At 47.8% G+C, this 70,644-nt stretch overlaps 4 protein-coding genes across 4 annotated transcripts; 1 reads left to right on the top strand and 3 right to left on the bottom strand.

Annotated features, from left to right (window-relative positions):
* Positions 1–34,603: 34,603 nt before the first annotated feature.
* On the bottom strand, positions 34,604–35,758 carry LOC148904244 (uncharacterized). The gene has a single exon (XM_089025539.1). It carries the CDS (start codon positions 35,393–35,395, stop codon positions 34,604–34,606), a length of 792 nt encoding a protein of 263 aa, XP_088881665.1. The 5' UTR covers positions 35,396–35,758.
* Positions 35,759–47,839: 12,081 nt separating this feature from the next.
* LOC148904243 (uncharacterized) lies at positions 47,840–50,155 on the bottom strand. Its single transcript, XM_089025540.1, has 5 exons — positions 49,985–50,155; positions 49,278–49,526; positions 48,923–49,094; positions 48,444–48,592; positions 47,840–48,077 (listed from the first exon to the last, which is right to left on the bottom strand). The coding sequence occupies exons 1-5, from the start codon at positions 50,142–50,144 to the stop codon at positions 47,869–47,871; spliced, it is 939 nt and encodes a 312-aa protein (XP_088881666.1). The 5' UTR covers positions 50,145–50,155; the 3' UTR covers positions 47,840–47,868.
* A 307-nt stretch (positions 50,156–50,462) lies between these two features.
* On the bottom strand, positions 50,463–52,490 carry LOC148904242 (uncharacterized). The gene is made up of 7 exons (XM_089025538.1): positions 52,275–52,490; positions 52,046–52,204; positions 51,811–51,958; positions 51,334–51,538; positions 50,807–51,161; positions 50,537–50,734; positions 50,463–50,471 (listed from the first exon to the last, which is right to left on the bottom strand). Exons 1-7 carry the CDS (start codon positions 52,488–52,490, stop codon positions 50,463–50,465), a joined length of 1,290 nt encoding a protein of 429 aa, XP_088881664.1.
* Positions 52,491–64,985: 12,495 nt separating this feature from the next.
* On the top strand, positions 64,986–67,100 carry LOC148904241 (uncharacterized). Its single transcript, XM_089025537.1, has one exon. It carries the CDS (start codon positions 65,421–65,423, stop codon positions 67,098–67,100), a length of 1,680 nt encoding a protein of 559 aa, XP_088881663.1. The 5' UTR covers positions 64,986–65,420.
* Positions 67,101–70,644: the final 3,544 nt, after the last annotated feature.

Here is a 70,644-nt window from a genome sequence, read left to right as displayed (position 1 = left end):
ACACGAGTCGCTAGGACTCGTGCTTTCAGAATTTACACCTTTCGACTGGAAAGGCTGATTGAGAAATTGGGTTCCAAAGTCTTGTCGTGAAAAAGTCGTGCACGGGAGAGTCACTCGGGCTTTCAGAATTGACCCCTTTCGACCGGAAAGGCGGAGTTCACCCGTGCACTACTTTTTCCCGACAAGACTTTGGACCCCTATTTCTCACGTTGCAATTGCCATGGGGACGTCGGCGTGGTGCAGCCCCGAGTCGCCTGGACTCAGTCTTTCAGAACTTACGCCTTTCCACCGGAAAGGCGGAGTTAACCTGTGCAAGAGGTTTTCCCGCCAAGACTTTGTACCCACACTTCTCACTTTCCAATGCCGTGGGGACGTGGGGGTGGTGCAGCCCCGAGTCGCTACAAACTCGTGCTTTCAGAATTTACACCTTTCGACTGGAAAGGCTGATTGAGAAATTGGCTTCCAAAGTCTTGGCGTGAAAAAGTCGTGCACAGGAGAGTCACTCGGGCTTTCAGAATTGACCCCTTTCGACCGGAAAGGTGGAATTCACCTGTGCACTACTTTTTCCCGACATGACTTTGGACCCCTATTTCTCACGTTGCAAATTCCCTGGGGACGTCGGGGTGGTGCAGCCCCGAGTCGCCTGGACTCAGTCTTTCAGAACTTACGCCTTTCCACCGGAAAGGCGGAGTTAACCCGTGCAAGAGGTTTTCCCGCCAAGACTTTGTACCCGCACTTCTCACTTTGCAATGCCCTGGGGACGTCGGGGTGGTGCAGCCCCGAGTCGCTAGGACTCAGTCTTTCAGAACTTACGCCTTTCCACCGGAAAGGCGGAGTTCACCCGTGCACGACTTTTTCCCGCCAAGACTTTGGACCCCCATTTCTCGCCTTCCAAATGCCTTGGGGACGTCGGTGTGGTGCAGCAACGAGTGTCGTGGACTCGGCCTTTCAGAATATACACCTTTCGACTTGAAAGGCTGATTGAGAAATTGGGTTTTAAAGTCTTGGCGTGAAAAAGTCGTGCACGGGTGAGTCACTCGGTCTTTCAGAATTTACACATTTCGACCGGAAAGGCGGAGTGAGAAAAGGGGTTCCAAAGTCTTGGCGTGAAAAAGTCGTTCACGGGTGAGTCACTCGGGCTTTCAGAATTGACCCCTTTCGACCGGAAATGCGGAGTTCACCCGTGCACTACTTTTTCCCGACAAGACTTTGGACCCCTATTTCTCACGTTGCAATTGCCATGGGGACGTCGGGGTGGTGCAGCCCCGAGTCGCCTGGACTCAGTCTTTCAGAACTTACGCCTTTCCACCGGAAAGGCGGAGTTAACCTGTGCAAGAGGTTTTCCCGCCAAGACTTTGTACCCACACTTCTCACTTTCCAATGCCGTGGGGACGTCGGGGTGGTGCAGCCCCGAGTCGCTACAAACTCGTGCTTTCAGAATTTACACCTTACGACTGGAAAGGCTGATTGAGAAATTGGGTTCCAAAGTCTTGGCGTGAAAAAGTCGTGCACGGGAGAGTCACTTGGGCTTTCAGAATTGACCCCTTTCGACCGGAAAGGCGGAATTCACCTGTGCCCTACTTTTTCCCGACATGACTTTGGACCCCTATTTCTCACGTTGCAATTTCCCTGGGGACGTCGGGGTGGTGCAGCCCCGAGTCGCCTGGACTCAGTCTTTCAGAACTTACGCCTTTCCACCGGAAAGGCGGAGTTAACCCGTGCAAGAGGTTTTCCCGCCAAGACTTTGTTCCCGCACTTCTCACTTTCCAATGCCGTGGGGACGTCGGGGTAATGCAGACACGAGTCGCTAGGACTCGTGCTTTCAGAATTTACACCTTTCGACTGGAAAGGCTGATTGAGAAATTGGGTTCCAAAGTCTTGTCGTGAAAAAGTCGTGCACGGGAGAGTCACTCGGGCTTTCAGAATTGACCCCTTTCGACCGGAAAGGCGGAGTTCACCCGTGCACTACTTTTTCCCGACAAGACTTTGGACCCCTATTTCTCACGTTGCAATTGCCATGGGGACGTCGGCGTGGTGCAGCCCCGAGTCGCCTGGACTCAGTCTTTCAGAACTTACGCCTTTCCACCGGAAAGGCGGAGTTAACCTGTGCAAGAGGTTTTCCCGCCAAGACTTTGTACCCACACTTCTCACTTTCCAATGCCGTGGGGACGTGGGGGTGGTGCAGCCCCGAGTCGCTACAAACTCGTGCTTTCAGAATTTACACCTTTCGACTGGAAAGGCTGATTGAGAAATTGGCTTCCAAAGTCTTGTCGTGAAAAAGTCGTGCACGGGAGAGTCACTCGGGCTTTCAGAATTGACCCCTTTCGACCGGAAAGGCGGAGTTCACCCGTGCACTACTTTTTCCCGACAAGACTTTGGACCCCTATTTCTCACGTTGCAATTGCCATGGGGACGTCGGCGTGGTGCAGCCCCGAGTCGCCTGGACTCAGTCTTTCAGAACTTACGCCTTTCCACCGGAAAGGCGGAGTTAACCTGTGCAAGAGGTTTTCCCGCCATGACTTTGTACCCACACTTCTCACTTTCCAATGCCCTGGGGACGTCGGGGTGGTGCAGCCCCGAGTCGCTACAAACTCGTGCTTTCAGAATTTACACCTTTCGACTGGAAAGGCTGAATGAGAAATTGGGTTCCAAAGTCTTGGCGTGAAAAAGTCGTGCACGGGAGAGTCACTCGGGCTTTCAGAATTGACCCCTTTCGACCGGAAAGGTGGAATTCACCTGTGCACTACTTTTTCCCGACATGACTTTGGACCCCTATTTCTCACGTTGCAAATTCCCTGGGGACGTCGGGGTGGTGCAGCCCCGAGTCGCCTGGACTCAGTCTTTCAGAACTTACGCCTTTCCACCGGAAATGCGGAGTTCACCCGTGCAAGAGGTTTTCCCGCCAAGACTTTGTACCCGCACTTCTCACTTTGCAATACCCTGGGGACGTCGGGGTGGTGCAGCCCCGAGTCGCTAGGACTCAGTCTTTCAGAACTTACGCCTTTCCACCGGAAAGGCGGAGTTCACCCGTGCACGACTTTTTCCCGCCAAGACTTATGACCCCCATTTCTCGCCTTCCAAATGCCTTGGGGACGTCGGTGTGGTGCAGCAACGAGTGTCGTGGACTCGGCCTTTCAGAATATACACCTTTCGACTGGAAAGGCTGATTGAGAAATTGGGTTTTAAAGTCTTGGCGTGAAAAAGTCGTGCACGGGTGAGTCACTCGGTCTTTCAGAATTTACACATTTCGACCGGAAAGGCGGAGTGAGAAAAGGGGTTCCAAAGTCTTGGCGTGAAAAAGTCGTTCACGGGTGAGTCACTCGGGCTTTCAGAATTGACCCCTTTCGACCGGAAAGGCGGAGTTCACCCGTGCACTACTTTTTCCCGACAAGACTTTGGACCCCTATTTCTCACGTTGCAATTGCCATGGGGACGTCGGGGTGGTGCAGCCCCGAGTCGCCTGGACTCAGTCTTTCAGAACTTACGCCTTTCCACCGGAAAGGCGGAGTTAACCTGTGCAAGAGGTTTTCCCGCCAAGACTTTGTACCCACACTTCTCACTTTCCAATGCCGTGGGGACGTCGGGGTGGTGCAGCCCCGAGTCGCTACAAACTCGTGCTTTCAGAATTTACACCTTACGACTGGAAAGGCTGATTGAGAAATTGGGTTCCAAAGTCTTGGCGTGAAAAAGTCGTGCACCGGAGAGTCACTCGGGCTTTCAGAATTAACCCCTTTCGACCGGAAAGGCGGAGGTCACCCGTGAACTACTTTTTCCGGACAAGACTTTGGACCCCTATTTCTCACGTTGCAAATAGACGTCGGGGTGGTGCAGCCCCGAGTCGCCTGCACTCAGTCTTTCAGAACTTACGCCTTTCCACCGGAAAGGCGGAGTTCACCCGTGCAAGAGTTTTTCCCGCCAAGACTTTGTACCCACACTTCTCACTTTCCAATGCCGTGGACACGTCGGGGTGGTGCAGACCCGAGTCGCTAGGACTCGTGCTTTCAGAATTTACACCTTTCGAACGGAAAGGCGGATTGAGAAATTGGGGTCCAAAGTCTTGGCGTGAAAAAGTCGTGCACGGATGAGTCACTCGGGCTTTCAGAATTTACACCTTTCGAATGGAAAGGCGGAGTTCACCCGTGCACGACCTTTTCCCGCCAAGACTTTGGACCCCCATTTCTCGGCTTCCAAATGCCTTGGGGACGTCGGTGTGGTGCAGCAACGAGTCTCGTGGACTCGGCCTTTCAGAATATACACCTTTCGACTGGAAAGGCTGATTGAGAAATTGGGTTTTAAAGTCTTGGCGTGAAAAAGTCGTGCACGGGAGAGTCACTCGGGCTTTAAGTATTGACCCCTTTCGATCGGAAAGGCGGAGTTCACCCGGGCACTACTTTTTCCCGACAAGACTTTGGACCCCTATTTCTCACATTCCAATTGCCCTGGGGACGTCGGGGTGGTGCAGCCCCGAGTCGCCTGGACTCAGTCTTTCAGAACTTACGCCTTTCCACTGGAAAGGCAGAGTTCACCCGTGCAAGACTTTTTACCGCCATGACTTTGTACCCACCCTTTTCACTTTCCAATGCCCTGGGGACGTCGGGGTGATGTACCCCGAGTCGCCTGGACTCAGTCTTTAAGAACTTACGCATTTCCACCGGAAAGGCGGAGTTCACCCGAGCAAGAGTTTTTCCCGCCAAGACTTTGTACCCACACTTCTCACTTTCCAATGCCGTGAAGACGTTGGGGTGGTGCAGACCCGAGTCGCTAGGACTCGTGCTTTCAGAATTTACACATTTCGAACGGAAAGGCGGATTGAGAAATTGGGTTCCAAAGTCTTGGCGTGAAAAAGTCGTGCACGGGTGAGTCACTCGGGTTTTCAGAATTTACACCTTTCGAATGTAAAGGCGGAGTTCACCCGTGCACGACTTTTTCCCGCCTAGACTTTGGACCCCCATTTCTCGGCTTCCAAATGCCTTGGGGACGTCGGTGTGGTGCAGCAACGAGTCTTGTGGACTCGGCCTTTCAGAATATAAACCTTTCGACTGGAAAGGCTGATTGAGAAATTGGATTCCAAAGTCTTGGCGTGAAAAAGTCGTGCCCGGGAGAGTCACTCGGGCTTTCAGAATTGACCCCTTTCGACCGGAAAGGCGGAGTTCACCCGTGCACTACTTTTTCCCGACAAGACTTTGGACCCCTATTTCTCACGTTGCAAATGCCTTGGGGACGACGGTGTGGTGCAGCCACGAGTCTCGTGGACTCGGCCTTTCAGAATATACACCTTTTGAATGGAAAGGCTGATTGAGAAATTGGATTCCAAAGTCTTGGCGAGAAAAAGTCGTGCACGGGTGAGTCACTCGGGCTTTCAGAATTGACCCCTTTCGACCGGAAAGGCGGAGTTCACCCGTGCACTACTTTTTCCCGACAAGACTTTGGACCCCTATTTCTCACGTTGCAAATGCCCTGGGGACGTCGGGGTGGTGCAACCCCGAGTCGCCTGGACTCAGTCTTTCAGAACTTACGCCTTTCCACCGGAAAGGCGGAGTTCACCCGTGCAAGAGTTTTCCCCGCCAAGACTTTGTACCCACACTTCTCACTTTCCAATGCCGTGGGGACGTCGGGGTGCTGCAGACACGAGTCGCTACGACTCGTGCTTTCAGAATTTACACCTTTGGAACGGAAAGCCGGATTGAGAAATTGGGGTCCAAAGTCTTGGCGTGAAAAAGTCGTGCACGGGTGAGTCACTCGGGCTTTCACAATTAACTCCTTTCGATTGCAAAGGCAAAGTTCACCCGTGCACGAATTTTTCCCGCCAAGACTTTGGACCCCCATTTCTCACGTTGCAAATGCCTTGGGGACGTCGGTGTGGTGCAGCAACGAGTCTCGTGGACTCGGGCTTTCAGAATATACACCTTTCGACTGGAAGGGCTGATTCAGAAATTGGGTTCCAAAGTCTTGGCGTGAAAAAGTCGTGCACAGGTGAGTCACTCGGGCTTTCAGAATTGACCCCTTTCGACCAGAAAGGCGGAGTTCACCCGTGCACTACTTTTTCCCGACAAGACTCTGGACCCCTATTTTTCACGTTGTAAATGCCCTGGTGACGTCGGGGTGGTGCAGCCCCCAGTCGCCTGGACTCAGTCTTTCAGAACTTACGCCTTTTAACCGGAAAGGCGGAGTTCACCCGTGCAAGAGTTTTTCCCGCCAAGACTTTGTACCCAAACTTCTCACTTTCCAAATGCCTTGGGGACGTCGGTGTGGTGCAGCAACGTATCGCTAGGACTCGTGCTTTCAGAATTTACACCTTTCGACTGGAAAGGCTGATTGAGAAATTGGGTTCCAAAGTCTTGGCGTGAAAAAGTCGTGCACGGGTGAGTCACTCGGGCTTTCAGAATTTACCCCTTTCGACCGGAAAGGTGGAATTCACCTGTGCACTACTTTTTCCCGACATGACTTTGGACCCCTATTTCTCACGTTGCAAATTCCCTGGGGACGTCGGGGTGGTGCAGCCCCGAGTCGCCTGGACTCAGTCTTTCAGAACTTACGCCTTTCCACCGGAAAGGCGGAGTTAACCTGTGCAAGAGGTTTTCCCGCCAAGACTTTGTACCCACACTTCTCACTTTCCAATGCCGTGGGGACGTCGGGGTGGTGCAGCCCCGAGTCGCTACAAACTCGTGCTTTCAGAATTTACACCTTTCGACTGGAAAGGCTGAATGAGAAATTGGGTTCCAAAGTCTTGGCGTGAAAAAGTCGTGCACGGGAGAGTCACTCGGGCTTTCAGAATTGACTCCTTTCGACCGGAAAGGTGGAATTCACCTGTGCACTACTTTTTCCCGACATGACTTTGGACCCCTATTTCTCACGTTGCAAATTCCCTGGGGACGTCGGGGTGGTGCAGCCCCGAGTCGCCTGGACTCAGTCTTTCAGAACTTACGCCTTTCCACCGGAAATGCGGAGTTCACCCGTGCAAGAGGTTTTCCCGCCAAGACTTTGTACCCGCACTTCTCACTTTGCAATGCCCTGGGGACGTCGGGGTGGTGCTGCCCCGGGTCGCTAGGACTCAGTCTTTCAGAACTTACGCCTTTCCACCGGAAAGGCGGAGTTCACCCGTGCACGACTTTTTCCCGCCAAGACTTTGGACCCCCATTTCTCGCCTTCCAAATGCCTTGGGGACGTCGGTGTGGTGCAGCAACGAGTGTCGTGGACTCGGCCTTTCAGAATATACACCTTTCGACTGGAAAGGCTGATTGAGAAATTGGGTTTTAAAGTCTTGGCGTGAAAAAGTCGTGCACGGGTGAGTCACTCGGTCTTTCAGAATTTACACATTTCGACCGGAAAGGCGGAGTGAGAAAAGGGGTTCCAAAGTCTTGGCGTGAAAAAGTCGTTCACGGGTGAGTCACTCGGGCTTTCAGAATTGACCCCTTTCGACCGGAAAGGCGGAGTTCACCCGTGCACTACTTTTTCCCGACAAGACTTTGGACCCCTATTTCTCACGTTGCAATTGCCATGGGGACGTCGGGGTGGTGCAGCCCCGAGTCGCCTGGACTCAGTCTTTCAGAACTTACGCCTTTCCACCGGAAAGGCGGAGTTAACCTGTGCAAGAGGTTTTCCCGCCAAGACTTTGTACCCACACTTCTCACTTTCCAATGCCGTGGGGACGTCGGGGTGGTGCAGCCCCGAGTCGCTACAAACTCGTGCTTTCAGAATTTACACCTTACGACTGGAAAGGCTGATTGAGAAATTGGGTTCCAAAGTCTTGGCGTGAAAAAGTCGTGCACGGGAGAGTCACTCGGGCTTTCAGAATTGACCCCTTTCGACCGGAAAGGTGGAATTCACCTGTGCACTACTTTTTCCCGACATGACTTTGGACCCCTATTTCTCACGTTGCAATTTCCCTGGGGACGTCGGGGTGGTGCAGCCCCGAGTCGCCTGGACTCAGTCTTTCATAACTTACGCCTTTCCACCGGAAAGGCGGAGTTAACCCGTGCAAGAGGTTTTCCCGCCAAGACTTTGTTCCCGCACTTCTCACTTTCCAATGCCGTGGGGACGTCGGGGTAATGCAGACACGAGTCGCTAGGACTCGTGCTTTCAGAATTTAAACCTTTCGACTGGAAAGGCTGATTGAGAAATTGGGTTCCAAAGTCTTGTCGTGAAAAAGTCGTGCACGGGAGAGTCACTCGGGCTTTCAGAATTGACCCCTTTCGACCGGAAAGGCGGAGTTCACCCGTGCACTACTTTTTCCCGACAAGACTTTGGACCCCTATTTCTCACGTTGCAATTGCCATGGGGACGTCGGCGTGGTGCAGCCCCGAGTCGCCTGGACTCAGTCTTTCAGAACTTACGCCTTTCCACCGGAAAGGCGGAGTTAACCTGTGCAAGAGGTTTTCCCGCCAAGACTTTGTACCCACACTTCTCACTTTCCAATGCCGTGGGGACGTCGGGGTGGTGCAGCCCCGAGTCGCTACAAACTCGTGCTTTCAGAATTTACACCTTTCGACTGGAAAGGCTGATTGAGAAATTGGGTTCCAAAGTCTTGGCGTGAAAAAGTCGTGCACGGGAGAGTCACTCGGGCTTTCAGAATTGACCCCTTTCGACCGGAAAGGTGGAATTCACCTGTGCACTACTTTTTCCCGACATGACTTTGGACCCCTATTTCTCACGTTGCAAATTCCCTGGGGACGTCGGGGTGGTGCAGCCCCGAGTCGCCTGGACTCAGTCTTTCAGAACTTACGCCTTTCCACCGGAAATGCGGAGTTAACCCGTGCAAGAGGTTTTCCCGCCAAGTCTTTGTTCCCGCACTTCTCACTTTCCAATGCCGTGGGGACGTCGGGGTAATGCAGACACGAGTCGCTAGGACTCGTGCTTTCAGAATTTACACCTTTCGACTGGAAAGGCTGATTGAGAAATTGGGTTCCAAAGTCTTGTCGTGAAAAAGTCGTGCACCGGAGAGTCACTCGGGCTTTCAGAATTAACCCCTTTCGACCGGAAAGGCGGAGGTCACCCGTGAACTACTTTTTCCCGACAAGACTTTGGACCCCTATTTCTCACGTTGCAAATTCCCTGGGGACGTCGGGGTGGTGCAGCCCCGAGTCGCCTGGACTCAGTCTTTCAGAACTTACGCCTTTAAACCGGAAATGCGGAGTTAACCCGTGCAAGAGGTTTTCCCGCCAAGTCTTTGTTCCCGCACTTCTCACTTTCCAATGCCGTGGGGACGTCGGGGTAATGCAGACACGAGTCGCTAGGACTCGTGCTTTCAGAATTTACACCTTTCGACTGGAAAGGCTGATTGAGAAATTGGGTTCCAAAGTCTTGTCGTGAAAAAGTCGTGCACCGGAGAGTCACTCGGGCTTTCAGAATTAACCCCTTTCGACCGGAAAGGCGGAGGTCACCCGTGAACTACTTTTTCCCGACAAGACTTTGGACCCCTATTTCTCACGTTGCAAATAGACGTCGGGGTGGTGCAGCCCCGAGTCGCCTGCACTCAGTCTTTCAGAACTTACGCCTTTCCACCGGAAAGGCGGAGTTCACCCGTGCAAGAGTTTTTCCCGCCAAGACTTTGTACCCACACTTCTCACTTTCCAATGCCGTGGACACGTCGGGGTGGTGCAGACCCGAGTCGCTAGGACTCGTGCTTTCAGAATTTACACCTTTCGAACGGAAAGGCGGATTGAGAAATTGGGGTCCAAAGTCTTGGCGTGAAAAAGTCGTGCACGGATGAGTCACTCGGGCTTTCAGAATTTACACCTTTCGAATGGAAAGGCGGAGTTCACCCGTGCACGACCTTTTCCCGCCAAGACTTTGGACCCCCATTTCTCGGCTTCCAAATGCCTTGGGGACGTCGGTGTGGTGCAGCAACGAGTCTCGTGGACTCGGCCTTTCAGAATATACACCTTTCGACTGGAAAGGCTGATTGAGAAATTGGGTTTTAAAGTCTTGGCGTGAAAAAGTCGTGCACGGGAGAGTCACTCGGGCTTTAAGTATTGACCCCTTTCGATCGGAAAGGCGGAGTTCACCCGGGCACTACTTTTTCCCGACAAGACTTTGGACCCCTATTTCTCACATTCCAATTGCCCTGGGGACGTCGGGGTGGTGCAGCCCCGAGTCGCCTGGACTCAGTCTTTCAGAACTTACGCCTTTCCACTGGAAAGGCCGAGTTCACCCGTGCAAGACTTTTTACCGCCATGACTTTGTACCCACCCTTTTCACTTTCCAATGCCCTGGGGACGTCGGGGTGATGTACCCCGAGTCGCCTGGACTCAGTCTTTAAGAACTTACGCATTTCCACCGGAAAGGCGGAGTTCACCCGAGCAAGAGTTTTTCCCGCCAAGACTTTGTACCCACACTTCTCACTTTCCAATGCCGTGAAGACGTCGGGGTGGTGCAGACCCGAGTCGCTAGGACTCGTGCTTTCAGAATTTACACATTTCGAACGGAAAGGCGGATTGAGAAATTGGGTTCCAAAGTCTTGGCGTGAAAAAGTCGTGCACGGGTGAGTCACTCGGGTTTTCAGAATTTACACCTTTCGAATGTAAAGGCGGAGTTCACCCGTGCACGACTTTTTCCCGCCTAGACTTTGGACCCCCATTTCTCACGTTGCAAATGCCTTGGGGACGTCGGTGTGGTGCAGCAACGAGTCTCGTGGACTCGGGCTTTCAGAATATACACCTTTCGACTGGAAGGGCTGATTCAGAAATTGGGTTCCAAAGTCTTGGCGTGAAAAAGTCGTGCACAGGTGAGTCACTCGGGCTTTCAGAATTGACCCCTTTCGACCAGAAAGGCGGAGTTCACCCGTGCACTACTTTTTCCCGACAAGACTCTGGACCCCTATTTTTCACGTTGTAAATGCCCTGGTGACGTCGGGGTGGTGCAGCCCCCAGTCGCCTGGACTCAGTCTTTCAGAACTTACGCCTTTCAACCGGAAAGGCGGAGTTCACCCGTGCAAGAGTTTTTCCCGCCAAGACTTTGTACCCAAACTTCTCACTTTCCAAATGCCTTGGGGACGTCGGTGTGGTGCAGCAACGTATCGCTAGGACTCGTGCTTTCAGAATTTACACCTTTCGACTGGAAAGGCTGATTGAGAAATTGGGTTCCAAAGTCTTGGCGTGAAAAAGTCGTGCACGGGTGAGTCACTCGGGCTTTCAGAATTTACATCTTTCGAATGGGAAGTCGTAGTTCACCCGTGCACGATATTTTCCCGCCAAGACTTTGGACTCCCATTTCTCACTTTCCAAATGCCCTGGGGATGTCGGGGTTGTGCAGCTTGGAGTCGCATTCACTCGAACTTTCAGAATTTACACTTTTCGATCAGAAGTGCCGAGTTCACCCATGCACGCCGTTTTCCCGCCAAAACTTTGGACACCCATTTCTCACCTTCCAAATGCCCTTGGGACGTCGCGGTTGTGCAGCATCGAGTCGCCTGGACTCGGGATTTCAGAATTTACACCTTTCGAATGGAAAGTCTGAGTTCACTCGTGCAAGACTTTTTCCCGCCAAGATTTTGGACCCCCATTTCTCACGTTGCAAATGCCTTGGGGACGTCGTGGTTGTGCAGCCACGAGTCGCCAGGCCTCGGGCTATCAGAATTTTTACCTATCGACCGGAAAGGCGGAGTTCACCCTTGCACGACTTTTTCCCGCCAAGACTTTGGAACCGCACTTCACACCTTCCAAATGCCCCGGGGAAGTCGGGGTGGTGCAGCACCGAGTCGCCTGGACTCAGTCTTTCAGAACTTACGCCTTTCCACCGGAAAGGCGGAGTTCACCCGTGCAAGAGTTTTTCCCGCCAAGACTTTGTAGCCAAACTTCTCACTTTCCAAATGCCTTGGTGACGTCGGTGTGGTGCAGCAACGTATCGCTAGGACTCGTGCTTTCAGAATTTACACCTTTCGACTGGAAAGGCTGATTGAGAAATTGGGTTCTAAAGTCTTGGCGTGAAAAAGTCGTGCACGGGTGAGTCACTCGGGCTTTCAGAATTTAAATCTTTCGAATGGGAAGTCGTAGTTCACCCGTGCACGATATTTTCCCGCAAAGACTTTGGACTCTTATTTCTCACTTTCCAAATGCCCTGGGGATGTCGGGGTTGTGCAGCTTGGAGTCGCATTCACTCGAACTTTCAGAATTTACACTTTTCGTTAAGAAAGGCCGAGTTCACCATTGCACGACGTTTTCCTTCCAAAACTTTGGACACCCATTTCTCAACTTCCAAATGCCCTTGAGACGTCGCGGTTGTGCAGCATCGAGTCGCCTGGACTCGGGATTTCAGAATTTACACCTTTCGAATGGAAAGTCTGAGTTCACTCGTGCACGACTTTTTCCCTCCAAGATTTTGGACTTCCATTTCTCACGTTGCAAATGCCCTGGGGACGTCGTGGTTGTGCAGCCACGAGTCGCCAGGACTCGGGCTATGAGAATTTATACCTTTCGACCGGAAAGGCGGAGTTCACCCTTGCACGACATTTTCCCGCCAAGACTTTGGAACCGCATTTAACACCTTCCAAATGCCCCGGGGAAGTCGGGATGGTGCAGCACCGAGTCGCCTGGACTCGGGCTTTCAGAATATACACCTTTCGACTGGAAAGGCGGTTTGAGAAATTGTAGTCCAAAGTCTTGGTGTGAAAAAGTCGTGCTCGGGTGAGTCACTCGGGCTTCCAGACTTTACACCTTTCGAACGGAAAGGCGGAGTTCACCCGTGCACGACTTTTTCCCGTCAAGACTTTGGAACCCCATTTCCCACCTTCCAAATGCCCAGGGGACGTCGGGGTTGTGCAGCACCGAGTCGCCTGGACTCGGGCTTTTAGAATTTACATCTTTCGACCGGAAAAGCGTAGTTCACGCGTCCACGACTTTTTCACGCCAAGACTTTGGACTCCCATTTCTCACCTTCCAAATGCCTTGGGGACGTCGGGGTTGTGCAGCACCGAGTTGCCTGGACTCGGGCTTTTAGAAATTACACCTTTCAACTGGAAAGGCGTAGTTCTCGCGTCCACGACTTTTTCCCGCCAAGACTTTGGAACCCCATTTCTCACCTTCCAAATGCCCTGGGGACGTCGGGGTTGTGCAGCCCCGAGTCGCCAGGACTCGGGCTTTCAGAATTTACACCTTTCGACCGGAAAGGCGGAGTTCACCCTTTCACGACATTTTCCCGCCAAGACTTTGTAACCGCATTTAACACCTTCCAAATGCCCCGGGGAAGTCGGGGTGGTGCAGCACCGAGTCGCCTGGACTCGGGCTTTCAGAATATACACCTTTCGACTGGAAAGGCGGTTTGAGAAATTGTAGTCCAAAGTCTTGGTGTGAAAAAGTCGTGCTCGGGTGAGTCACTCGGGCTTTCAGAATTCACTCCTTTCGACCGGAAAGGCGGAGTTCACCCGTGCACGACTTTTTCCCGCCCAGACTTTTCAACCGCATTTCTTGCCTTCCAAATGCCCTGGGAACGTAGGGGTTGTGCCGCCCCGAGTCACCAGGACTCAGGCTTTCAGAATTTACACCTTTCGAACGGAAAGGCGGAGTGAGAAATTGGGGTCCAAAGTGTTCGCGTGAAAAAGTCGTGCACGGGTGAACGAACGGTAAGGCGTAGTTCACCCTTGCACGAGTTTTTCCAGCCATGACTTTGAACCGCCATTTCTCACCTTCCAATGCCTTGGGACGTCGGTGTGGTGCAGGCACGAGTCGGCTGGACTCGGTCTTTCAGAATTTAAACCTTTCGAACGGAAAGGCGGAGTTCACCCGTGCATGACTTTTTTCCGCTAAGAATTTGGATCCCCATTTATCACCTTCCAATGCCTTGGGGACGTCGGAGTGGTGCAGTCACGAATCGCCTGGACTCGGGCTTTCAGAATTTACACATTTCGAACAGAAAGGTGGATTCACCTGTGCACGACATTTTCCCGCAAAGACTTTGCACCCCCATTTCTCATCTTCCAAATGCCCTGGGGACGTCGGGGTGATGCAGCTCCGAGTTGACTGGACTAGGGATTTCAGATAATATACCTTTCGACTGGAAAAGCAAAGTGAGAAATGGGGGTCCAAAGTCTTGACGTGAAAAAGTCCTGCACGGGTGAGTCATTCGGGCTTTCAGAATTTATACCTTTCGACCGGAAAGGCGGAGTGAGAAATGGGGTTCCAAAGTCTTGGCGGGAAAAAGTTGTGCACGGGTTAACGACCAGAAAGGCGTAGTTCACCCTTGCACGAGTTTTTCCAGTCAAGACTTTGAACCGCCATTTCTCACCTTCCAAAGCTTTCTGACGTCGGTGTGGTGCAGGCACGAGTCGGCTGGACTCGGTCTTTCAGAATTTAAACCTTTCGAACGGAAAGGCGGAGTTCACCCGTGCATGACTTTTACCCGCAAAGAATTTGGACCCCCATTTATCACCTTCCAATGCCTTGGGGACGTCGGAGTGGTGCAGTCACGAATCGCCTGGACTCGGGCTTTCAGAATTTACACATTTCGAATAGAAAGGTGGATTCACCTGTGCACGACATTTTCCCGCAAAGACTTTGGAACCCCATTTCTCACCTTCCAAATGCCCTTGGGACGTCGAGGTGATGCAGCTCCGAGTCGACTGCACTAGGTATTTCAGAATATATACCTTTCGACTGGAAAGGCTGATTGAGAAATTGGGTTCCAAAGTCTTGGCGTGAAAAAGTCGTGCACGGGTGGGTCACTCGGGCTTTCAGAATTGACCCCTTTAGACCGGAAAGGCGGAGTTCACCCGTGCATTACCTTTTCACGACAAGACTTTGGACCATTATTTCTCACGTTGCAATTGCCCTGGGGACGTCGGGGTGGTGCAGCCCCGAGTCGCCTGTACTCAGTCTTTCAGAACTTACGCCTTTCCACTTAAAAGGCGGAGTTAACCCGTGCAAGAGTTTTTCCCGCCAAGACTTTGTATCCACACTTATCACTTTCCAATGCCGTGGGGACGTCGGGGTGTTGCAGACCCGAGTCGCTAGGACTCGTGCTTTCAGAATTTAAACCTTTCAAACGGAAAGGCGGATTGAGAAATTGGGGTTCAAAGTCTTGGCGTGAAAAAGTCGTGCACGTGTGAGTCACTCGGGCTTTCAGAATTAACACCTTCCGAATGGAAAGGCGGAGTTCACCCGTGCACGACTTTTTCCCGCCAAGACTTTGCACCCCCATTTCTCGCCTTCCAAATGTCTTGAGGTGGTCGGTGTGGTGCAACAACGAGTCCCGAGGACTCGGTCTTTCAGAATATACACCTTTCGACTGGAAAGGCTGATTGAGAAATTGGGTTCCAAAGTCTTGGCGTGAAAAAGTCGTGCACGGGAGAGTCACTCGGGCTTCCAGAATTGACCCCTTTCGACCTGAAAGGCGGAGTTCACCCGTGCACTACTTTTTCCCGACAAGACGTTGGACCCCTATTTCTCACGTTGTAAATGCCCTGGGGACGTCGGGGTGTAGCAGCCCCGAGTCGCCTGGACTCAGTCTTTCAGAACTTACGCCTTTCAACCGGAAAGGCGGAGTTCACCCGTGCAAGAGTTTTTCCCGCCAAGACTTTGTACCCAAACTTCTCACTTTCCAAATGCCTTGGGGACGTCGGTTTGATGCAGCAACGTATCGCTAGGACTCGTGCTTTCAGAATTTACACCTTTCGACTGGAAAGGCTGATTGAGAAACTGGGTTCCAAAGTCTTGGCGTGAAAAGGTCGTGCACGGGTGAGTCACTCGGGCTTTAAGAATTTACACCTTTCGAATGGGAAGTCGTAGTTCACCCGTGCACGATATTTTCCCGCCAAGACTTTGGACTCCCATTTCTCACTTTCCAAATGCCCTGGGGATGTCGGGGTTGTGCAGCTTGGAGTCGCATTCACTCGAACTTTCAGAATTTACACTTTTCGTTAAGAAAGGCCGAGTTCACCCATGCACGACGTTTTCCTTCCAAAACTTTGGACAGCCATTTCTCACCTTCCAAATGCCCTTAGGACGTCGCGGTTGTGCAGCATCGAGTCGCCTGGACTAGGGCTTTCAGAATATACACCTTTCGACTGGAAAGGCGGATTGAGAAATTGGGGTCCAAAGTCTTGGCGTGAAAAAGTCGTACACGGGTGAGTCACTCGGGCCTTCAGAATTTACACCTTTCGACCGGAAAGGCGAAGTGAGAAATGGGGGTCCAAAGTCTTTCCGTGAAAAAGTCGTGCACGGTTGAGTCACTCGGGCTTTCAAAATTTACACCTTTCGACCGGAAAGTCGGAGTGAGAAATAGGGTTCTAAAGTCTTGGCGGGAGAAAGTAGGGCAAGGGTTAACGACCGGAAAGTCGGAGTTCACTCTTGCTCGAGTTTTTCACGCCAAGACTGTGAACACCCATTTCTCACCTTCCAAATGCCCTGGTGACGTCTAGGTGGTGCAGCCACGAGTCGCCTGGACTCGGACTTTCAGAATATACACCTTTCGACTGGAAAGGCGGAGTGAGAAATGGGGGTCCAAAGTGTTCGCGTGAAAAAGTCGTGCGCGGGTAAACGAACTATAAGGCGTAGTTCACCCTTGCACGAGTTTTTCCAGCCATGACTTTGAACCGCCATTTCTCACCTTCCAATGCCTTGGGACGTCGGTGTGGTGCAGGCACGAGTCGGCTGGACTCGGTCTTTCAGAATTTAAACCTTTCGAACGGAAAGGCGGAGTTCACCTGTGCATGACTTTTACCCGCTAAGAATTTGGACCCCCATTTATCACCTTCCAATGCCTTGGGGACTTCGGAGTGGTGCAGTCACGAATCGCCTGGACTCGGGCTTTCAGAATTTACACATTTCGAACAGAAAGGTGGATTCACCTGTGCACGACATTTTCCCGCAAAGACTTTGGAACCCCATTTCTCACCTTTCAAATGCCCTGGGGACGTCGTGGTGATGCAGCTCCGAGTCGACTGCACTAGGTATTTCAGAATATATACCTTTCGACTAGAAAGGCGTAGTGAGAAATGGGGGTCCAAAGTCTTGCCGTGAAAAAGTCGTGCACGGGTGAGTCATTCGGGCTTTCAGAATTTACACCTTTCGACCGGAAATGCGGAGTGAGAAATGGGGTTCCAAAGTCTTGGCGGGAAAAATTTGTGCACGGGTTAACGACCGGAAAGGCGTAGTTCACCCTTGCGCGAGTTTTTGCAGCCAAGACTTTGAACCGCCATTTCTCACCTTCCAAAGCCTTCTGACGTCGGTGTGGTGCAGGCACGAGTCGGCTGGACTCGGTCTTTCAGAATTTAAACCTTTCGAACGGAAAGGTGGATTCACCTGTACACGACATTTTCCCGCAAAGACTTTGGACCCCCATTTCTCACCTTCCAAATGCCCTTGGGACGTCGGGGTGATGCAGCTCCGAGTCGACTGCACTAGGGATTTCAGAATATATACCTTTCGACTGGAAAGGCGGAGTGAGAAATGGGGGTCCAAAGTCTTGCCGTGAAAAAGTCGTGCACGGGTGAGTCATTCGGGCTTTCAGAATTGACTCCTTTCGACCGGAAAGGCGGAGTGAGAAATGGGGTTCCAAAGTCTTGGCGGGAAAAATTTGTGCACGGGTTAACGACCGGAAAGGCGTAGTTCACCCTTGCGCGAGTTTTTGCAGCCAAGACTTTGAACCGCCATTTCTCACCTTCCAAAGCCTTCTGACGTCGGTGTGGTGCAGGCACGAGTCGGCTGGACTCGGTCTTTCAGAATTTAAACCTTTCGAACGGAAAGGCGGAGTTCACCTGTGCATGACTTTTACCCGCTAAGAATTTGGACCCCCATTTATCACCTTCCAATGCCTTGGATACGTCGGAGTGGTGCAGTCACGAATCGCCTGGACTCGGACTTTCAGAATATACACCTTTCGACTGGAAAGGCGGAGTGAGAAATGGGGGTCCAAAGTGTTCGCGTGAAAAAGTCGTGCACGGGTAAACGAACGGTAAGGCGTAGTTCACCCTTGCACGAGTTTTACCAGCCAAGACTTTGAACCGCCATTTCTCACCTTCCAAAGTCTTGGGACGTCGATGTGGTGCAGGCACGAGTTGGCTGGACTCGGTCTTTCAGAATTTAAACCTTTCGAAATGAAAGGCGGAGTTCACCCGTGCATGACTTTTTTCCGCTAAGAATTTGGACCTCCATTTATCACCTTCCAATGCCTTGGGGACGTCGGAGTGGTGCAGTCACGAATCGCCTGGACTCGGGCTTTCAGAATTTACACATTTCGAACAGAAAGGTGGATTCACCTGTGCACGACATTTTCCCGCAAAGACTTTGGACCCCCATTTCTCACCTTCCAAATGCCCTGGTGACGTCGGGGTGATGCAGCTCCGAGTCGACTGGACTAGGGATTTCAGATAATATACCTTTCGACTGGAAAGGCGGAGTGAGAAATGGGGGTCCAAAGTCTTGCCGTGAAAAAGTCGTGCACGGGTGAGTCATTCGGGCTTTCAGAATTTAAACCTTTCGACCGGAAAGGCGGAGTAAGAAGTGGGGTTCCAAAGTCTTGGCGGGAAAAAGTTGTGCACGGGTTAACGACCGGAAAGGCGGAGTTCACACTTGCACGAGTTTTTCCAGCCTATACTTTGAAACCCCATTTCTCACGTTCCAAATGCCGTGGTGACGTCGGGGTAGTGCAGCCACGAGTCGCCTGGACTCGGGCTTTCAGAATATACACCTTTCGACTGGAAAGACGGAGTGAGAAATGATGGTCCAAAGTGTTCGCGTGAAAAAGTCGTGCACGGGTGAATGAACGGAAAGGCGTAGTTCACCCTTGCACGAGTTTTTCCCCCCAAGACTTTTGACCCCGATTTCTCACTATCCAAATGCCCTGGGGACGTCGGGGTGGTGCAGCCCCGAGTCGCCTGGACTCGTGCTATCAGAATTTACACCATTCGAACGGAAAGGCGGAGTTCACCCGTGCATGACTTTTTCCCGCTAAGAATTCGGATCCCCATTTCTCACCTTGCAATGCCTTGGGGACGTCGGAGTGGTGCAGTCACGAATCGCATGGACTCGGGCTTTCAGAATTTACACATTTCGAACTGAAAGGTGGATTCAACCGCGCACGATGTTTTCCCGCAAAGACTTTGGACCCCCATTTCTCACCTTCCAAATGCCCTGGGGACGTCGGGGTGATACAGCTCCGAGTCGACTGGACTAAGGATTTCAGAATATATACCTTTCGACTGGAAAGGCGGAGTGAGAAATGGGGGTCCAAAGTCTTGCCGTTAAAAAGTCGTGCACGGGTGAGTCACTCGGGCTTTCAGAATTTACACATTTCGACCGGAAAGGCGGAGTGAGAAAAGGGGGTTCAAAGTCTTCCCGTGAAAAAGTCGTGCACGGGTGAGTCACTCGGGCTTTCAGAATTTACACCTTTCGACCGGAAAGTCGGAGTGAGAAATAGGGTTCCAAAGTCTTGGCGGGAGAAAGTTGTGCAAGCGTTAACGACCGGAAAGTCGGAGTTCACTCTTGCACGATTTTTTCCCGCCAAGACTGTGAACACCCATTTCTCACCTTCCAAATGCCCTGGTGACGTCAAGGGGGTGCAGCCCCGAGTCGCCTGCACTCGGGCTTTCAGAATATACACCTTTCGACTGGAAAGTCGGAGTGAGAAATGGGGGTCCAAAGTGTTCGCGTGAAAAACTCGTGAAAGGGTGAACTACGCCTTACCGTTCGTTCACCCGTGCACGACTTTCTCCCGCCAAGACTTTGGAACCCTATTTCTCACTCCGACTTTCCGGTCGAAAGGTGTAAATTCTGAAAGCCCGAGTAACTCACCCGTGCACGACTTTTTCACGAGAAGACTTTGAACCGCCATTTCTCACCTTCGAATGCCTTGGGACGTCGGTGTGGTGCCGGCACGAGTCGCCTGGACTCGGTCTTTCCAAATTAAACCATTGGAACGGAAAGGCGGAGTTCACCCGTGCATGACTTTTTCCCGCTAAGAATTTGGACCCCCATTTCTCACCTTCCAAATGCCCTGGGGACGTCGGGGTGATGCAGCTCCGAGTCGACTGGACTAGGGATTTCAGAATTTATACCTTTGGACTGGAGAGGCGGAGTGAGAAATGGGGGTCCAAAAGTCTCTCCGTGAAAAAGTCGTGCACGGGTGAGTCATTCGGGCTTTCAGAATTTACACCTTTCGACCGAAAAGACGGAGTGAGATATGGGGTTCCAAAGTCTTGGCGGGAGAAAGTTGTGCACGGGTTAACGACCGGAAAGGCGTAGTTCACACTTTCACGAGTTTTTCCAGCTAAGACTTTGAAACCCCATTTCTCACGTTCCAAATGCCGTGGTGACGTCGGGGTAGTGCAGCCACGAGTCGCCTGGACTCGGGCTTTCAGAATATACACCTTTCGACTGGAAAGACGGAGTGAGAAATGGTGTTCCAAAGTGTTCGCGTGAAAAAGTCGTGCACGGGTGAACGAACCGTAAGGCGTAGTTCACCCTTGCACGAGTTTTTCCCACCAAGACTTTTGACCCCCACTTCTCGCTATCCAAATGCTCTGGGGACGTCGGGGTGGTGCAGCCCCGAGTCGCCGGGACTCGTGCTATCAGATTTTACACCTTTCGAACAGAAAGTCGGAGTTCACCTGTGCACGACTTTTTCCCGCCAAGACTTTGGACCCCCATTTCTCACCTTCCAAATGCCCTGGTGAAGTCGGTGTAGTGCGGCCACGATTCGCCTGGACTCGGGCTTTCCGAATTTACACCTTTCGAACGGAAACGCGGAGATCATTTGTGCACGACTTTTTCCCGCGAAGACTTTGGACCCCCATTTCTCACCTTCCAAATGCCCTAGGGACGTCATGTTCGCGCAGCCCCGAGTCGCCTGGATTTGGGCTTTCCCAATTTACATATTTCGACCGGAAAGGCGGAGTTCACCCATGCACGAGTTTTTCCCGCTAATAAATTGGAACCCAATTTCTCACCTTCCAAATGCCCTGATGACGTCGGGTTGGTGCAGCCACGAGTCGCCTGTACTCGAGATTTCAGAATTTACACCTTTCTTACGGATTGACGTAGTTCTCCCGTGCATGACTTTTTCCCGCCAATACTTTGGACCCCTATTTCTCACTTTCCAAATGCCTTGGGGACGTCGGAGTGTTGCAGGCACGAGTCGCCTGGACTCGGGCTTTCAGAATATACACCTTTCGACTGGAAAGGCGGAGTGAGAAATGGGGTTCCAAAGTCTTGGCGTGAAAAAGTTTTGCACGGGTGAGTCACTCGGGCTTTCGAAATTTACACATTTCGACCGGAAAGGCGGAGTGAGAAATGGGGTTCCAAAGTCTTGGCGGGAAAACGTTGTGTACGGTTTAACGACCGGAAAGGCGGAGTTCACCCTTGCACGAATTTTTCCCGACAAGACTTTGAACCCCCCTTTCTCACGTTCCCAATGCCCTGGGGACGTCGGGGTGGTGCAGCCACGAGTCGCCTGGACTCGTGCTATCAGAATTTACACCTTTCGAACAGAAAGTCGGAGTTCACGCGTGCACGACTTTTTCCTGCTAAGACTTTGGAGCCCCATTTCTCACTTTCCAAATGCCCTGGTGAAGTCGGTGTAGTGCGGCCACGATTCGCCTGGACTCGGGCTTTCCGAATTTATACCTTTCGAACGGAAACGCGGAGTGAGAAATGGGGTTCCAAAGTCTTGGCGGGAAAACGTTGTGTACGGTTTAACGAACGGAAAGGCGGAGTTCACCCTTGCACGAATTTTTCACGACAAGACTTTGAACCACCTTTTCTCACACTTCCCAATGCCCTGGGGACGTCGGGGTGGTGCAGCCACGAAGCGACTGTACTCGGGCTTTCAGAATATACACCTTTCGACTGGAAAGGCGGAGTGAGAAACGTGTCTCCAAAGTGTTCGCGTGAAAAAGTCGTGCACGGGTGAACGAACCGTAAGGCGTAGTTCACCCTTGCACGAGTTTTTCCCGCCAAGACTTTGGACCCCCACGTCTCACCTTCCAATGCCCTGGGGACATCGGACTGGTTCAGTCCCCAGTCGACTGGACTCGGGCTTTCAGAATTTACAACTTTCGAGCGAAAAGGCGTAGTTCACCCTTGCACAATTTGTTCCCGCGAAGACTTTGGAACCCCATTTCTCACCTTGCAATGCACTTGTGACGTCGGGGTGATACAGCTCCGAGTCGACTGGACTAGGGATTTCAGAATATAACCTTTCGACTGGAAAGGCGGAGTGAGAAATGCTGGTCCAAAGTCTTGCCGTGAAAACGTCGTGCACGGGTGAGTCACTCGGACTTTCAGAAGTTACACCTTTCGACCGGAAAGGCGGAGTGAGAAACGGTGTTCCAAAGCCTTGGCGGGAGAAAATTGTGCACGGGTTAACGACCGGAAAGGCGGAGTTCACCCTTGCACGAGTTTTTCCAGCCAAGACTTTGAAACCCCATTACGCACGTTCCAAATGCCGTGGTGACGTCGGGGTAGTGCAGCCACGAGTCGCATGGACTCAGGCTTTCAGAATATACACCTTTCGACTGGAAAGACAGAGTGAGAAATGGTGGTCCAAAGTGTTCGCGTGAAAAAGTCGTGCACGGGTGAACGAACGGTAAGGCGTAGTTCACCCTTGCACGAGTTTTTCCCGCCAGGACTTTTGACCCCCATTTCTCACTATCCAAATGCCCTGGGGACGTCGGGGTGGTGCAGCCCCGAGTCGCCTGGACTCGTGCTATCAGAATTTACACCTTTCGAACGGAAAGTCGGAGTTTACGTGTGCACGACTTTTTCCTGCCAAGACTTTGGACCCCCATTTCTCACTTTCCAAATGCCCTGGTGAAGTCGGTGTAGTGCGGCCACGATTCGCCTGGACTCGGGCTTTCCGAATTTACACCTTTCGAACGGAAACGCGTAGATCACCCGGGCACGACTTTTGCCCGCGAAGACTTTGGACCCCCATTTCTCACCTTCCAAATACCCTAGGGAAGTCATGTTCGTGCAGCCCCGAGTCGCCTGGACTCGGGCTTTCCCAATTTACATATTTCGACCGGAAAGGTGGAGTTCACCCATGCACGAGTTTTACCCGCCAATAAATTGGAACCCAATTTCTCACCTTCCAAATGCCCTGATGACGTCGGGGTGGTGCAGCCACGAGTCGCCTGGACTCGAGATTTCAGAATTTACACCTTTCTTACGGATTGACGTAGTTCTCCCGTGCATGACTTTTTCACGCTAAGACTTTGGACCCCCATTTCTCACCTTCCAATGCCTTGGGGACGTCGGAGTGTCGCAGGCACGAGTCGCCTGGACTCGGGCTTTCAGAATTTACACCTTTCGACCGGAAAGGCGGAGTTCACCCGTGCACGACTTTTTCCCGCCAAGACTTTGGACCCCTATTTCTCACTTTCCAAATGCCTTGGGGACGTCAGAGTGTTGCAGGCACGAGTCGCCTGGACTCGGGCTTTCAGAATATACACCTTTAGACTGGAAAGGCGGAGTGAGAAATGAGGTTCAAAAGTCTTGGCGTGAAAAATTTTTGCACGTGTGAGTCACTCGGGCTTTCGAAATTTACACCTTTCGACCGGAAAGGCGGAGTTAGAAATGGGGTTCCAAAGTATGGGCGGGATAACGTTGTGTACGGGTGAACGAACCGTAAGGCGTAGTTCACCCTTGCACGAGTTTTTCCCGCCAAGACTTTGGACACCCACTTCTCACCTTCCAATGCCCTGGGGACATCGGAGTGGTTCAGTCCCGGGTCGCCTTGACTCGGGCTTTCAGAATTTACAACTTTCGAGCGAAAAGGCGTAGTTCACCCTTGCACATTTTTTTCCCGCCAAGACTTTGGAACCCCATTTCTCACCTTGCAATGCACTGGTGACGTCGGGGTGGTGCAGCACCGATTCGCCTGGACTCGGGGGTTCAGAAGTTTAACCTTTTGACCGGCAAGGCGTAGCTCACACTTCCACGAGTTTTTCCCGCCAAGACTTTGGACCCCCATTTCTCACCTTGGAATGCCCTGTGGACGTCGGTGTGGTGCAGCCACGAAGCGACTGGACTCGGGCTTTCAGATTATACACCTTTCGACTGGAAAGGCGGAGTGAGAAACGGGTCTCCAAAGTGTTCGCGTGAAAAAGTCGTGCACGGGTGAACGAACCGTAAGGCGTAGTTTACCCTTGCACGAGTTTTTCCCGCCAAGACTTTGGACCCCCACTTCTCACCTTCCAATGCCCTGGGGACATCGGAGTGGTTCAGTCCCGAGTCGACTGGACTCGGGCTTTCAGAATTTACAACTTTCGAGCGAAAAGGCGTAGTTCACCCTTGCACAATTTTTTCCCGCCAAGACTTTGGAACCCCATTTCTCACCTAACAATGCCCTGGTGACGTCGGGGTGGTGCAGCACCGAGTCGCCTGGACTCGGGCGTTCAGAATTTTAAACTTTTGTCCGGCAAGGCGTAGCTCACACTTGCACGAGTTTTTCCCGCCACGACTTTGGACCCCCATTTCTCACCTTGCAATGCCCTGTGGACGTCATGGTAGTGCTGCCCAGAAATGCCTGGACTCGGGCTTTCAGAAATTACAACTTTCGACCGGAAAGGCGGAGTTCACCCTTGCACGACTTTTTCCTGACACGACTTTGGACCCCCATTTCGCACCTTCCAAATGCACTTGTGACGTCGGGGTGGTGCAGAACCGAGTCGCCTTGACTCGGGCTTTCAGAATATACAACTTTCGACTGGAAAGGCGGAGTTAGAAATGGGGGTCCAAAGTTTTGGCGTGAAAAAGTCGTGCACGGGTGAGTCACTCGGGCTTTGAGAATTTACACCTTTCGAACGGAAAGGCGGAGTTAACCCGAGCATGACTTTTTCCCGCCAAGACTTTGGACCCGCATTTCTCACCTTGCAATGCCCTGGGGACGTCGTGGTGGTGTAGCCCAGAGACGCCTGGACTCAGAATTTCAGAATTTACACCTTTCGACCGGAAAGGCGGAGTTCACCCGTGCACGACTTTTTCCCGCCAAGACTTTGGACCCCTATTTCTCACGTTGTAAATGCCCTGGGGACGTCGTGGTGGTGCAGAACCGAGTCGCCTTGACTCGGGATTTCTGAATTTACACCTTTCGACCGGAAAGGCGGAGTTCACCCGTGCACGACTTTTTCCCGCCAACACTTTGTACCCCCATTTCTCATCTTCCAAATGCGCTGGGGACGTCGGGATAGTGCAGCCCCGAGTCTCCAGGACTCGGGCTTTCAGAATTTAAACCTTTCGAACGGAAAGCCGTAGTTCACACTAGCACGACTTTTTCCCGCCCAGATTTTGGAACCCAATTGCTCACCTTCCAAATGCCCTGGGGACGTCGGGGTTGTGCAGCCCCGAGTCGGCAAAGCAATTTATACCTTTCGAACGGAAAAGCGGAGTTCAACCGGGCACGACTTCTTCCCACCAAGACTTTGTATCCCCATTTCTCACCTTCCAAATGCGCTGCGGACGTCGGGGTTGTGGAGACCCGAGTCGCCAGGACAATTTACACCTTTCGAACGGAAAGGCGGAGTTCACCCCTGCACGACTTTTTCGCGCCAAGACTTTGGACCCCAATTTGTCATCTTCCAAATGCCCTTGGGACGTCGGGGCTGTGCAGCCCCGAGTCGCCTGGACTCGGGCTTTTAAGAACTTAAACCTTTCGAACGGAAAGCCGTAGTTCACCCGTGCACGACTTTTTCCAGCAAAGACTTTGGACTCCCTATTCTCACCTTCCAAATGCCCTAGGGACGTCATGTTCGTGCAGCCCCGAGTCGCCTGAACTCGGGCTTTCTGAATTTACACCTTTCGAACGGAAACGCGTAGATCACCCGGGCACGACTTTTTCCAGCGAAGACTTTGGACCCCCATTTCTCACCTTCCAAATGCCCTAGGGACGTCATGTTCGTGCAGCCCCGAGTCGCCTGGACTCGGGCTTTCCCAATTTACAACTTTCGAGCGAAAAGGCGGAGTTCACCCAAGCACGAGTTTTTCCCGCCAAGAACTTGGAACCCAATTTCTCACCTTCCAAATACCCTGATGACGTCGGGTTGGTGCAGCCACGAGTCGCCTGGACTCGAGATTTCAGAATTTACACCTTTCTTACGGATTGACGTAGTTCTCCCGTGCATGACTTTTTCACGCTAAGACTTTGGACCCCCATTTCTCACCTTCCAATGCCTTGGGGACGTCGGAGTGTCGCAGGCACGAGTCGCCTGGACTCGTGCTATCAGAATTTACACCTTTCGACCGGAAAGGCGGAGTTCACCCGTGCACGACTTTTTCCCGCCAAGACTTTGGACCCCTATTTCTCACTTTCCAAATGCCTTGGGGACGTCGGAGTGTTGCAGGCACGAGTCGCCTGGACTCAGGCTTTCAGAATATACACCTTTCGACTGGAAAGGCGGAGTGAGAAATGGGGTTCAAAAGTCTTGGCGTGAAAACGTTTTGCACGGGTGAGTCACTCGGGCTTTCGAAATTTACACCTTTCGACCGGAAAGGCGGAGTGAGAAATGGGGTTCCAAAGTATTGGCGGGATAACGTTGTGTACGGGTGAACGAACCGTAAGGCGTAGTTCACCCTTGCACGAGTTTTTCCCGCCAAGACTTTGGACACCCACTTCTCACCTTCCAATGCCCTGGGGACATCGGAGTGGTTCAGTCCCGGGTCGCCTGGACTCGGGCTTTCAGAATTTACAACTTTCGAGCGAAAAGGCGTAGTTCACCCTTGCACATTTTTTTCCCACTAAGACTTTGGACCCCCATTTCTCACCTTGCAATGCCCTGTGGACGTCGGGGTAGTGCAGCCACGAAGCGACTGGACTCGGGCTTTCAGAATATACACCTTTCGACTGGAAAGGCGGAGTGAGAAACGGGTCTCCAAAGTGTTCGCGTGAAAAAGTCGTGCACGGGTGAACGAACCGTAAGGCGTAGTTTACCCTTGCACGAGTTTTTCCCGCCAAGACTTTGGACCCCCACTTCTCACCTTCCAATGCCCTGGGGACATCGGAGTGGTTCAGTCCCGGGTCGCCTGGACTCGGGCTTTCAGAATTTACAACTTTCGAGCGAAAAGGCGTAGTTCACCCTTGCACAATTTTTTCCCGCCAAGACTTTGGAACCCCATTTCTCACCTAACAATGCCCTGGTGACGTCGGGGTGGTGCAGCACCGAGTCGCCTGGACTCGGGCGTTCAGAATTTTAAACTTTTGACCGGCAAGGCGTAGCTCACACTTGCACGAGTTTTTCCCGCCAAGACTTTGGACCCCCATTTCTCACCTTGCAATGCCCTGTGGACGTCATGGTAATGCTGCCCAGAAACGCCTGGACTCGGGCTTTCAGAAATTACAACTTTCGACCGGAATGGCGGAGTTCACCCTTGCACGACTTTTTCCTGACACGACTTTGGACCCCCATTTAGCACCTTCCAAATGCACTTGTGCCGTCGGGGTGGTGCAGAACCGAGTCGCCTTGACTCGGGCTTTCAGAATTTACAACTTTCGACTGGAAAGGCGGAGTTAGAAATGTGGTTCCAAAGTTTTGGCGTGAAAAAGTCGTGCACGGGTGAGTCACTCGGGCTTTCAGAATTTACACCTTTCGAAAGGAAAGGCGGAGTTCACCCGTGCATGACTTTTTCCCGCCAAGACTTTGGACCCGCATTTCTCACCTTGCAATGCCCTGGGTACGTCGTGGTGGTGCAGCCCCGAGTCGGCTGGACTCGGGCTTTCAGAATTTACTCCTTTCGAACTGAAAGGCGCATATCAGGCGTACACGACTTTTTCCCGCCAAGATATTGGACCCCCATTTCTAACCTTCCAAATGCCCTGGGGACTTCGGGGTAGTGCAGACACGATTCGCCTGGTCTCGGGATTTCAGAATTTACACCTTACGACCAGAAAGGTGGAGTAAACCCTTGCACGACTTTTTCCCGCCAAGACTTTGGAACCCAATTTCTCACCTACCAATTACCCTGGGGACGTCGGGGTAGTGCAGCCCCGAGTCCACAGGACTCGGGCTTTCAGAATATACACTTTTCGACCGGAAAGGCGGAATGAGAAATGGGGTTCCAAAGTCTTGCCGGGAAAAAGTCGTGCACGGGTGAACGACCGGAAAGGCGTAGTTCACTTGTGCACGACTTTTTCCCGCCAGGACTTTGGACCCCCATTTCTCACTTTCCAAATGCTTTGTGGACGTCGGGGTTGTGCAGCCCCGAGTCGCAAGGAATCGGGATTTCAGAATTTACTTCTTTCGACGGGAAAGGCGGAGTTCACCCTAGGACGACTTTCTCCCGCTAAGACTTTGGACCGCCATTTCTCACCTTCCAAATACACTAGGGACGTCATGTGCGTGCAGCCCCGAGTCGCCTGGACTCGGGCTTTTCCAATTTACACCTTTCGACCGGAAAGGCGGAGTTCACCCGTGCATGACTTTTTCCCGCCAAGACTTTGGACCCGCATTTCTCACCTTGCAATGCCCTGGGGACGTCGTGGTGGTGCAGCCCCGATTCGCCTGGACTCGGGCTCTCAAGAACTTAAACCTTTCGAACGGAAAGCCGTAGTTCACCCGTGCACGACTTTTTCCAGCCAAGACTTTGAAACCCACTTTCTCACCTTCCAAATGCCCTGGGGACTCGGGTTTGTGCAGCCCCGAGTCGGCTGGACTCGGGCTTTCAGAATTTACACCTTTCGAACTGAAAGGCGCATATCAGGCGTACACGACTTTTTCCCGCCAAGACTTTGGACCCCCATTTCTAACCATCCAAATGCCCTGGGGACTTCGGGGTAGTGCAGACACGATTCGCCTGGTCTCGGGATTTAAGAATTTACACCTTACGACCAGAAAGGTGGAGTAAACCCTTGCACGACTTTTTCCCGCCAAGACTTTGGAACCCAATTTCTCACCTACCAATTACCCTGGGGACGTCGGGGTAGTGCAGCCCCGAGTCCACAGGACTCGGGCTTTCAGAATATACACTTGTCGACCGGAAAGGCGGAATGAGAAATGGGGTTCCAAAGTCTTGCCGGGAAAAAGTCGTGCACGGGTGAACGACCGGGAAGGCGTAGTTCACTTGTGCACGACTTTTTCCCGCCAAGACTTTGGACCCCCATTTCTCACCTTCCAAATGCCCTGTGGACGTCGGGGTTGTGCAGCCCCGAGTCGCAAGGAATCGGGATTTCAGAATTTACTTCTTTGGACCGGAAAGGCGGAGTTCACCCCAGCACGACTTTTTCCCGCTAAGACTTTGGACCGCCATTTCTCACCTTCCAAATACACTAGGGACGTCATGTGCGTGCAGCCCCGAGTCGCCTGGACTCGGGCTTTTCCAATTAACACCTTTCGACCGGAAAGGCGGAGTTCACCCGTGCACGACTTTTTTGCGACAAGACTTTGGAACCCAATTTCTCACCTTCCAAATGACATGCGGACGTCGGTGTTGTGTAGCCACGAATCGCCTGGACTCGGGTTTTCAGAATTTAAACCTTTCGACCGGAAAGCCGTAGTTAACCCTAGCACGACTTTTTCCAGCCAAGACTTTGGAACCCAATTTCTCAACTTCCAAATGCCCTGGGGACGTCGTGGTGGTGCAGAACCGAGTCGCCTTCATTCGGGATTTCTGAATTTACACCTTTCGACCGGAAAGGCGGAGTTCACCCGTGCACGACTTTTTCCCGCCAACACTTTGTACCCACATTTCTCATCTTCCAAATGCGCTGGGGACGTCGGGATAGTGCAGCCCCGAGTCTCCAGGACTCGGGCTTTTAGAATTTAAACCTTTCGAACGGAAAGCCGTAGTTCACACTAGCACGACTTTTTCCCGCCAAGATTTTGGAACCCAATTGCTCACCTTCCAAATGCCCTGGGGACGTCGGGGTTGGGCAGCCCCGAGTCGCAGGGCAATTTATACCTTTCGAACGGAAAAGCGGAGTTCAACCGTGCACGACTTCTTCCCACCAAGACTTTGTATCCCCATTTCTCACCTTCCAAATGCGCTGGGGACGTCGGGGTTGTGGAGACCCGAGTCGCCAGGACGATTTACACCTTTCGAACGGAAAGGCGGAGTTCACCCCTGCACGACTTTTTCGCGCCAAGACGTTGGACCCCAATTTGTCATCTTCCAAATGCCCTTGGGACGTCGGGGCTGTGCAGCCCCGAGTCGCCTGGACTCGGGCTTTTAAGAACTTAAACCTTTCGAACGGAAAGCCGTAGTTCACCCGTGCACGACTTTTTCCAGCCAAGACTTTGGAACCCATTTTCTCACCTTCCAAATGCCCTGGGGACTCGGGTTTGTGCAGCCCCGAGTCGGCTGGACTCGGGCTTTCAGAACTTACACCTTTCGAACTGAAAGGCGCATATCAGGCGTACACGACTTTTTCCCGCCAAGACTTTGGACCCCCATTTCTAACCATCCAAATGCCCTGGGGACTTCGGGGTAGTGCAGACACGATTCGCCTGGTCTCGGGATTTAAGAATTTACACCTTACGACCAGAAAGGTGGAGTAAACCCTTGCACGACTTTTTCCCGCCAAGACTTTGGAACCCAATTTCTCACTTTCCAATTACCCTGGGGACGTCGGGGTAGTGCAGTCCCGAGTCCCCAGGACTCGGGCTTTCAGAATATACACTTTTCGACCGGAAAGGAGGAATGAGAAATGGGGTTCCAAAGTCTTGCCGGGAAAAAGTCGTGCACGGGTGAACGACCGGAAAGGCGTAGTTCACTTGTGCACGACTTTTTCCCGCCAAGACTTTGGACCCCCATTTCTCACCTTCCAAATGCCCTGTGGACGTCGGGGTTGTGCAGCCCCGAGTCGCAAGGAATCGGGATTTCAGAATTCACTTCTTTCGACCGGAAAGGCGGAGTTCACCCCTGCACGACTTTTTCGCGCCAAGACGTTGGACCCCAATTTCTCATCTTGCAAATGCCCTTGGGACGTCGGGGCTCTGCAGCCCCGAGTCGCCTGGACTTGGGCTTTTAAGAATTTAAACCTTTCAAACGGAAAGCCGTAGATCACCCGTGCACGACTTTTTCCAGCCAAGACTTTGGAACCCATTTTCTCACCTTCCAAATGCCCTGGGGACTCGGGTTTGTGCAGCCCCGAGTCGGCTGGACTCGGGCTTTTAGAATTTAAACCTTTCGAACTGAAAGGCGCATATCAGGCGTACACGACTTTTTCCCGCCAAGACTTTGGACCCCCATTTCTAACCTTCCAAATGCCCTGGGGACTTCGGGGTAGTGCAGACACGATTCGCCTGGTCTCGGGATTTCAGAATTTACACCTTACGACCAGAAAGGTGGAGTAAACCCTTGCACGACTTTTTTCCGCCAAGACTTTGGAACCCAATTTCTCACCTTCCAATTACCCTGGGGACGTCGGGGTAGTGCAGTCCCGAGTCCCCAGGACTCGGGCTTTCAGAATATATACTTTTCGAACGGAAAGGAGGAATGAGAAATGGGGTTCCAAAGTCTTGCCGGGAAAAAGTCGTGCACGGGTGAACGACCGGAAAGGCGTAGTTCACTTGTGCACGACTTTTTCCCGCCAAGACTTTGGACCCCCATTTCTCACCTTCCAAACGCCCTTTGGACGTCGGGGTTGTGCAGCCCCGAGTCGCAAGGAATCGGGATTTCAGAATTTACTTCTTTCGACCGGAAAGGCAGAGTTCACCCCAGCACGACTTTTTCCCGCTAAGACTTTGGACAGCCATTTCTCACCTTCCAATTACACTAGGGACGTCATGTGCTTGACGCCTCGAGTAGGCTGGACTCGGGCTTTTCCAATTAATACCTTTCGATCGGAAAAGCGGAGTTCAACCGTGCACGACTTCTTCCCACCAAGACTTTGTATCCCCATTTCTCACCTTCCAAATGCGCTGGGGACGTCGGGGTTGTGGAGACCCGAGTCGCCAGGACGATTTACACCTTTCGAACGGAAAGGCGGAGTTCACCCCTGCACGACTTTTTCGCGCCAAGACGTTGGACCCCAATTTGTCATCTTCCAAATGCCCTTGGGACGTCGGGGCTGTGCAGCCCCGAGTCGCCTGGACTCGGGCTTTTAAGAACTTAAACCTTTCGAACGGAAAGCCGTAGTTCACCCGTGCACGACTTTTTCCAGCCAAGACTTTGGAACCCATTTTCTCACCTTCCAAATGCCCTGGGGACTCGGGTTTGTGCAGCCCCGAGTCGGCTGGACTCGGGCTTTCAGAACTTACACCTTTCGAACTGAAAGGCGCATATCAGGGGTACACGACTTTTTCCCGCCAAGACTTTGGACCCCCATTTCTAACCTTCCAAATGCCCTGGGGACTTCGGGGTAGTGCAGACACGAATCGCCTGGTATGGGGATTTAAGAATTTACACCTTACGACCAGAAAGGTGGAGTAAACCCTTGCACGACTTTTTCCCGCCAAGACTTTGGAACCCAATTTCTCACTTTCCAATTACCCTGGGGACGTCGGGGTAGTGCAGTCCCGAGTCCCCAGGACTCGGGCTTTCAGAATATATACTTTTCGAACGGAAAGGAGGAATGAGAAATGGGGTTCCAAAGTCTTGCCGGGAAAAAGTCGTGCACGGGTGAACGACCGGAAAGGCGTAGTTCACTTGTGCACGACTTTTTCCCGCCAAGACTTTGGACCCCCATTTCTCACCTTCCAAATGCCCTTTGGACGTCGGGGTTGTGCAGCCCCGTGTCGCAAGGAATCGGGATTTCAGAATTTACTTCTTTCGACCGGAAAGGCAGAGTTCACCCCAGCACGACTTTTTCCCGCTAAGACTTTGGACCGCCATTTCTCACCTTCCAATTACACTAGGGACGTCATGTGCTTGACGCCCCGAGTCGCCTGGACTCGGGCTTTTCCAATTAATACCTTTCGACCGGAAAAGCGGAGTTCACCCGTGCACGACTTTTTCTCGATAAGACTTTGGAACCCAATTTCTCACCTTCCAAATGACTTGCGGACGTCGGTGTTGTGTAGCCACGAGTCGCCTGGACTCGGGTTTTCAGAATTTAAACCTTTCAAACGGAAAGCCGTAGTTCACCCTAGCACGACTTTTTCCAGCCAAGACTTTGGAACCCAATTTCTCAACTTCCAAATGCCCTGGGGACGTCGGGGTTGTGCAGCCCCGAGTCGGCTGGACTCGGGCTTTCAGAATTTAAACCTTTCGACCGGAAAGCCGTAGTTCACCCGTGCACGACTTTTTCCAGCCAAGACTTTGGAACCCAATTTCTCACCTTCCAAATGCCCTGGGGACGTCGGGTTTGTGCAGCCCCGAGTCGGTTGGACTCGGGCTTTCAGAATTTACACCTTTCGACCGGAAAGGCGGATATCAGGCGTACACGACTTTTTCCCGCCAAGACTTTGGATCCCCATTTCTAACCTTCCAAATGCCCTGGGGTCTTCGGGGTAGTGCAGACACGATTCGCCTCGTCTCGGGATTCAGAATTTACACCTTACGACCAGAAAGGTGGAGTAAACCCTTGCACGACTTTTTCCCGCCAAGACTGTGGATCCCCATCTCTCACATTGCAAATGTCCTGGGGACGTCGGGGTTGTGAAGCGCCGAGTCGCTAGGACAATTTACACCTTTCGAACGGAAAAGCGTAGTTCACCCGTGCACGACTTTTTCCCATAAAGACTTTGGGCCCCCATTTCTCACCTTCCAAATGCGCTGGGGACGTCGGGGTCGCGCAGACTCGAGTCGCCAGGACAATTTACACCTTTCGAACGGAAAGGCGGAGTTCATCTGTGCACGACTTTTTCCCGCCAAAACTTTGGAGCCCCATTTTTCACCTTCCAAATGCGCTGGGGACGTCGGGGTTGTACAGACCCGAGGCGCCAGGACAATTTACACCTTTCGAACGGAAAGGCGGAGTTCACCCGTGCACGACTTTTTCCCATAAAGACTTTGGACCCCCATTTCTCACCTTCCAAATGCGCTGGGGACGTCGGGGTTGTGCAGACTCGAGTCGCCAGGACAATTTACACCTTTCGAACGGAAAGGCGGAGTTCATCCGTGCACGACTTTTTCCCGCCAAAACTTTGGAGCCCCATTTTTCACCTTCCAAATGCGCTGGGGACGTCGGGGTTTTGCAGACCCGAGTCTCCAGGACAATTTACACCTTTCGAACGGAAAGGCGGAGTTCACCCGTGCACGACGTTTTCCCGCCAAAACTTTGGAGCCCCATTTTTCACTTAACAATTGTACTGGGGACGTCGGGGTTGTGCTGACCCGAGTCGCCAGGACTCGGGCTTTTAGATTTTACACCTTTTGACCGGAAAGGCGGATTTCACCCGTGCACGACTTTTTCCCGCCAAGGCTTTGCACACCCATTGCTCGTATTCCAAATGACCTGGGGACTTCGTGGTTGTGCAGGCCCGAGTCGCCTGGACCCGGGCTTTCAGAATTTACACCTTTCGACCTGAAAGGCGGAGTTTACCTGTAGTGACTCGACGCCATATCTAGATCAACTATTTATTATTCACAACTTAGCTAATTATCATACACGATTAGTTGCTATGGATACTACATCTCACCCTGTCTTCCAAATGTCCATGTGTATCTTTCGTATGATTACTGAATTATATGACCTAATTATAATCATTGCTAAATGCTGTTTTTTTTTGTTTTTTTTGTTTTTTTTTTTGTCATGTTCAAGTACAATAAAACTCAACTATAACAATGTTACATGTCCTCTATCCCTAAGGGTACATATAGTAGTCTTCAAACTTCTTGGGTCTTCGTCTTTCCCTTCTTTGTCGGTTTGATTTCTCTCCTTCATCTTGTGGTTTTTCTCTTTCCACTCGCTCTTCGGTTTTCTCCTGTTTAACTTGAGTCATCTTTGATGATTTCTCCTTCAGTTCCGCTTGTTTCTCTTCGTTGTTCGGTGGTTTCTTCCGATCCTCATGACTTTTGTTTTCCCTCATAATTCTCTCTCTAGGATCTTCCTGCTTGGTGTCTGTTGTCGCCTTCGGTTCGTCCTGGCTTGGTCCAACCGTTTCTGCTTCATCTGCAGTGTTGATGACAGTGTTGACTAGTTTGAAGTAACTTGCGTCCCGACAAACTGTGCGTCCATCTGTTGTTCTTCTTGCTGTTATCTTGGATCCTATAATATCGCAGATTGTATAGAATATGGGTTCATATGGTCTGCTCCATTTGTTTTTCTTTTCTTGTTTGACTAACACGTAGTCTCCGAGTAGCAGTCTCTTTTCCTTTGTTCGATTGTTTTCTCTCTGCACTTTCAACTTCTTCTTGTATCTTGCGTCGTTCTTGTTTATCTGTTCGTCTTCTTCTGATGTCTGTTTGTTGGGTGCTATGTAATCGAGCCTTGTTCTTACAGCTACTCCCCTCATCACCTCGTGGGGTGATACTGCTGTTGCTGGATGTGGAGTTGACCTGTATGCGGTGAGCATGTCATGAATTGCGTTCTGACTTTCTAGTTTATCTTTGCCTTGTAGGTGCTCTATTTTTTCTGTTTTATTCAGCATCTGCATAAACCTTTCAGCTTCTCCATTCGCTCTAGGGTGTAATGGTGTTACCTTGTGATGTTGAAATCCCTCTTTTCTTGCGAAGTCTTCAAAGTCTCTTGAGTTGAATGGTGGTCCATTGTCGCTTTCTATCCTCCTTGGTGTCCCGTATGTCGCAAATACATGTTTCAACCTCTCTTTGTTGGTTGTGAAAGAAGTTGATGATACTCTTTCTACGACAGGGTATCTTGTTCTTTTGTCAATAATGACTAGGTTGTAGTGTCCGTCAGGATAGGGTCCGCCATGATCCAGTGATACAGTGTCCCAGGGCTTGTCTGGAATACTCGAAGCCTTGATTGGTTCTGTTTGTTTGTTATTCGTTGCAACCTGGCACTCGTAACATTGGTCAATAGCATTGTCTATCATGTGATTCATATACGGGAACCAAGACTTCTCTCTTAACATTCTCTTTGTCGTTGTCTTCCCAAGGTGTCCTAGACTGTGTCCTATCTTCACTACTTTTCTTTGAAGATTCTCTGGTATTACAATTCTTTCCTCTCTAAAGATCAATCCTTCCGCTGTTGATAGTTCTTGCTTGATGTGTGTGTAGGGTTCTATGTCTCTGTCTTTTCGGAATTTCTCCCAGTCACCTTTCGCTATCCTCTGAGATAGTTTCTGCAATGTCTCGTCTTTTAGGGTCTCTTCTCTTATCCTTTCCAGAACTACTGAATGCTCTGCTTCTACAGTCCATTTGATGATCTTCTCGGTGCCGTCGTCTTCTGTCTCGAGTAATGGATGCCTGGAGAGGTAGTCTAGTGGGTCGGCTTCGTCCTTTCCGGGTTCATAGATCAGTTCATAGTCTACATCTTGCATCTGCATAACCCACTTCTCAATCCTTGGAGGCATATTGGTCTTTGTCCTGTTGAATAGTGGTAATATGGTTTATGTGCCGTGATGATTGTGAACCTTGGCGCTCCCAGTAAGTACACTCTTAGTCGATCTTTGGCCCACTTGATGGCGAGTGCGTCTTTCTCTGTCTGGCTGTATTTTCTTTCAGCATCTGTCATTGTGCGGCTTATGAAGTGTACCGGTTGCATACCTCTTTCTGTCTGCTGAAGTGGAGCTGCAGATAAACCCTCGTTGAAGCTTGCCTCTGTTCTCAGGATAATTTTTCTGTCTGGGTCGAAGTATGCCATTGTCTTCTTGTCAGATAGGCTGTTTTGTATTGTCTGGAATGCCTTCTGTTCTTTCTTTCCCCACTGGAACTTGACTTCTCTTCTCGTCAGTCGGTGGAGTGGTGATGCGATGCTTGCGTAGTCTTCAATAAAGTTGTCTAAGTATCCGACCATCCCGAGGAAACTTCTTACTTCTTCTTTGCTCTTGGGTGCTCCGCACTCTTTGATCGCTCTGACTTTGTCAGGGGATGGTCTCAGTCCGTTCTTGGTAAACACGTGACTGAAGAATTCGATTTCCTCTTTTTCGAATTCGCACTTCTCTCTGTTGAACGTGATTCCATGATCTCTGGCTCTTTGTAGTACTGTTTGCAGAATTTCTTTGTGCTCCTCTTTATCTTTTCCGCCTAGCAGAATATCGTCTCGTTGGTTGAGGCAGTGCGGGATGTCTCCAAATACTTTGAACATCGCTTCATCGAAAACGTCTTGAGAAGATTTGGCTCCAAAAATCAGTCTTCGTGGTCGATAATTCCCCCATGGTGTACTGAATGTCGCTACTTTTCTCGTCTCTGGGTCCAGTGTCGTCTGATGGTATCCCCGTTTGAGGTCGAGCTTCGAGAATATTTTGCAATCATGGAGATGGTATATGAAGTCATCGATTTTCGGTGCTTGTACACATCTGCTTCTTTTCATGGATTCGTTGGGGATCCTCATGTCAATGCTGGCTCTTATCATGTGTGGCTCTAGCTCATCTTTCTTGGTCTCTGAAAACTTTGGTTTGGGCTGCACAACAAGGGGTGAACACCAAGTTATCGCTTCGCCGGGTGTGACTTTCTCGAATATCTCTTTCTCTATCCCTTCGTCTAGCCATTTCTTCAGGGGTTTCTGCAGGTGATAGGGTACGTTTCTCGGTTTCTGTGCTATGGGTGTCGCGTCTGGGTCCATCTCAAGCTTGACCTGCATGCTCTCTCCCGTATCTTTCTCTTTGAAGCATCCGATTCCTTGGAATACGTCGTCGAACTCTGTCAGGAGTCTCTCGATGTCGTCTGAGGTTGTGCTAACGGTCTTGATTGTCAGATCGTTGGGTTCTTTTAGTATTCCGTTTGGTTCAATTCTGAGCATTCCTAGGTCTAGTAGTGTCTTCTTGCTTATGAGTGGTGGTGAGTCCATCTTCCCCTTTATCACTATGAATCTTGTCTTCACTCCTCTGGTCTTGTTTCTCAGCGTTACTGGAAATTCTCCTTTGACCTCTAGCTTGCTCTGTAAGGTTCTTACTCTTTCTTCGCTTGGAAACAGTTCCTGTATCTCTTGAGATCTGTGCTTGAGTGCTCTGAATTGGTACTCGTCCATTATGTTAGCGCTAGCTCCACTGTCGGGCTCCATGTCTGCGTCTAGTTCTGCTATTCGTAATCGCATGGTGTTCGTCTTTCCTCCTGATCTCACGCTTTTGGCTCTCTGGTCAATGTGGCTGGCTGTTTGCTGTAGGAATTCCTCGTCGGATTCACTGCTGGATTCTGCGGTCTTTTTCACTTGTCTCTGGGGTCTCGCGGTTCTACTGTTCTCTTTTTCTTGTCTCTGTGTTTTGTTACAGCATTTCGCGAAGTGGTTGTATTTTCCGCATTTTAAACACTGCTTCCCGTATGCTGGACAGTCCTTACCTGGTTTTTGTGTTCCTGCGTTGCCACAGTAGTAACACGGTTTTTCGGCGTGGTTATATCCTCAGGGTTTAGCTTGTTGTTGTCTTCTTGCTTGCTGATTATTTGGTCTTTGCTGTGATCTTCTATTTTGTTGTCGTGGTTTGGTTGGTGGTTTGCCACGATTTAGTCTCGCCACCTTGTGTTCGGTTTTCATGTCTTTCACTTGTTGGCTAATGTCTTCGCGTTGGCTTGCTTCGTCTATGAATCGATCCGGATTCCATCTCTTTCTAATGCATTCTTTTATGAGGTCTTCGTTCGACACTGTTTGGATCAGATGTTCTAGGATACGCTCGTCGAGTTGGTCTCCGAATTCGCAATCCTTCGCTTTCTCTCTTATCCTTGCCGCGTAATTAACAATTGTCTCGTTGGATTCCATTCTCTCCTTGCTAAATGTGTATCTCGCATGGTGTTTGTTCTTCCTAGGTAGAAAATGGTTGTTTAATTTCCTCTTGAGTTTCTCGTAGTCGTCCTCGATTTCTTCTCCTATCGGTTCTGGTAGGTTTCGAGCAAGTTTCTTGATTCCTGGTCCGCCGTAAATTTTCAAAGCGCTGACCTTGTCTTTGACCTTTTCAATTTCGAAGTAGGATATTTCTTCCTCGAAATCCTCTAACCATTCTTCCCAAGCTCTACCCGTTTCTAATAGCAGCAGTAAGGGGGACTCGCGAAATTGCCAAAAACCGATTGGATTCGCACGGGAATTACCCGCGTTTCCACCTACAGTTCATTTTTGGTCGGCACTGGAATAACCCGCAGAAATGAGTGGGCAGCCGCGCTAAGTCCCTTACTGCTGCTACTAAAGGTACCGCAAACGGAGGGTAAGATATTCCTTAGATATAGATGGACACCATCACGAGCATTCGTAACAAAACTGTGCGCCGACTGCGAACTCAGGTGTTGGATCGCCTGGATGCGGACTTTCCCTTCACAACGTTTATGGAGGGAGATACAGATGAGACGATGAGCGAGGAAAGAGCAGAAAGGATAATTGACTTAATGCCCGAAGGTAATTACCGTCTGGAGTTGACGTTTATAAAGTATTTAGACGGTGAGTGGATAATAGAAAAGGGGCGTAATCCAATACGGGCGTCGGGTAAGCAAAGCTTGTTCGTGCTGAATAAAGACACCAGACCGGGAGCGTTAGTAGGTGTGGACATGCTGTTCTACGAGGTTGCTTACCCGGTTACCGTAGTTATATACGGCGCGTACGAGATTAAAAAACCGTATGTTAAAAAGCTTAAACCAATGCGCCATCCTGGTAACTGCGTAGGAAAGTTGGTTAGAGAGTTCTTTGAGGATTCCTCTAGGGGTGGTAAGTTAACTTTAAAGAGAAGAGAAGCCATCAGGAAATGGGAAAACGCCACTTACAAGACTGGAGGAACGATAGACAACATCAAGAAGTTAGAGGTTGCTTTAGAAAGGCGCATACACGTGAAAGACATCACCGACGGCTTCATCTACTCCGGGACGCACAAGCATGGGGGCCGGGGTGCGCCTATCGTAATTTACCAGCATAACGCACATGCGTGGAGGGAGTTAAGGTTCCCCAAAAAGAAAGAAACATGCGTTTACAAGGAGTCACCGCTTGCAGAACTAATGCACGAGAATTCCATTTGGTTAATGGACGCGGAGGGAAGTCAATTTATGACCCAAGACGGCACCTTGTATCGTCCTGAAGTGGAAGAGCTGCGCATTCGAAGCGCCTGCGAGACTTTAGGAGAAGACTTCTCTGACGAAGTGCTTAGCAGTCGCAGTTTGGACTTCTTAGCCGCAAAGAAAAGAAACGGGTAGAAAAATCCACACCGGAGGAGTTCAAAGATATAGCTACAGCTTGTGTAGAACACGGTCACGGTGGTCTGTGGAACATGGAGTACGATGAAGACGAATACGTGTCGCTGGATATAAAACATTGTTACCCCGCAAGCTTCAAAGGCCTAGGAGATTGTAAGGAATATTACGACCGTTACGGACATCCAGACTCCCAATTCTTTAGGGTGTCACTACCAGGTTATTACGACGCTCCAGCAACGGGGTTCGTTAGGTTAACCAGCTGGAAATTTACAAAAGACTTACATCCAATAATCTATGCGTGGTACGGAAAGCACCTGCAGGAGAAAGAATGGATACCGGTGCCCCTATTGAAGTTCTTTGAAGAGCGCAAACTTTTAAAATACACAGCGCATGAAGCCATACTTTGTCACAGCGCCTTCACGCAATGGTTACCGGAGCATAACCCCACAGCGCGTGTGGTCATAGGTAAATTCACGCAGGGCGCAAAATAAGGTGAAAAACATATGCAGCGGCGCCTGATAACGGACGAAGGCGAGCTAAGCTTCCTCATCAAGCGCGCGCATGACAAAGGAACGATGGTGTCTGTAGAGAAATGGGACTACCTTGTCGACGATAAACTACACGAATGGAATGTGCTGTGTTATTACCAGGACCATCGACCGCAGTATTACCATCTGCGTGCCAGTATGCTTGCATATGCGCACATTAACCTTCTCGCAATGCTCTTGTGGTTTAACAAAGAAGACATTCCACGCGTAGCCACGGATTCCTTATACGTGAAACCGCACGTATTGGAAAAGATGAAGGAATTCTACACTGCCGATGAACTCGCAGAAAGTGGCCAATGGCGCGTCAAAGATGAGGAGATAAGGTCTTGGAGGGCACGTGTAGAATATCACGGCGAGCACACCCAGGGCACCGTAACGCCGACGGAAGAGCCACTGCCTTCAGTTGCCGACCCCATTTCCTACCAACGCTTCTCTTACCTCTACGGTACGGGAGGCAGCGGTAAGACGACGCGTGGGTTTAGAACTCTTTCCTAAGATAAAGGTGCTAACGCCAACGCACCGTTTGGAAAGAGAACTCGGCGAAATGGGCCACGACGCGCAGACCTACCACAGCTTCTTTCGTTGGAATGGCCAAAAGTGGGTACCAGAAGCCATCCACGACATACCTCCGGTGATACTTTGGGATGAGATTTGCACCGTGCCTTTGGAAATCCTGCAGGAGTTCGTAGAGTTCCTTCGCGGGAAATGTCAAGTAATATTCGCCGGAGATCACTGCCAGCCTCCTCCAATAGCCGGAGAAATGCCCCACGAATGGCTAAAGGGGTTCGTAGACCATGCGGAGGAAATCAACACAGATTACCGCAGTAAGGATCAAGTAAGAAACCTGAGCGCGGAATTAAGGGGCCTTAGTGACGCCGACCAATGCAAAACACTGCACAAACGCGTACGAGCGAAGAAATACGAGGACTTCCTTTACACATGGCATCCAAAGGATCTGGTGCTGAGCAGCAAACGCGTAGCACAGTCTCGCATACAGAAAAACCTCTTCAAAATACACCAAGAGCGCTTCCCTACACATCCCGTGCCCGTTTGTTATAAACCCCACGACACCCGCATGCAGCGCCGCGACGTCTGCGTACCCGGTACCGACATCCAACTGCAAAATGCGGTAACGCATGATAAAGCCTGGGTGCCCATAGAAAAGGTGGAAAAAATAACCTCCCATCCAGATTGGCGCTTGGGCTATTGCATGACAGTCCACAGCGCGCAAGGGCTTACCATAAAAGAAACCTTATGGATCATAGACCAGCGGCTGTGTTGGAGCAACCTTATCTACACCGCCGTAAGCCGCGTAGAATATGCCAAACAGTTAAAAAGAGCCTGGGGGCCGCAACTGTGTTACGACCGCACCCCAGAAGACGTAGCCAAAGAAAACATTGCTAAGAAACTCCTTCGCTACAAAAGACACGACGAAGAAAAAAAATATGACGTTCGACCTATGCGTGGACGACGTCTATAAGAAAGGGGCAAGGTGTGCCAAATGTAACATACCTCTACTATGGAGGTTTGACCCAAATGACGATCAGCAGTTCTCCGTGGATCGCATAAATAATAAGCGCGGCCATTGCAGAGGTAACGTAAGACTGACATGCCTAGAGTGTAATCGGGCGCGTGGAGCAGCACTACTCTGAGTCTTTGGGGACTATGAGCAGCTCTTCATTGACAAATCTACGACTTGGGCCATTTAGGTAATACAACACGGGTTGCCCTTCCTTGGTGAAGGACTTCGAAATCTCATATGTTTCCAGAGACCAGTTAGGATCCGTGGCTCTCTTACTGCCGCCTTCGAGTTCCCCCGGCTGATAGAGGTATCTGACCACTATGTTGCGGGGGAGCTTTTTTTCCTTCAGTCCGACCGCCCTTGAACTTCTGACGTAGGACTTGTGTTCCACGTGTTTCTTTTTTATGGCATCCTTGGGTTTCATTCCTGTAGCCCTGGCCGCCTCGTTGTTCAAAGCCGCGACGACCTGGGGGAGCCTCTGGGTCCATTCCCTGTTGCGTTTGGAGGGATCTTCCAGCTCTTTCCAATACTGGTACCCAAAGAGACGCTCGGCCAGGGTCTTATTGAATCTTTCGACGATGCTCTGACCCCTGTGGTACTCTGCTTCGGCTCTTCTAATCTTAGTGTCGTGGTCTTTCAGGGTCTTAGTAACCACGCCCATGAACTCTGTCCCCGCATCCACTTGCAGCAGCTTAGGCCATTTCAAGACGCGCTTATAAATCCTACCTAGGGCTTCTGCGACTTCCCCAGAATCCTTGCTGGTTATGGGTTCGGCGTCCTTATATCTGCTTGCGATATCGACTACGGTCAAAGCGTATCTATAGGTCTTTCTTCTCACCTTGTCGTGGGGTAAGAAAAGCAAATCCGCCTGATGAACTTCATTGGGGGCATTTACGGTAAAGCTGGGCCTGCGAATGTACTTGGGCACGGGAAGATAAACCTGCAGAGGGTTTGTTTTTTTAACCAGTTCTTAGCCGTTTCTTCTGATACCCTGGCCGCCGCTGCAAGTTTCTTGATAGCTGACGCCCCTCTCCAATAGCCTTCAGGCCCATAGTAAATCCTCTTGAGTTTGTCCTCTACGCGGCCCATTATATGAATTCCAGGACGAGATTGATCTTACGTCCGTTAAAATCCACCGTCTTTCCGTCCACTTTAATGGTGATGTTTATGCTTTCTACCAAATTAGACAAGTCATAGCTCAAAGAAATGGGAGTGTATTCTACTGGGTCAAATGGATTACCTTTGGGCAGGAACTTGGACATAAGAGAAGACTTTTCCCCATTGCTGTAACTATGGACTAAATCGCAATAGACTTCATAAGAGGATGCGACTTTCCATTTCACAGGTATGGCTGTGTCGGTAATTGTCTTGCCTGAGGCACATAATAAAGATCCCAATGGGTCAAGCTTTCCAAAAGTTACTGAATAATTTGACATATTATGTTTAAGGGTCATCTCGTGCGGCAACCCCGTGGTGAGAGTATAACCGCGCTTGGCGAGATCCTTAGCAAGGGTGATTGGCGTGTAATGTCCATCGGGCAGCAATACGGCTTGATAGTTAGATCCTCCTGTATGCTCAGTGACTATGCCCCCAATCAGGTTATACCAAGAATTGTACAAAGAGCAACTAACCAACCGAACTTTATGGGCTCTAATGGGAGGATTTAAATAAGTGGTAAAGTCATTCTTGTCGCTTTCCAAAAAGACGATCATATATTACAGGGGACAAGTCCCCTTCTAGAAGCAAGCGTAGCTTGCTGACTTAGACTAAGTACGCCAAAGCTACGCCTCCTGCCAGCCCTGCGACTCCTACAAAGACCAATTCATTGTCTTTTTGTTTCTTAGAAGGCTGGTAGTAATTCTTGAACTGGGGTTTTCTCAACCCCGTTAATGCCGCGGGGTACGCCTGCGCATAAAGCTTAAAGGCGTAGTCTGTATTTTCGAAGTTCTTATCCGCCTGCATCTTGTCTTGGTAGTTCTTATCCAACCAATCCCTGTAAGCTTGTCTTTTTTCATTCCAAGCCGCCACGTCCCGCTGATATTTCTCCAGCGCTAAGTCGTGTCTCTTCCTTTCGGCGGCTAATTCTCCGCTGCGATCACCTCTAACTAATCTATCCAAATACTGACCACCATAATTAGCTCCAGTGAATGCTAAAGCTGCAATAACTCCGCCTACGACCACGCTAGCCATATATACTAGACGCAAGCAAAGCTTACGTCGTCGGCAGGTACTTTTCCTTGCGTAGGTAATCCTTTACCATGATAGCCCCGCCCACGGCAGCGGTCATCTTGGCAAAATTAGCGAAGCTCTTGCTTGGGTCTTCAGTAAAGTCTTCTTTGAGCACTTTCTTACCTACCCAACCAATACCCGCAACGATGGAAGTAATAATAGCTGCTTCTTCAACAGTTTTCAATAACGCGGTCGACATTATATTACAGAGCGAGAAGGTTATTCCATCACGGGTATTTTGCTTCGGGGCTCCTGTGGTACGTGCACGGCCTCCAACTTTACTTCTGGCTTCGTAGCCCGCCATTGTAAGTAAAGGCTACCTGCAGCTATAGCAACTCCTAACGCGCCGATGACGTACCCAGGATTAATAAAGGATTCCTCTTCTCTTTCCTCCACCTTTTCTTCTTTTTTGGCTTTGTTCTTCCTGTTCATCTCCGCGAGCTTCTTCCCCGCCGCGACTCTGCCTGGAGATTTAGCCTTGGTAATCTTCTGCTCCTCTACTTGAGGGGTTTCCTCCGCCTTCGATTCACTCATTTATACTAAGGACTTGAAGGACTTGATAAGTACTTGAGAAGGACTTGATAAGTACTTGAGAATGACTTAAGTAAGTACTTAAGGACGACTTGACTAAGTACTTGAGGCGACCTGGGCAATTCCTGAGGACGACTTGACTAAGTGATCAGGTACCTCAGCAAGTGCCGCCTGGAAGACCTTTTCAACGTCTCTGTCCTTCTTGAAGTCCTTCCAAGAGGCACCAAAGGTGCCCGCAAGTTCCTTCAAGTCGACATGCTGAGCTACGTGAAGTGCCGCAGAGGCGACTGCCATTAACTTACCGCACTTCAAAGACAACCACCCGCAGGTTATCTTAAGTTCTTGGGCGATGACATAGTCCTCGCTTATGTCCTTCCGCAGTTGCTCCACGTCGTCTATGGGCAGCGCAAGTCCAAGCAATTTAGTCGCAAGTCGGATAGCGGAGTCTGCTACGGCGTCCGTGGTCTTACTTGCAAGGGCAGCCTCATACCTCTTATGCAACTGTTTGACTTCCTCTTCCGACAACTTATTAACCTGCTCATGGGTAAGTTCCTTACCTATCATTTCTTTACACTTCCCAGATGACACAAGGATGTTAAGTTGTTCCTTGAGGTTACTTTCATCTAACTGCGTGGGGACTTCATCTAAGAGCTGCTCAATCTCCATATACATTAGGAATCATAGATTCCAACCGTGTAGGGAAACCTCAAAGAGAAGATCATTTTGGAATGTTGGTGCGTTTTTAAATGCCGCATGTATTCGTGTAACTGTTCCTTGGATATCTCACCGCCGTAGTCGCTTAAAATGGTTTCCAGGTCTGACTTGCTCGGAGTATAAAATACGACAAGTGAACCTATGTTTTCCCTGAAGGGCTTAGAGACGCTGGTAAGCTGCTGCGAGAGCAACCAAACGCTGATATTGTCGTGTCTACCGCTGAAGGCGAGCTTCACTAATTCGGAGGTGCGTCTTTTTACGTCGTCCCCACAGGCTATGTCATCCAGTATGAGTAAAGTCCGAGTATCCTTAGGGAATTGCTTATGCCAAAACTTAAAGTGCATATAACCCCTAAAATGATAAAAAATTGGAGTAATCTACAAGGTCCAAACCAACCATTTTCGTTGTCAGAATTTGATTTCGAGTATTTCTGAATATTTAACAGATTTTTAAATATTTCTTCGGCTCCACCCTGGCCGGGACTTTTGGGTCTGGGTCCGAGTGGCCGGAAATGACGACAGAACAGGTACCCTCGAACTGTCAAACGCCGAAACCATCAACAACGATCAGTCGAATGCCGATTTGACAACTTCACACGTGAAAACCACTATGTGCAACTCTTCGATTCTATAGTTTTTATATTTTATTCCATGGAAAATCAGTCCTCTGAATCCGATTTAGCTAGTTATGACTCCGATGATTCCGAGTTTAATTATATTCCTGGAATTTACGTGCCGCGGGTAAATTACGAGGAGGAAAACGAGAATTATGAGCGAGATTCAAATGCGGTTGAAGACGATGACAATCTTCCCTTCGTTGGTCCGTATGAAAACGAGCCGCTAGCTGACGAAGAATGGTTGAAAGAATATAAAAGAAAAAAGGAGATCGAGGATGCGCTACGTCAAAAACTTCAAGAAAGAATAGATGGCGTCGATCCTTGCAGCAACTGGTGAGTCGTCTTGTTGTCTTGTCGCGTACTTTCGAATAGATCTTTTACTGATTATGAATAACATAACACCAGTTTATTGAGATATATTGTTTATTTGTAAATACATAGGTGTTCCTGTGGAAACTGCAATATCGATATGCTACAAAACGTCTACGAGGCAAATTGTTGTAGGGAACTCGACGGTTGTGTTGAGGCATGCCACGCTGACAGTGTGTTAGAGGAGACACAAACTCCACCGAACTGCATAATTCTTCATCCTGGTTTTCGCCCAATTTGCCTGGAGAAATGGGCCCTCAAGCAGTCCGCTTCTAAATACAAAACCAGAGATAAGCGTCGATACAATCAAATTGGGAAGGAGTCGACGTAAGTAAAACAAAACTTTTTTCAATCACCTCCCTGCTTCAATTATAATCCATGCATTGAGCTTCTTCCACATAGGCTATCCGCATATTTTCTTTTGTTTATAGTAAGTAGTATCTTTATATTTTCGACTACAACATTATTGCTTCTGGGCAGTTAATTATGCCAATACTTTCTTATGTTTCTTCTTGTTTGATTTATGAACATTCCTTTTTTTTTCTGTAAACTTCCAGGTTTCTTCGAGCAGTGGCCTACAGGGAATTCTGTCAACTTGTTTATAGATTTCTTGGAGCCTAAAGAATTCCCCTGCCAGCCTGTGCATATCATGCTATTAGGAGTACATTCAGTGACCAGGATGAAAGTTTTATTGGATTTGAATTTGAAGAGGATTGATAACTGATAGGATAGCAATTTCTTTATTTTACGTAATCATATGCTTTTGTTAATTTCATGTTGTTGTAACTTATAAACAAGTCCAATATGGAAAAGAATTATTATGGGAGAAAACATGAATACCATTTATTTTAAACTGACCCTATTTCCTGAAAAAAGTATATTATTAATGAATCTCGTACTGAGGTATAATTATCCTTTTCTGCTAAGTAAACAACTGTCAAAATAATCATTTTTTACAATATAATAATTTATTAAGAGGCTAAAGTAGCAAATATTGCATCTATCCATGTCGTTTTATTAATCTATCACAAATTATTGACAGAAAATGCATTGCATTCCTAATTATTTTGATTTTTTGGACAGTTTGCCACATTCTTGTGGCCTCTCATTGGTTGGCCACAAACTGTGCATTCAGGCTTTTTTCGAGGTGCTGGTCTTTCTATTACTTCTTCTGGGATAGCCTCATTACTCCCTGCAAAGAATTAGCAACATGCCTAGCTGGATGTTTTGGCAGTTTGTCAATGATTGAAGAATTGATGGCAATAATTCTACTTGGGTACCATATTCTTCCTTGCAAACAAATCCCTTTTTTTTTTAATATTTACCTAGTGCAGTGCCAGGTACATCCACAGCTACCATTTGCCTTCTTGCTGTCCTCTTTCGGATTGCCTCTACACGGTCTTGTTTATCTAGCATGGTGTTCATTGGCTCTGGTGTCAACATTTCCAGCTCTTCCACAGCATCTCCAAGGTTCTTGTTTACCATTGACTCCAAACATGTCTCATAAATTTCTTCCACGTATTCTGCAAAGTTAAGCATTGTGTCACATTAATTTTTCTTGTTTATGTAGTCACCAAAAATGCAGGAAATAAAAGATAAATGGATGTTTCAAACAATGATTGATATTAGTTTACTTGTTACTTGTCAATGATACTGATAATGGATTTATATAGCACACTTTTCCATAATTATGTAAATGTTCAAACTAGGTGCTTTTCAGAGGTGTTTAGTATCATAGGTAGGCACTGTGGGTGGTCACTGCCAGGGTTTCTTTATGTCCCCATTTTTTTGGGGGGGAAGTCCAGTGCTCAGCCAACTAAGTAGTCAGTATTACAATGCAAAAGATATGATGTATGATTACTATTAATATTTATTAATAATATTCTTACCAAAGTTTTGTTTTACTCTTACACTCCTCACAGTGGCTTCCCCATTTTTAAACTTTGGGTAGACAATGGAAACATGTTCACTACCATCTTTTTTGGTCTTTACTTCTCTTTGTACATTATAGTTGAAATGAATGGATGCAAGAATGTGTCTATAAAAAAGAAAAAGCCATATTACACTATGGTTTTACTTTTGGAGGCTCTCCTACTCTATCCCATTTTTCATCAAGTAGTATCAACAGCAATCAAAATGCAACACTGATCAGTGACTTCCTGACAACTGGCCTTCCATGCAAACAACTTCTTCATAGCATTGCATTACAGCTATCAACAACACCATCACTAATGATTAATTTTCCCAGCAAATGGGAAACAATATGTTCAATTAACATGATTCTTGACATCTCATTTTTCTCAGTGCAAAACAAATTCAACATTAGAACACAGAATTTTTTTCTTATAAATTCAAGCTACAGTAATACCTCACTAGCATTCCACTGTATGAGAAGGAAATCATCTTGGGCGCAAAATGATTAATAACTGAATGAAAGCCTTCTAGGCAACTCGTTTGTGATATTGGTGATGCCTGCTTGATGCCGCTGACCAGGGATGGCTTAGTCAAAGCAGTCTTGAGTTTGTCATATACCATTGAATCTATGTACGCAAAATAAATTGAAATAATATTATTGAACTATTGAAATAATAGTTGTTGAAATCTGTTGTTTACTAGTAACAAGGGATAGTGAGTATCATCACAATTTATTTTCTGTCAACATTAAATAACAGAAAAATCAAATAACAGTGATTAGCAGAGTAAATCATATAAAGTAAACCTACCAGGCAATAGCCACTGCCTTGGTTCAATTTCTCCATGGTGACACTTTTTGAATAAAGGATCTGGAAGGTTGTCGTGCTTATCTACGATATGACTTAAGAACGACTTGAATTTGGACCAGATAAGCCTGCCATTTCCTGAAATGCTGGAGGTGACACTCCAATAAAAATGGTTTTCGCAGGGACGTATCCATGCCTTTACTGCCTCACAGCCACTCAGTCTGGCTATCTTATTTAGAACTTTCCCAATTTCTAATATAAAGAGAATAGTATGAGAATAATATGGATTAGCCAAATGGTGTTTTGGATTTCTCCTCACAGCACACATACATGGGCTGCTTCAAAAATATGCATATTTCCTAATTATTATATTATACACCTCTTGTGTTAGAATATGAATGCTGGATATCCCTACTTGTGTATGTTCTGCATGTACTTGTGTATGTTCTCAACAATACTCTTGATGTTTACCTTTGAACTGTTACAGCCTGAGCTGTACAGTTTTTTGGTATCTTGTTGAAATGAGTACTTAAGCCTGGTTCTCATTAGCAAAGCAAGCGCAGTTAGTCTTTCATAGTTAGTTAGCCCTTATATTCAGTTAGAACAAAACATTCAGTCATCCCTAAAGTACTATCTGCACTTGAGTTGCTAGTGAGAACCAGGCTATATATCAGCAATATTATAAACACAGTGCGCTCCATATTTCTTACTTTTCTTGATATGCCACAAGTCGAAATAATGCTTGATGTCCGGGAGTCTCTCCCTCATGTGCTTTGCGATGGAAGTATGGCGATCTGTAATTATTGTGCCAATTACCAAGCCTACACCCAAAAGAAAGTCCATACATTGCTGGAATCCCATGTATTCCATGGCAGGACTATTTCCAGCTTCATTTTTCTATGTAAGAAAATCAAATAAAAATTGCTCACTTCAAATGTCACAAGTGGAAGAAAAAAATAACACAGGCAAAGTATACATTATATTTGAAAAAGACAACAAGCTTTTATACACCTAATTAAAAAACTTGCCAGGTTGAAAGCTGAGACCAATGAGTGTGAAAGGTAGTTTATATCCTAGTCATTTGGAGTGTTTACATATACAACAATTTTTTGTTGGTTAACATGAATCAGATTTCAAGAGCAAAATTCAAATTAATATGCAGGATATCAGCCTCATTTACTGTTTTGATTAATTAACCTTCTTACAACACAATAAGGTTTTTCAATTAAGTGTACAGTATATGAAAAATACATACAACATACCTGAACAAGAGCAAAGTGAATGATTGCTGCAGAACAACAGCAGTATATCGTATAGGCCCCGTACTTGGCACTATGGCCCATGCTATCATGCCTTGCATCACCATTTATGACAACAGGGTCCCCCTTCTCCACCAACATGTCCAACAACTTTTTTTGATATTTCTTCCAATGAAGAAAAATTGCAGGAAACAGCTTTTTCTGTTGATAAACAAGAAATACTATTAGTGATTTGTGATTTAAAAGTAATAATACACTATTAATAATACCTACCCTCTGATGTAAAAAGTAGGTTTTCAAAGAAAAACAGCAAATGCCCATGTGGGAAAACATCTGGAGTACTTTACTTGCTGTGCTACCAGCAACAAGAATGGCAAAACACAACAGAAAGTTTCCAGCAGGCATCTTTGTCCCTGGCATTATGGGCTGGCTATTCCAGGTACTGTCTCTCTTTGGGCACTTGGGGTTTGAACAAACAGTTCGTACTTTAGCCATCGTTCCCAACGCCTCTGTCTCTACCAAGGGATCATCAGATTTGCATACTGGGCAGAATTTAAAAAGGAGCAGCAGCTGACTAAGGAAAACAATAAACTTTGGCTCCAGTCTCAGATTGTCACTTGTGCTGGTCCTAAAATCAAACATGAAACATTTTCCTTAGCAACAGTCTTGAGAAATATGTCAACCCCAACCCCCCTTAATAGTGAACCAATTATGTCAACAGCCTTCAATAATTTTATCATATTTTGTCTCTCCTCAATCACACACACATGGTCCAACCACCCACAGGAAAACACACTTACTTGTTTTCGCTTTCTTCTTCATCTTCTGTGTCAGATTCCATCTTGGCTTTCTTAGGAGTTGGAAAAAACTCACTTCCACTCTCTGCTCCTGGTTCCACTTCAATACTTGTGTAGCTCACATTCATAAACTCCATCTCATCTTCACTGTCAACATCAATTTCGTCATCACTTTCACTTCTTTCTTCTTCTGGCTGAAATTTAAGATCTGAAATGTAAAAAAAATATTTCCTAGTATTACTTTCAAAATATTATTATCATTTTACATCAAAGGCTTTTCAGACTCAAGGCATCACTGAACACAAAACGATCTTAAGGGGTCATCACCTAAATCAATGTTGACTCAAAACACTAAACTCAAAAACCACGTCTGCACTTGGCCAACAAAAACTTCAAACCAATCAACCATGGAACTATTGAAGTCGCACTAGAATTCCACGCCCTCCTTTGATGAAGTACGGTATATGAAACTTTAGATACCTTTTTGTAAATGCTGTATCACCCTCTGATATTCTTGTTCTCTTGCTTCTAGGTCAACTACCTTGTTGTTCAGAAGCCTCATCTTCCTTGTGAATTCCTGACATTTATTGCAGGTTTCAGTTTCAGGCACAGTTTGCATAAACGAATCCTAAAAACAAGAATTCATAGGTTAATTATTCACATTCTTTTGCCTTTAGTATCAAAACATAAACAATAATAGTTAATTAGCACTAACCTTTGTAAGACGCATTCCACTCGAGTCCAACTCTTGTAGAGTTTCTTCACGGTTCGGTTCTTCCTCCTCCGCGGCAAAAGATTCCTCAGTCTCGTAACCTACAGCCAGAGATTCTTCTCTATGCGACTCACGGCTAGCGTCTAGGATTTCTTGGACACTCTTCGAAAAATATAGCAGGACTTCATGAGCTAGGATGAAGTGTACAAGGTAAAATATACAGAATACTTACCTTCCTTCGACTGTTGGGAGACATGGCAGCAGGTTCTGTCATCACGGAATCGACGAAGACTGATGGCCATACTGCAATTCCTATATCGTCCATCCTTAGGTTTTTGCGCAAGTTATTGCTGGTACCATCAAGTACATCGTACCGTTTCACAAAATCGGCAGACGTAAAGTGCCGGCAGCATATTCTATTCGACTTTGTTGGCTGCCAGTTGGCCATTCTTTTTGAGGCAATGATAAAATTTACCCATCTTTTCCTCCTTTCTATGGCTTCAGGCCTCGAGTCATTTTCAAAGGGTATCTTAAATAATGTTTGCCCTAAAACTTTCGAACTTCTATTAGAGCAATTTTCCACAGAACAGCGATAAACCATACCGAAAAACACGTCAAAAATCACCTTGAAAGCTTGTAAATTATCGTAGAAATAAAGTGTTAGAAACTAGGGCCAACTACGCATGCTCCGAAACGAAGTACCCAATGCGCATGTACAGGTACCTTTCCTGACGTCACAGGTTACTCTCGTTCCTAGATCACTTCTTCACGTTCATCCCGGCACAGGAAGCCCAAAATGGCAACTTTAAGCCTAAATATCTCCCCCCGGAATTGCCAGATCGACCTCATATGTATATCATTCGAAATCTGATGACGTCTAGAATCTTTTAAAATTGGTTCATTTTTAGGGGTTATATGCACTTTAAGGTGGCTGGATAACTCGTTGGGGTCTAAGATATCTACGAAGAAGTCGTCGTCTTTCACTCCTATGCCAGTCCAGGTGCGGTTGTTCACGTAGGTGGGGCAAAGCAGCACTATGTAGTCGAAGCGGTATCTAAAGGGTCCTAATAGCTGCTCTACCACGAACTGGGTCTTTCCGCAGACGGTGGGTCCTACTATCAGAGCGTTACAAGGCATGTGATTTGGGTTCATTTATATCTAATGAACCCCATTTATATATAATGGAGCCTGTGGAAGCAGTCAAAGCAATGGTTAACGTCGTCAAAGAAAAGTCAGACCTACAAAGGACGTTCGAAATGCAAAGGGAGGAGATAGACCGGCTGAATGAACGTGTAAAGGAGCTATATGAGGAAATGTGTGGTCTGAAGCGCGCGGAAAGGTTTGGCGCTTTGATAACGATGGCGGGCTGGGCTAAGGAGTCCGTTAAGGACTTCATGCGGTATCCCATATAAGGCTTATTAAATTCTTATTATATATGGAGTGCATGCACTGCAACAAGGAGTTCAGCTCAAAGCAAATGTTAAGATGCCACGTCGAAAAGAAGGTGTGTCAAAAGGTGCGCGAAAGGCGTTGCAAGGAGTGTAATCATCTGTTTAGCAGCGCGCAGATGTTGAAGTATCACGTGGATAACCGTGTCTGTCTAAAGAATGTATGCGAGCGCTGCGAGGAGGACAAAGACGAAGAGTGGCATCGTTTCCGTTGCCGCGGTAATTACGACTTAGAAGGCGTGGCTTGTTACGAGCACGGCGACGTCGCAGCTAGGTGTTGTCCGCGCGAGACCAAAAGAAGGTTAACTCAACGTAAAAAGGAGATTGATCAGCGCTTTGCGGTGTTCGACCGCGCTGAAGGAGTGCGGTGGGAAGACAGGGAATATTGGGAGGCAGACTGCGAGCACTGCGGCTGTCAAAGAAGTGACCAACACATTTGGCAGTGTTTGTATCTGCAGTCTGATCCCCGCAGCTTTAAAGAGTACTTAGATGCGTTCCAAGAATGGAGCGGCAATAACTTAAAAGATAAGATCGCCCGTAAGGGGTAGATCGGACACTTAGACCATGGTTTGCGCAAAGAGTTTCAAATCATGGTCTTATTTTTATTTATTATTATTAAGGTTAAATAATAATCAATAAGAATAAAGGCCCCTTTTGAAGGAGGTTTGCAGGATTTAATAATAATAAATAAGAATAAAGGCCCCTTTCAAAACGGTTCCGGGGATCCAAGATATATGCTAGCCTACGCAGCCGCATTTCTTGGAGGATTCCTAATCACCCTTTCAATATATGGACTGTATTACGTGCGAACTACCTGCAGACTGCATTACCCCTTGTAAGCCGCCGATACCCAAACCGCGTAAAAAATGCACCTGCCTTCATTGTGGCAGTGCATTTCTCGAAGAATCCTTTGTGGGGCATTGGTGCTCGGCTGACCCAAAGGCGCAGCGGACCCTATTAGACGTCCTTACGAATGCAGAGGACTCTCAGGCTCATACTTGACTACGTCAAATACCCACCTACTATCCTTTTTACCATGACTCATAACATGGGTAACGTCCTGCCCTTCGATGGCGTACCTTATCCTATCAGGCGCCCAAAGGGTGTATATTCTTTTTTTATTCTTTAAGACCAAGCGCAGGCGGTCCAAGTCTTCAAAGACTACGTAATTCTTTATCTCGTAGATTTCCCCCACCACCAAATCGCGCCAGTGCGTTTGTATGAACTTTAACTCGGCGAATTTATCCTTGTCCATTATACCTATGGAATATTCTCAAAAGCGTTGCCAGAGTCTGCGCGCTTTTAAAGCGCTTGCAGCACCACCTACATGGCAGGCGAATTCCTTGTGCATACTCCGTGATCTCCCTGCAAATGACATCGTAGTCGTTGCCAATTATTACCTTATAGCCGTTTTCTTCATACCTCTGTAAGAGGCGGCGTTGATCCTCAGATAATACCCCGTTGCCTTTAGGGGCCTTCAGCTCTACGCAGAATCCACGGTATCACACGTGCGCATTCAAGATGAGCAGGTCGGGTTGACCGCGTTGGTAGCCCTTCTGCCAGCACTTTATACGTTCGCCGTCCGAATCCTGCAGTTCGCCTAAACCAGGGGTCACGAGCATTTGGGGGTAAAACCTGCGGATGTAGTCCACTACCATTTTATGCAGGTCGAATTCATTTTCTATTTTGAATACCAACTTGTTTGGACCGTCGAAGCGCTTGTCGATTGCATATTTATCCGCTTTACGCAGCGCGGGTAGGACTTCCTCGAATACCCAATCTTGTAATTCTACGGCTTTAGGTAGCTTGGAGCTAAGTATTAGTTGATACAGACCAGGCTCCGATATGAATAAGGAACGTGGGTGCATAGTAGAAGCATAACGATTCGTTATGTTCATCTCGCCCAGCCTTTTCTTGTTTTTCTCAGATACGTGGTCGCTAATAGCCTTAGCCGTGTTCTCGTAATCTAACGCAGCAGCCACCTCCTTCGCTTTGAAGTACAAAGTTTCGCCTTGCACTATGCATTGCAGTTTGGTGTCGTTGTTTTCAAATACGCGAAGCATCATATACGCAAGGGATATTTTATTCTTTCTTGGATGAGGGAGCGCAGCGAGCGAATCAATACGCAACGCTCTTTAGCTGATTCATTTCCACGCTTAGTTGCGCGTCCGAAACTACGAAGATGTACGTGTTTATCTTTGCTGTGTCGCTCGCATGTTTGGTGCGCGTAATTTCCAAAGTAATGCCGTCCTGGGTGTTTACCAACCGCAAGCCCTAGCCATGTAGGTCTTCATCGTTTGTCGTGCGCATGTCGATCCACAACGCGTACTTGTCCGCGAAGAACTCCTTTGGAGCAACTTGGTCACCAAACTTGCGCGCGGCTTCCCGGTACATATCCGCGGGCTTTATCCCCTGTGAGTAAACCTTGTTAGGCACTCCGTTAATGCTAACGTCTACGTTGGTAATGTTAGGATTAAAGAATGCCTCAGAGTCGCGCAATCCTGCGGTGTATGTCTTTGCGAACAGCAACATTAACCCTGTTAGGCTGCGTCGGGGTATGTTGATACTTTGGTTGATAACCTCTTCGACGTTGTTCGTGAAGCTGAACGTCTTATACACCACCACGCGGTCGTAAAGGAATGCCTTTCCGGCGCTATATTCCATGCCAGCGCTACGGGCCAGCTCTTCACTGTACACGGTTTCATACTGCAGCTCTAAGTTTTTAACGAAATAAGGGTCCACGGCTGTTGAACTTACATCTTTTCCCTGCAGGATGTTCGTAGTATCTGCTAGGGTCACTTCGAACTGCAGTTCGGATAACTGTCTGGGGTAGTATGCACCATGGTTCGTAATCACTTCAAAGTCCAAAGGGATAACGTATTTAGTACCACAGGCGGTCTTTACCCTTGTTGCTTCTGCTACTGCGGTTGCTCCGCTGGAGTCCGTAGGCGCCGGGTTGGTGCCGCTGCGAAGCTTACGCAAGATAACGCTTCAAATTCCTTGCTCCACCCGCTGCGCGCGGTCAAAGGCTGTCAACCACAAGTCCTTATACGTGGTGTACAGGTCGTACCTTTTCAAATCCAAAAGGGTTTCCCCGGCAAAGTTGATTCTCATTGCAGAAACGAGGTTCCTACCCACGTTATCGACAACGTAGCGCGCGTCTGCGGTAGCTGGCTGCACCACTAGGTCAAACCTTAGCGCCAAGGTGCCAGGAACTAATACTAGGTTATCCGTTAGGCGGGGCACGCCCACGCGCAGCGTCTCTCCAGGCTTTGCGCTGCTGGGCGTGAATGTGACCCGATGAAAGGTGCGTTCTGCTTTCAGCCCGCCAACCTGCTTAGGTAATACGTTGGGGTTTAACTTTGAGCTTATCATATATAATGGAAGTAGAAGGAACGGATCCAGACTTTGATCCCCTTACCGAAGAAGGTCAAGTTGACATTAACGACGATGAATACGATGCATGGACTCAAGGCGCGGATACCGACCCCCTAGTTTACGACGCAGCCCTAGAAAACAAGTATGGTAGTAGATGGAAAAGCGCCAAGGCCACCTTAAGAGACATGTGGAAATCGAGAAACCGCGGCAGCCCCACCCCTGAGTACTTTGAACTTCAAAACGTGGACCAGCCGGAGGAGGCAACCGCGCGGGAGACCGTAGAGTGGGCAACGCAAGAGCTAAGGCAGCGTTATCCTAATTTCGAGGCCAACGACGTAAAACTCACAGAAAGAGGAAACAAAGTCCTCATAAGCGTCAAAGACATGAGATATCCCGACAAAGACCGCTGGACAAAACCACAGCTCCTTTTCGACGAAAATGGCTCGGTCAAGGTTAACGTGGCAAGATTAAGGGGCTTTCAAGAGGCTACCCGAAGTGCGTTAGACCGGCTGGAAACCCTGAACGAAAGGGTCGAGTTAGAAAAGCGCGCCGAGGAGCTGCAAGGAGCGTTGGAAGAAGCAAAAGCAGATTACGATAGAAAAGTCCAAGTACTCGCCGACATACACGACGTTGAACTTGATGAAAAGAATGAAAGAGTAATTGAAATGAGAAATCAAATGGACGAGTTCCTACGCGAAAGAGACCGAATCCAAAGGGCCTACGATCTTTCCCTGCAAGACCTGAACATTACCGGGGAAGAAGCTAGGAACTTAAAGGTCGCCATGGCCAACACTTTGGAGGAAAAGCGGCAGTTGGTTGCACAAATCAACACCATGGAAGAGCAACTTCGGCAAAGGGATCAGGCCATCGAAGACCTGGAGGGGCAACTAGAGCGGCAGCGAGAAGTAGTTGCGGACCAGACTCGTCCCGAAGAGGAAAGGGAGGCTGCCCAAAGGGAAGTAGAAGCACTTCAGGTGCGCCTTGCGGAATTACGGGCGCAAAAGGAAAAACTGGAAAAGGAGCTGGGGCTTACCACCAAGGAAAAGGTATTAAGAGGTCTTTTGAAGTATGGCGTGCCGCTGGCGTTTGCGATCGCTATTTCGAGCGTAGTAGGCGTAACCTTCTCCGCGCTTAACACTGCCGGTAAAGGCGTGAAAAAATTAGGTGAGGGACTGACGGACTTGGGAAAAAAGATGGCAGCCGGCATTCCTGGGCTGCTGGGTAGCGTCTTAAGCCTAACACTGAAGGCCGGCGGTGAACTGTTGAAGTTCGTGGGGAATAACATTTGGACATTAGTCGTCGCTATTGGGGTGGTATTCCTGAAGAAGATGAAGGTTTAAGCTTATCCGAGAGCATTACTTCCCCCACTTCCTCCTTAGGCGTCCTTGTTTGCGAACGGGGGGCGAATATGGTATTCGCACCACCCTGGTAGCGCGGTAGTAAAGGCAGCACGCTAATGGTGCTAATGGACTTATGATTCCAAATTTCATCTTTAGGAACATCCACGGCAGAATGAATAGTGCTTATTCCAACAAAGCCAATGTACTTTTGCCTTGCAATCGTGCGGGCGTCGCTTGGGCGCACTTGCAACTTTACGCGTTGGCAATTAACTATCATGTGAAAAGTTAACGACGTTAAGTTCTCTGGGCTCCTTGGCGTAGGCTCAAATGAAAAGTGAGCCGAATGCCTGCTGTTCTTTTTTTCCCTGTAAGGCGGTAGTGGGGTGTTGGTTTCGTCGACCAGCCTAAAGCCTAAATTGCAGCTATTCCAGCCGCTAATGCTAACAGTGCACATTACTAGACCTAAGCCGCCCACGTAAGCCTGCAGCTGGGTATCTTGCCATAAATCCCCCCAAAAGCTAGCGTCTTCTAAGTAATGGGAAAACCCCTCTTGCTTCGTATGTGGGTTCATATATTTCAGGCCTAAAGACTAACCACCGTAAGAGTGCTAATGGTTGCGTGGTTAAAGTCATTATCCCCTTGATCCTCTATGCTATTTACGCAAACGCTCCCCGTATCGTCTACGCGTATCTGCAGCTTTACTAGCCCATGGCAATCGGCCACCATGTGGAAAGTCCAAACCAATAGATTTTCGTCGCTCAGGGGGTTTGGCTCTACGGAAAAATGCACAGGCTCCCTGTTGTTCGTCTTCGCGCGCATAGGCTGCAGTATGCCGTTGTCATCACAAAGCCTAAGGCCCACGTTGGCGTGGCTTCTCGTGCCAATGCAAATACTGCAAAGGATCAACTTCTTTCCTGAGTAGTTCAAGTCTACAGACATGCCCTCAACGTCCACCCAAGATGCCTGGGTGTATTTTTTCTCGCCTGTGTAAGTCGTATAGACACAATCTACTCCAGTTACGTAAGGGTTGTTCATCGCCATATATAATAGCTCAGACCAATGCTTGCGACTGTTAAGCCGGCTTTTAATAAGTTATGGTCATATTCCTCAGGTATGGTTGCGGGAATATGCTTTGATGCTTTCTTAACTACATGTTGCTTCGTTTCATGCGACTTTTTTGACTTCTCCACGAAATGGGGAATGTTCCTAAGAGTGTCAGAGTTCACGTCATTCACCCCAAACTTCATATCCTTGGTTGCTCGCTGCAGCTTGTTGTTGTATCCTACTACAGAGCCAGTATTTATAGATAAATTACTGGGCATTAACCAACAACCCGGGGCTACTGCATAGTCCAACCTCGCCTTAGAATTTTGTATAGCTAGTTGGTAACGCTGTACGCCCTTGCTAATGTCGCCCTCCAAGATTGAACTTTCGAATAAGATCAAGGCTTCGGCTCGCGTCTCTTCTGCGGCGCCGGTATTCCAATTATACTTGATCGGGTATTTACCTGAGCTCCAAGGATAGAATACACGTAAGCTTCTATGCTGCGGTTCAAACGGGCAAGGCCGGCTCTAGTTAGTCCTTTACCTTCTGGGGGTATGAAATTAAGATATTGCTTCGTTTGCTCGTCGTTGGTAATTTTGATAATCAGTGGATTGGCCCCGGCATACTTACCGCCCTCGTTTTTGAACAGAGGTCCGTCTCTAACTTCCTTAGTGGTCTTAGCATTTGGTTCAAAGAAGGTGCTACTGTCGTGAGTTTCTTTGTGATACCCAGTGTTCCATCGTAGATTCAACGCATGAACTTCCTTATCGCTTAGCACATGTCCACCAATACCCCAATAAGCCCAAATATGTACCAAACCATTGTTAGCACCGGCAGTACATCTAAAATCCTTCCCTACAACACCGAACTCCTTACAAAGCCTGTTATATGCCGGAACGTCGTATTTATTATCTCTTGGATAGAACGCAGCATCTCCCGGTAATGCAGTAACGCCCATCTCATGCAGTATTCTTCTAACCGTGAAGTGAAAATGAAACATAAATATTGAATTCTTCATCAAGTTTGCACTTACACCACAGCCGCTAGTGGCACACCAAACCGCAAAGTTTAGTTGCTGTGGCCATTAACGCATGTTAGGACCACTTAACCATTCATGAGATTCCTTAGCGGTGGTATGAACAATGGGAACTTCTTTGAAGATATCTCGCACCTTTAACGGAAAGGAATGGTTGTTTGAGATCCGCATATTCAGTGCTAGGTCCAAACTTGGGTGTTCATCATATGGAACCGCGGGTATCTGATAAGTACTGGTACCCAGCAATAATTCCTTTGACCAACTAGGTTTAGGTTCGACATGCACGGGTTTAGGCTTATGCGGTAAGATCTTAGGATGCTTCAGTTGAGAGTCTATCTGATCGAGCAGCGTAGGTTTCAAATACTCATTGGTGTACATCCTAGAGCCGTTATAGTAAATACCATCGGGCCTTCTTTCGAACTTACTGGGGTCTGCATGCGGAAACATCTTCCTAAAGGCCCTCCAGTTCCAGTAATCCCGGTTGTCGTGATGTGGCTGCTCCTCAATATCATTCCCAAAAGCGTCGTACATTAGTATATATAATGGATGTTATACCATCAGCACCTCAGTTGTACCCAGCTGTTCCCTATACTACATCTAACGAACTAAACGCGGAGAATTTCAGGCTTAATAAAGCGAACTTAATCCTGGCTTACTTGGAAGGGCAAACAAAACACTACGAAAAAGTTAGGAAGAAATACGTTAGAGCCCGTAGCACGCTACATAAGATTGCGATAACTTCAGGATCCATACCCGTTGTGTTAACGGGCTCCGGCGTTGCTACTTCGCTTACTGGGCCGGGAATAATCGTTGGAGTTCCTTTGGCCGGCGTTGGGGCAGCCTGTGGTATTATTTCATCCGTTGCTACGGGCATTATGAAACAGTTGTCAAGCAAAATATCCAAGCATGACACGACAATAGCTCTGTCACGGGCTAAAGTAAATACAATTACCGATCTTGTCTCAAAGGCTTTGCGTGACAGAAAGATAGACGACGTAGAATTCTCGCTTATTCTGGCCGAAGAAGACAAAGACGAGAAATTAAAGTCGGACATAAGGAATAAAAAAACAGTCGTAAAATATCTTTCCGAGGAATCTCGCAAAAAGATCTACCAGGAGGCAAAAGAAGAGCTTCAAGGAAAGCTTGCTCAGTAAACATGTGCTTTGAAAAGAGCGTGACGGGATTCTATTTACATATCGAACGCCGGCTGTCTGGTTCATATGCAAATTAGAGTGTAAGACATAAATATAATAATTTTCACATACATAAGCGTCCCGATGTGTCTGGCGTTTGCTTGTGATCGTGGGACTTTGGAGCTGGGGAGGCCTAAAGTCCCGAGTTCAAGCCTCGCTGTAGACGCATTTGGACCGGTTGCTGTGAGTGAAAAAAAAGCCTCCCCCACTCACAGCAACCGTGGGGGGAGGGGTGAAAAAGAAAAGATAGAAAGTGCGATTCAACCCCGCGATGGGGGGTTTCGCGAGGAAAAGTTGGAAAAGTCAGGGGGTGTCTCGGGACGCTGTCCGGAGTTCACCCTCTGGTGGGTCGTAAGAAAGATATATGTGTATGTACTAGAGGTCCTCTAGCGCGGGATGAAATAAGCCCCGTAAGCCCAAAATGCAAAAAACCCCACTGGGGATAGCTTGGTGTTCTGCGCGATGCATTCCCCAGTTGGGTTTCTGGCAAAATAAACGCCAGTTTTGCATTTTTATTTTCTCGGAATCCATCCTAATAGGGGGTGGTTGGGGTCTATTTTGTAAAATATTTCGTAAATTACGTCAGGGTAATAAGGAATATCCTTATCCAGCCGACAAAACATCCACTCAGCTCTGCTCATATCAGAAACCTCGGGAATAGACTTACCGGTAATTTCAGACAAAAGATAGGGAATAGCTTTGTAATATTTCCCTAGTCTTAATTTTTTCAGCGTTTTCCGTAGACTTTGTGGGGTTGGCTCTTCTAAATGGTCTATGATTTTCTTTCTTACTTCGTCGTCCAAATATACCGGTCGATAACCTTGGATATGACTCATCCAGTCCCTAAAGTATTTTATTCTCTTATAAGGTGTTTTCTTACGACCTCCATTGGCGTAATACTGCTCTCTGGTAGCATTTGGTACGGCATTACGAATATTCTTACCACACTCGTAACACTGTGCTGACGTGTCGTTTTCTATTTGCATTTTCTTACCACAACACCAGAAACCCTTGGGCTTGGGTATGTTAACTTTGGATCTTAGGCAAATTATACAGAAGTCATTGGTGAACTTTTTACATTCATGCATATATAAGACAAATATTCCTAACATAGCAGCAGTAAGGGACTTAGCGCGGCTGCCCACTCATTTCTGCGGGTTATTCCCGTGCCGACCAAAAATGAACTGTAGGTGGAAACGCGGGTAATTCCCGTGCGAATCCAATCGGTTTTTGGCAATTTCGCGAGTCCCCCTTACTGCTGTTCTAATCTATTCTCTGGGGTTTTGAACTTTTAAATACCTAGTGCTTTTGTTGTTGTAAATACTTTGATCTCTGTTTTTTCTGCTGCTGGTGGTTCTGTCGGGTCTTCGTCGTTGTCGGACATGTTCCTCTGCACGTGCTCGAATGACTCTTCTGATTTTTCTTCTTTCGCTTCTGTTTCTTCTTTATTGATCGGATCCTAGTTTATCTTGAGTTGATTTCTTTTCTCTTGAGTTGATTTCCTTTCCCTTTTTCTTGGGTTCTGCCTCTTCTCGGCGTTTTTAGATCCCGACTCGTCGCCATATGTAGTGACTCGACGTCATATCTAGATCAACCATTTATTATTCACAACTTAGCTAATTATCATACATGATTAGTTGCTATGGATACTACATCACCCGTTCTCGACTTTTTCCCGCCAAGACTTTGGACCCCCATTTCTCACCTTCCAAATGCGCTGGGGACGTCGGGGTTGTGCAGTCCCGAGTCGCCAGGACTCGGGCTTTCAGAATTTACATCTTTCGACCGGATAGACGGAGTTTACACGTGCACGACTTTTTCCCGCCAAGACTTTGGACCCCCATTTCTCACCTTCCAAATGCCCTGGGGACGTCGGGGTTGTGAAGCCCCGAGTCGCCTGGACTCGGGATTTCAGAATTTACACCTTTCGACCGGAAAAGCCGAGTTCACCTGTGCACGACTTTTTCCAGCCAAGACTTTGAACCCCCATTTCTCACCTTCCAAATGCCCTGGGGACGTCGGGGTTGCGCAGCCACGAGTCGCCTGGACTCGGGCTTTCAGAATTTACACCTTTCGAGCGGAAAGGCGGAGTTCACCCGTGCACGACTTTTTCCCGCCAAGACTTTGGACCCCCACTTCTCACCTTCCAAATGCCCTGGGGACGTCGGGGTTGTGCCACGGCGGGTCAGCTGTGTCGCGTTTCGCGACATCCGGTTGAAGCCAAAATATGTCATCTCAACCGCGTGAATTGGGTGAAGTACTAGGAACTAGCTTTGGTTGGTATATAAAAGGCTCGCTATGCAGAATGGGATAGAGCGCGAAGTTAGAACAATGAAAGAATCAAAAAGTCTGATAAATAAGCTTTATTTTGATACGAAAGTTACCCATGTTGCTTAAAATTTGAATATTTTGAGTGGGTCTACTCTTCCTCACATATTTGTGCCGTCGTAGAAGCCTAGAAAAACGTATTTTTTCGCTTGTGCAGTTACGTTTTCTTTGAATTAATTAGAAATGGCGCGAGAAAGCTGATGCTGGTTTCTTGAATTATCAGGTAAGAATCGTATGTTTTTTGTTTCTTATAAAACGAAGCAGGAGTCCCGTGTTTTGTCAAACTTCTTATGGAACCTTTTGACGTGAACAGCCTTGGTCCTGTCCTTTTGTGACTGTGAATCATGTCTAGCAAGCGCTTTAATGTAGGTGCTTATATGAAAGCTAGACGGGGCATTCTCAAAGATTTAGCCAAGGAGAAAGCGAACACTTCAGCAGCAGTAAAGACAAAACAACAAAAAGTTCGGAGATTGAAGGAAAAGGTAATTTTGTATGAAATTAATTCGCTGAATTTTCGTTCGCGATCACAGACGAGTCAGAGTTTACTCGAATGATTTATTCCAACTCTAACTCTTTCCCATTCCTTGGTATAACTTAACTAATTATGGACTTGTTTTTTCGTTTTAATTGTTTTTTTGTTTTTTTTTTTTGTTTTTGAAGAAATCTTTGAAACTTATAGCTAAATCCTGCTTGTTTGAGTTTTGCATAACCTATTTTTGTTTCCAATAAATTCTCCCAACTATGTTTCTTTGTATCGCTATATAAAGTAAGGAGAACTTACAGAACGATCGGAAAGTGTTTTCTGTATGATAATATATATTGGGGAATATTTTGCAGGAAAATGTTCTACTTGAATCAAATGACTAATGCAAGCTAACACCAATAAACAATAAGGTATGTATGAATAAGAACTAGCTCTTTTGTTTTTTGTTTTTTATGGTAAGGTTTACTTGAAGTTTCTTGGTCTTAGATGTTTCTGATAACTGTAAATACAGTGAAATTCAAATGAGCTTTATTCACCATAGCTTTTATATGAGCTTTGGTGGAATAGGTAATGAATAATAATAATTTACAATCTTTAATCAATCATTCATTTATTCATGTATTTGCTCACTCATGTATATATATATTTGTTTCATTTATCAGCTGAAAAATAAAGGAATCACAAGATCTCCAACCTCACTACTAAATCCAACAATTGCTCGAAGGACAGCAGTAAGGCGTAACACTCAAACATATGAGATGGCTTGTAAAATACATGGAGCCACACAAAACAACAAACGTCCAGCAATAGATGGGCTTTTTGATACTCTTCAAAAGCGCTGCAAGACTAGCGAGCTTGGAGATTATATACTTTTAAATAGCCAAGTAACTAATTATGTAGTTGATAAGGTCCAAAAGAAGGAAATAAACAATTTTGCAAGTTCACATCTTAACAAATTAAGAAGCATAGCAGTCTATTACAATTCAGGGGTCATGGGAAAGAGGAAGTATCAAGCTGTAAGGCTTGCATCTTTAATGAAGGCATCAAATTAAAAAAGGGGAGAGAGAACTGCTATCAAATATCTTTCTTCCTGCAGCATACCTAAACTTCTAACATATAATAATCTCATGGAAGAAATCAATTCTATAGACATAGGCACAACATATTCTGTTGATGAAGTGTTTTCTTCTAGTTTTGAGGCAGAAGGTACCATAAATGGCAGCTTTAGAGATCTAGAAGAATACTTACCAAGGCCAGCTTGTTTCTATTTAAGATCTAAGTCAAGAAAGGATACCTTAAAGTGGTTTGGGGGGCCTGAGGGCACTTTTAAGTTTGCATTTTGGGGGGATGGTTGCCCTTTTGTTAAGAATGAAACTGCTTGTTCTTTTCTTGTCAGTTTTCTGACTGTAGGAAAGAGAGTGGCCTCTAGCTGTGACAACTTTTTAGTGTTTGGAGCAAACTGTGAGGAGACATCATTGGTGGTAAGAAAATATATACAAGCGTTCTGCAAACAGGTTAATAATATGATTGGAAAGGTATATCACATTGAGGGTTTTCATGTTACCTTCCACATTGAAGATCTGCCAAATGATATGAAAATGCTTGCAATGCTTGGTGGTGAGCTCTCAAATGCTGCTACTTTTTTCTCGTCATTCGCAAATGTTAGTTCAATTGATGCTGGAGACCTAAACGGTAAGTTTGGAACAGGTAATGACTGCAAGTGGAAGCCATGGTGCTATAATGACAGGATTTCAGTGGCTAAAATAGTTGCTGATTTTAAGTCAAACCTTTCACCGTCTTTGACTAAAAGCACCAAGAGATCAAAAGTGACACAATTCATCGCAAAACAGAACAGCCGTCAAGAGTTCCTACCTGTCATTGGAAGAGTAATGGATAAAGCCCATGCTGAGCCCCTTCATCTTAAAAATAATGCTTGGCAGCACTTTCTCAAAGCAGTTATTAAAGAAGCACTTGGTAAATCTAATCTTCTGCCATCACAGAAAGTGTTTGCTGATCTCCCTCAGGATACTTGTTTTGTTAGGGTAGTAAATGCCCTTCAATATGAAGTGAAAGTAAAACGTGTTGCAAAAAAGGTAAGGACTTGGTTTGAGGAGACCCAAGGTAGGAAGGGTGATCTTCAATATAGATTTACTGAAAAAGATTCTCGATTGTTTTGCCACAACTTCATGAGGTTGATTAAACATCTGAGCAAGGAGGAGGACAGCCCCAAGCAAAGGCAAACTTTGCTTGCCCTGGCTTACATAGGCATCAGGCTGAGAGATTGCTGTTCTATTTTTAACAGACTGGATGTAGAAGAGGCAGACCTGGACAGATTGGATGAAGCAGCAAATCAATATTTCTATGCAAACAGACTGTTCCTCCCATACCCAGTAAACCCAACTATGTGGACACTGGGCCATGTTCTCCCTATTCATGCCAGACAAGTTTACGCTAACTACCAGAAGGGTCTCTTGACCGTTACTATGGAGGGTAGAGAAGCTAAGCATATTGCCTTACACCGGTTGAGCTTGAACTCTTCATACAATAAGAGATGGCAAGACATTTTTAGACATGAATTTATCATGTTGGTATGGCTACCCGAGAAAGGTCATGAGCACACAACCTATACACAAAGCAAGGATGTTTACATTCCTGAGAGATGTTTGACTGACAACAGATACTGTTGCTGTGGTTTAGAAAAGGCAGCCCCTGCAGACAACAGTTGCTGTTTCTGCGGTGACAAGTTGATGCCACTAATCCATGAAAGTGTCAGAGAAAAAAAATACAAAAATGGTTTGTTAATGTAATCTACTACCCTAACCAACCACAGTTACAGTCATAAAGGTAAGTATTCCATTTTTCTTCAACATGTTTCAAAGTAAAGGAGACAAAAACCAATCAAGGATTCCTACAGACCAATATAATTTGTCATCTAGTCTTGGAACAAATCCTGTAATACACTGAGATAAATAACTAGTATGTACATCATAAACATAATTCAGTAATATGTTTATTTCTCAAAATAAAACTGCTTATATTCTACTTTTCTTCAACTGTTAGTGTTTCACTCTCACCCCCCCACCCTTCCCCCAATGCCTTTCACCCAAATGCAAACATATTCTTAATATCATAAGATACCATTTGGAAAACACAATAATACAGTGGAATGACACATTTTTTCAATGCTGAATGGTAAGTTAATCCTATGTCCTATAGTAATCCTATGTCCTAAGAGTAGCATCGGTATGGCTAAACGTGAGACAACAAAGAGTATTTATATAATATATATATATATATATATATATATATATATATATATATATATATATATATACATATACACTTAAACACAAAAAATCTGTGGCTTAAAATATATATGTGTCTTTTGTTCTTGAGATATAAAACCATGAGAAACAATAGACAAATATATATATTTAAAGTCACAGAATTTTTGTGTTTCAGTGTATATACATATATATATATATATATACAATTATATCTTTTGGGTAGATATTTAAAAATGTTTACAACATAGGAAAAATATTTAACTTATATATTATGCATTAGTACTCACACTTAACATATGAATAATAAGTGTGACAGCTACTAATAAAGAATTATGGAGTTGAAATAATACATACTCTTAATATTTGAATTAAAAAGGATACAACATGATTTACAAAGAAACATTTTCTATATTTAAGATCTTTAAATTTTATAAAGCATATAATGACCGAAATCCAAACCAAAAATCACATCAGAAATTTATGAGCATTATCCAATCAGTTATAATTATAAACAAAAATTCTTTTATCACTATTCATATATTAATTAGGAAAATAATAAAGACATATAGTAAAAATATAGTTATATCATATAATCCAGTGCAATCATTATGCTATTAACTGGAATCTATTAAAAAATATTACAATCCAAAGCTGTACAGTAGCTATTTTAGATTATTTAATATTGTTTCTTTGTCTTGCTAATTTTTAGGGTCATAACAAAGAACAAATATAGGTTGTACCTAAATTTCTAATCAAGGAAAGCATAACCAAGTTCATTCCAGTAGCCATAATGTATTTTAAGGTGAATTTCTGACCTTCTGTCGTCATAAAGTATAACGAACGGCTTTGAAGCACTCTCTACCACTTCTGCACGACAGCCTTGACGTTTCCCTCTGAAACTTTTCTTAAATTGCTCTTTTATTGCTGAAGATTGAACAGCCGCAAGATATGAAAAATCGCGAACCAGGCGATTTTTATTCGTCTTCGATTTCTCCATTATTATCACTTTCGTCTAGAACTTGATGAAGAACTTCATCCACACTAATTCTAGACCTCTTAGCCGCCATATTGAAATTTTATGAATTTGTCACAACACCGCTGTGCGCTAACTCCGTATCGCCGTCGCTAAATGTCGCAAAACCCGAGACTGCTGACCCTGCGTGCATGCAGCCCCTAGTAGCCTGGACTCGGGCTTTCAGAATTTATACCTTTCGACCGGAAAGACTGAGCAGCAGCAGTAAGGGGGACTCGCGGTCGCCATTCGGAATCGCCCGGGAATTACCCGTGTTTACGCACTAGCGTCCCCCGCGGGAATTACCCGTGTTCTGTTATATGTTGCGCGAAGATTTCCTTACTGCTGCTATGTTTGCGAAGGTTAAAATATTTGTGTCGCAAACGGAGGATAAAATATTCCTTAGATATAGATGGACACCATCAAAAGCATTAGTAACAAGACGGTGCGCCGACTGCGAACTCAGGTGCTGGACCGCTTAGACGCCGACTTTGCCTTCACAACGTTTATGGAGGGAGATACGGATGAGACGATGAGCGAGGAAAGAGCAGAAAGAATAATTGGCTTGATGCCCGAAGGTAATTACCGCCTGGAGTTGACGTTTATAAAGTATTTAGACGGCGAGTGGATAATAGAAAAGGGCAGGAATCCAATACGGGCGTCTGGCAAGAAGGACCTGTTCGTTTTAAACAAGGACACGCGTCCTGGGGCGCTGGTGGGCATCGACATGTTGTTCTACGAAGTTGCTTACCCGGTCACCGTGGTTATTTACGGTGCGTATGAAATTAAGAACCCGGACGTTAAGAAGCTCAAACCAATGCGGCATCCGGGGAACTGCGTGGGTAAGTTAGTTAGAGAGTTCTTCGAGGATTCCTCTAGGGGAGGTAAGCTTACGTTGAAGAGAAGAGAAGCCATCAGGAAATGGGAGCATGCTACTCGTAGGGCAGGAGCCACCATTGAAAACATCAAGAAGTTAGAGGTTGCTTTAGAAAGGCGCATACACGTGAAAGACATCACCGACGGCTTCATCTACTCCGGGACGCACAAGTATGGGGGCCGGGGTGCGCCTGTCGTAATTTACCAGCATAACGCACATGCGTGGAGGGAGTTAAGGTTCCCCAAAAGGAAGGAGACGCGCGTTAACAAGGAGTCGCCACTTGCAGAACTAATGCACGAGAATTCTATTTGGTTAATGGATGCGGAGGGAAGTCAATTTATGACCCAAGACGGCACCTTGTATCGTCCTGAAGTGGAACAGCTGCGCATTCAAAGCGCCTGTGAGACTTTAGGAGAAGACTTCTCCGACGAAGTGCTTAGCAGTCGCAGTTTGGACTTCTTAGCCGCAAAGAAAAGAAACGGGTGGAAATCCACACCGGAGGAGTTCAAAGATATAGCTAAGGCTTGTGTAGAACACGGTCATGGCGGCCTGTGGAATATGGAATACGACGAAGACGAATACGTGTCGCTGTATATGAAACATTGTTACCCCGCAAGCTTCAAAGGCCTAGGAGATTGTAAGGAATATTACGGCCGTTACGGACATCCAGATTCACAGTTCTTTCGTGTTGCGTTGGATGGTCACTACGACGCCCCAGCAACGGGGTTTGTACGGTTGCCCACCTGGAAATTAGCAGCGGCCCTGCACCCCATAATCTATGCGTGGTACGGAAAGCACCTGTAGGAGAAAGAATGGATACCGGTGCCCCTATTGAAGTTCTTTGAAGAGCGCAAACTTTTAAAATACACAGCGCATGAAGCCATACTTTGTCACAGCGCCTTCACGCAATGGTTACCGGATCATAACCCCACAGCGCGCGTGGTCATAGGAAAGTTCACGCAGGGCGCTAAGGAGGGTGAAAAAAACATATGCAGCGGCGCCTAATAACGGACGAAGGTGAGCTAAGCTTCCTCCTCAAGCGCGCGCATGACAAAGGAACGATGGTGTCCGTAGAGAAATGGGACTACCTTGTCGACGATAAACTACATGAATGGAATGCGCTGTGTTATTACCAGGACCATCGACCGCAGTATTACCATCTGCGTGCCAGTATG

Source organism: Actinia tenebrosa, unplaced genomic scaffold (genome assembly GCF_029948245.1).
Source record: "Actinia tenebrosa isolate PJP-AT-01 unplaced genomic scaffold, QUT_ActTen_1.0 utg545__unscaffolded, whole genome shotgun sequence".
Taxonomy (NCBI): Eukaryota; Metazoa; Cnidaria; class Anthozoa; order Actiniaria; family Actiniidae; genus Actinia; species Actinia tenebrosa.
The sequence above is the reverse complement of the archived record's forward strand: the minus strand, read 5'-3'. Positions and strand labels throughout refer to the sequence as shown.

Coding starts and splice junctions, on each gene's coding strand:
- LOC148904241 (XM_089025537.1), top strand. CDS start 65,421: ATGGAAGAAATCAATTCTATAGACATAGGCACAACATATTCTGTTGAT.
- LOC148904244 (XM_089025539.1), bottom strand. CDS start 35,395: ATGCAGATGCTGAATAAAACAGAAAAAATAGAGCACCTACAAGGCAAA.
- LOC148904243 (XM_089025540.1), bottom strand. CDS start 50,144: ATGGAATACATGGGATTCCAGCAATGTATGGACTTTCTTTTGGGTGTA. Junction 49,095..49,277: donor AAGGCAGTGGCTATTGCCTG/GTAGGTTTACTT, acceptor TTGCGTACATAG/ATTCAATGGTATATGACAAA. Junction 48,078..48,443: donor AAGAGTAAAACAAAACTTTG/GTAAGAATATTA, acceptor TTAACTTTGCAG/AATACGTGGAAGAAATTTAT.
- LOC148904242 (XM_089025538.1), bottom strand. CDS start 52,490: ATGGCCAACTGGCAGCCAACAAAGTCGAATAGAATATGCTGCCGGCAC. Junction 51,539..51,810: donor GATACAGCATTTACAAAAAG/GTATCTAAAGTT, acceptor TTTACATTTCAG/ATCTTAAATTTCAGCCAGAA. Junction 50,735..50,806: donor CCTACTTTTTACATCAGAGG/GTAGGTATTATT, acceptor GTTTATCAACAG/AAAAAGCTGTTTCCTGCAAT.